The sequence below is a fragment of the Pezoporus wallicus genome, unplaced genomic scaffold (genome assembly GCF_028554395.1).
Source record: "Pezoporus wallicus isolate ANWC-B61680 ecotype Strahan unplaced genomic scaffold, APGP_CSIRO_Pwel_v1 contig_747, whole genome shotgun sequence".
In the NCBI taxonomy this organism is placed as follows: Eukaryota; Metazoa; Chordata; class Aves; order Psittaciformes; family Psittacidae; genus Pezoporus; species Pezoporus wallicus.
This window is the reverse complement of record NW_026638457.1, coordinates 2327420-2388367: the sequence shown is the minus strand read 5'-3', so window position 1 is coordinate 2388367 and position 60948 is coordinate 2327420. Positions and strand designations below refer to the sequence as shown.

The 60948-nt window shown below is 43.8% G+C and overlaps 2 protein-coding genes and 1 long non-coding RNA gene across 3 annotated transcripts; all 3 read left to right on the top strand.

Annotated features, from left to right (window-relative positions):
• The first annotated feature begins 1057 nt into the window (after positions 1-1057).
• COQ3 (coenzyme Q3, methyltransferase) lies at positions 1058-7918 on the top strand. Its single transcript, XM_057410849.1, has 7 exons — positions 1058-1124; positions 2220-2343; positions 2694-2846; positions 2994-3093; positions 4625-4867; positions 5985-6144; positions 7632-7918. The coding sequence occupies exons 1-7, from the start codon at positions 1058-1060 to the stop codon at positions 7826-7828; spliced, it is 1044 nt and encodes a 347-aa protein (XP_057266832.1). The 3' UTR covers positions 7829-7918.
• A 662-nt stretch (positions 7919-8580) lies between these two features.
• Positions 8581-11626, top strand: LOC130599973 (uncharacterized). The gene is made up of 2 exons (XR_008972340.1): positions 8581-9165; positions 11117-11626. It is a non-coding gene; the product is annotated as an uncharacterized LOC130599973 (long non-coding RNA).
• Positions 11627-18648: 7022 nt separating this feature from the next.
• FAXC (failed axon connections homolog, metaxin like GST domain containing) lies at positions 18649-39987 on the top strand. Its single transcript, XM_057410848.1, has 6 exons — positions 18649-18975; positions 19466-19601; positions 24877-25073; positions 31915-32132; positions 37593-37709; positions 38964-39987. The coding sequence occupies exons 1-6, from the start codon at positions 18701-18703 to the stop codon at positions 39245-39247; spliced, it is 1227 nt and encodes a 408-aa protein (XP_057266831.1). The 5' UTR covers positions 18649-18700; the 3' UTR covers positions 39248-39987.
• The last annotated feature ends 20961 nt before the right edge of the window (positions 39988-60948 follow it).

The following is a 60948-nucleotide window of genomic DNA, read 5'->3' as shown; positions in this document are numbered from 1 at the left end:
TGAACCTCTCTGTTCAGGGCCCTGGGCAGCTGTGCCAGGGCAAGGGATGGGGAGGGGAAGGCAGCCTTGTCCCTCCTGGGCCACAGCAAGGGCTTCGCCTGCACACTGTGACTGAGCAGCCTCTGCAACAGGGAGGAGCAACACGGCTTGGGAAGTTCCCAAGCACCCAGGGGGTTGTCTCAAGCGTAGCTGTGCTGGGAGGCCCAAGAGCTCTGCTTCCAGCCGTGGATATGGAGTGCAGGCTGTTGAGGATCGGTTCTCCCCATGTCTCCCCTCTCACAGAAGTGAGGAGTCTTGTAATCCGGGCCTTCCCCTGCAAGTCCAGTGTGTTACCTGGTGATACAAGAGACTGAAAGCTAATTGCTGTCTCATTGCAACATGACTCTCCTAAAGAAGTGCTTCCTTGTGCCAGGACATGCAAGGATCAGGCCCACACGCATGAGTAAGGGGACATACATAAAACGGCTGTGAATTTTGAGCGGGGCGCCCGGGTGAAGCCCTGCTGCCGCAAGCTACAGTGCACCGCAGGTTGGCATGGGCTGGGTAGGGAGGGCTCCCGGCTGCTGCATCAGCAGTGGTGCCGCACAACAGCGCTTCACTGTTGTGAAGAGAAAGGTAAAAACAGTGTTTTCATCCGTCTTGTACCACATCTTCAGCTGAAGTATATATACACACACACACATAAATACATATTAGCAAGCATGATTAAGTGCTTGTAATGGTCTGTCCAGCGTTTTGCTCTGCTTCCCTTGCATTTATAATATTATAAAAATGCAGTAATAAATAATCATCTTTAAATCGATGTGGTGACACATTCTGACCGGCGGCGGTGCCTCACAACACCTAAGGCCGCAGCAGGCGCTGCCCGGGGCTGCCGCCGGACACTACCACGGACAAGGGCAGCACTGCCGGGCTGCGACGGCTGACGGCAGGGCCGGGCCGGAACCAACCTTCCCGGCGCCCGGGCCGGCAGGCAGCCGGCACCGTGTCGCCGCCGCACGCCCGGCGCTGGCAGGGTAGCGGGGCGGGGCGAGCACGGACTGCTGCGGCCTCGGAGATGTGGAGCGGCGGCGGGCCGGCCCGCGCCCTCACCCGCACCGTGTGGCGCCGGCCGGCAGCGGGCGGTGAGCAGGCGGGCGGGGAGGGCGCGGGTGGGAGGGTCCCGGCGCGGTGCCCGCGGGGCTTGGCTGGTTCCCGTCCCCCGCCCCGCGGCCGAGGTGGCCTAGCGGGGGAGTCACTTCTCCGGCTGCCTCACAGCAGGGCCCCGTAAGCCTCCCACCGGCTTCCACCTGGCCGTTGCTTCTGGCAGTTCCCGGCAGCGTCCCCCTGGCCTAGGCTCGGCGTGCCGGCCGCGGCCTGTCCCCGGTCTGGTGCGCTGGGCTGGGGCATGGCTGATGGTTTGCGCGGCAGAGCCGGGAGCCCGCCCGGCCGCACCGTGTTCGTGCCGGTAATGAGCCACTCGTGCTGGCAGTGCCACGCCAGGCTGACGCCGGCCTGTGAGGCCTGGTAGGGACTGGGGGGCTTCACGGAGCCCTAACAGAGCTCTCGTAATGGAGGCGTTTTCCCCCTGCTGCCTCCTTTACATCCCGTCAGCCCAGAGATACCTGTAGTTACCTAGTTCACCCCACCGCTCCCTGCTGCCTAAACCCATCTGCAGGGGCTGTTACTCCGGTATCGCTGTGATTTGGTTGCTGGTGTCCTGGCCACAGCTGGATCGTGTGAGTGTGTGTTACGCTGGGAAAGCCCAGTGCATGTTGGCAAGGCTGGTGTGAAGGACAGGTGCCCGTGGCCTGTCTGCGCTGTTCGAGAGGTTTTATGTTTCATCACCAGTTCATAAGACAAAATGAGCATGCAGCTGTGTATTTCTTACTCCGATAGGCGATGAAACAGGAATCAGAGCCCAGCGTTAATAGTAGGTGTGTGTATGCGCAGCTTGTTGTCAGAGGAAATGTTTTTGTGTAGTAGTAGAAATACCTCAGCTGTGTGAAAAGTTCCTTCTCATCCAGGCTCTGAAAAATGCCACCATACATAACTTGAGAAGTACAAGTGCTCTGAATTAGCACGTGCTCTTTTATTTAATCACATCTGCTCATCAAGTATGATAGTGGGCACCGTGTAAAGGTTTGCATGGTTAGTGGTGGTGTTCTAGCACAATATTGTCAAACAAGGTTCATAAAGCTGATGTTTTCCATTCGGTTGCCTTCCTTTTATTTCTGCAGACAGCCATGCTGATCTGTCCTTTCAGGCAGGCATGAGAGGTACCCTTCAGGACTGCAACTGGAAAACACAGCTGAAAGCCAGCAGTACTCTGGCTGGCCTTCTGTTCAAAATGAAAAGCAGCATGTAAGTGTGGTATCTAAAATATCCTGCGTGACAAGGACCATCATTTTCTGTAACAGTTCAGTTTTACTTCAGGACAGTGTCCTGTGAAGTCATTTTTAAATCTCACAAATGTTTAAACCTTTAATGTGGCCTAGTTTTGTTTTATTAATTACTAGCTTAAAAATTACAGGTGTCTGGTCATCTGTACACATAAAGTGTATAAAATCTGTTTGTTATTAATCAGGTGTAACTGGAGCCTCTAAAGGAGTGTGTGTTTTATCTCTTTTTCATCTTGTGATGCAGAATTTCCCATATTTTACCTGACATGAATACCTGTATGAGTTTCATGGCATTCAGCTTTTGTTATTCAGGCTTACTGTGAAGACACGTTTCAGCACTTCACGGTCATCAGTGGATCCCAAAGAAATGAAAAAATTCCAGTTCCTTGCGCAGAAGTGGTGGGATGAAGAAGGAGAATATTTAGCCCTTCATTCTATGAATGATATTAGAGTGCCCTTTATTAGGTATGGGTTTGAAGACAGATTTTTAAATAATACATACTGTTTCTGCATAAGGTCAGTAAGAGAAAAGCAGTTACCAGCCCTTAAGCTGCATATTGAAGCTATGAAAGCAGCCATGTGTTTGCCATTAATCCATCCCTTTTGTTCCAGAGATACTCTGTTAAACATGAGCAATAATTACCACCTGGGAAGTCCACTTTCTGGAGTAAAAATTCTGGACGTTGGCTGTGGAGGTGGACTGCTCAGTGAGGTAAGAAATGGGGTTCTCTGCTTTCTCTTGTTAAAAAGCATACAGTGTTTGAGTTGTTCTATTGTTACACTGCCTAGTTTCTAGTCCTCCTCCGAGGAGCTTTTCTTTTGCATGATATATTAGTTACTGCCTGGTTTGGAGTGTGGAGTGTTCTACAAACCCCAGAGAAGGAGCTGGTAATGAGAAGTTATGAAATTCCAAGGTTCATCAGATAAGTAAGATTTCAAACACTGTGAAGAAAATGAGAGGGGAAGAACAATGTCAAAGTCTTTGGGTACTCCTCTGGGCAGTCACAGTGTGACAGCTATTTCTTTTTTCAATTTACAAGCCTAGGCAAGAACACTTTAATCATGACAATCCTCGTTAGCAAAGAAGTGTTTTCCGTTACAAACTTGTTCTTACATGTTCATTTCTTTGAAATGCTTATCTTCAGTTTCTTATACTGGGGGTGGGGATTCTTGCCTTTGCTTTGATCTCATGGGAAAAGCAGGGAATAAAGTCAAATACCCGAGACATGCCTTCCCTCTATTGGGAGAGGTTCTCCTAGTACAGGGGCTGATGTTACAGCTGCTTTTGAAGGAGTCTGCACAAACCTGGGAGTGAGAAGTCACTGTCTCTGGTGGAACCTTTTGGTTGCACAGCCTTGGAGCAGTGCTATATCCTGACAATAGGGATTGTTTGTAAATTTACTATTACAGATCTGGGAACTTTATCAGCATCTGAAACATGGTGTTAAAGAGGGACCTGAATCTCTCCCTGTGCTTTCTTTATTGTTTTGTTTCTCATTTATTGTTTTGTTTCTCATTTATTCTGAGGAAAACCCTGTGGTCTTGTGAGAGCCCACTCTCTGACAAGGCTGGCAAAGCTAGAGTGCTGCATCAGGTTCTCAGGCTGCACAAATGGTGAATTTCAGGTTGGAATAACATACATGTGGTCATGTTCTGCAGCCTGTTTCAGTTTCAGAAGAGGTGATGGCTGAGGTGTTAACCTATGAGTAAGAAGACACGGGAGAAACCTGAGTGACAGCCAAGCCTGATACTATCCTAGTAAACATCAGTGTTTAGTTCTCAGCAGTGAGAAAGTCCCAGAGATAATCATATATTAAGTAACCATTAAAAAGAGATGAGGATTTACCATTACAGGTGGATGTTGAAGAAAGTAATGACCGTAATTAAATACTGCATTGTTTTCCCCCCTTTGAGGACTGTGTTGATTTTCCCCCTTTGTTTTTCCTCTATTGGAAGGTAATAGTGGCAGGTTTGGAACAATTTATTCTAAAAGACAATTTCAGTATGTCTATTGCAATGCATAATTTTCTAAGAAAATTAACACCACCTCCTCCAGATCTAAGAATTTCCTTGCTTTAATAAACATTTAATATAAAACTGCCATGTCAGAGCTCATGATTTTTTTTTGTTTGCCTTGTGTTCTCCTGGATTTTTTCTGCTTCATGTATGTACCTTGCAAAGCTGCAGACACCTTTAAGTAAATTGTTTTCATGCAGAGAATAAATTATACTCTGTATTATTAGCCTTTAGGTAGACTAGGAGCTTCAGTTACTGGAATTGATCCTCTGGAGGACAACATTAGAACAGCAGATCAGCACAAGTCATTTGATCCGGTCCTGGCCCAGAGAATACAGTATAAGTCCAGTTCACTGGAGGAGATTGTGGAAGAGTCTATGGAAACCTTTGATGTAATTGTAGCTTCTGAAGTAGTGGAGCATGTGGCTGACCTTGAAATGTTTATCAAGTGTTGCTCTCAGGTGTTAAAGGTAAGAGAGTTTTTGCTTTCATTATTGGGAACATTTATTCTCTTTTATTATTAAGGCTTTCATTTGAATGGGTGTGAAGACACCTACATCTGCATTCATTTCTCCACCTTGAAGTCTGAACCATGCTCTAGAGGTACATTCCATTCGCCTCCATCATGCAAGTACATCTTTCCAACTTCAGTAACTAAAGTTAGATGAGATTTGTTTCCCCAACCCTCCGTTAGAAAAGTGATATTGGCAATGTTGCTTTGAAGCAAGACCTTAAGAAACCTGGTTGCTTCTGATTTCACCCAGATGAGAGAAAACACGACATTGCTGCTATTGATTGATGGCTGTGGCTCAGACTGCACTGAAGCTGACTGTAATGATGTTTGGCTCCTAAGATTCCATTCCAGCTCTAGCGTCATGAAGGGTTATGAAGGGTCATAGTTATGCCTGGATGTAATCAGATGTTGTTTTATTCCTCTCTGATAAAGAAGGATGGTGGGCCCAGTACACAAGTAACAGCTTTCATTTAATCTCTTGATTTACCTTTCTGGTCATCAAAAGGAATATAGATGATTTGAATGAAATGCTGAACTAATTTTCAGCCTGCTATGGTAATGGAAATTACCCTTTATTTCTACCAAACAATCTCTGAAGTTCTTAGAATTAATTTCTGGCTTTGTTTTTTGACCCTGTAATCACTAAAACAAGCACAGCATTCAGCAGCTTTAAAAATTAGGCAGTATTACATATTTTACTTTGGTTTTAAATTTACAAAGTGTTTATTTTTACAACAGGTATTTTATGTACCTTAGTATCTTCTATTTATCCATTTCCTTGGCAATGGTGCATTATAAGTGACATTTTTTGAGGAAGGAAGTGGTTTTCAGACTGCCCAAGACTTTGATTAGGTCGACTCTTGAAGGACTACTGAGTAATATGGTTAGAACACTATATTCTTTATTGTATTTAATAGTATACTTGTAAATACTTATCCTGGGATGAAATTAATTCTTACTCTTGCAGCATGTAGACTTGTAGATAGACAAATTATGTGTTTTAATGCCATTAAATGTACATTTTTTAAAATGATAAATATTTTTCTAACTGAATATTTTAATCTTTTAATTAGCCTGGAGGTTCTTTATTCATTACTACAGTCAATAGAACACAGTTGTCCTATGTCCTGGGAATTGTGGTTGCAGAAAAAATTCTGGGCGTTGTACCAGAAGGAACACATGAATGGGAGAAGTTTGTTCCCCCTGAAGACCTGGAGCGCCTCCTGGAATCAAGTGAGTTCCAGGCTGGATGATAGTAATGCAGAGAGGTATTCACATGGTCCCTGTAGAAATGGCAAGGAGATAAGTTAGGTGGGGTGTGTGCTAGCAACAGTACACAGCTTTTCCTCTGTGAGTTAGCGGTCATACATTGATTTCTGGTTTAAGGACACTATTGCTTACTGTATTTTGCATAAGTTAAATAAACTAAGTGGAGCCCTAGGGATGCAGAGATCAGTCAAACAAAATCACCGGTACAGCTTCCCTCTATTTGATAGCCTAAATGAAAATCCCAAGGTTTTCCATCCTGTTCACATGACAGAATGTATGCACTGAAGTGGTTCCTTATGCTCTAGGTCAGGTTTGAGAAAATAACTGTATTGGCATTCCAGAGCTGCACTGCACTGTTTCTCATCTTTTCCTTGGGAGAAAGGTGTTTTTAATTTTGGATGCTGCTCCATGCTCTTTATTCATATTATATGACTAAAAGATTTCTTAAAAAATGTGAAGATTAAACCTACCACAAATTCATTAGTCAGTTCTTGAGAAACTGTATGATACTGATTTGAAGAAATAATTAAATTACCATGGCTTGAGTGCTTTTAAAATATACAAAACACTGAGCTGGGAAGAGTTCCACCCATTTTCCTCCTTCTCTACAGATGTTTTAAAACCCTCTCACTGAATATTTCACTTTGCTTTAGTTCACTGTAAGGAGGCTGTCCTGGGTTCAGCTATAACGGTTATTTTCCTCCCTCCTAATAGCTCATGCAGTGCTGAATTACGAGTTGAGCTGTTCTCTTGGCAAGGTCTTTTCCTGGCGCTTTGCAGTACTGCTGTAAGGAGCATGACTAATACCAGTTCACATATCAGTGTCTCTTTCTCTTCTCCCTTCAAAAGGAGAAGGAGGTGCAGTGCAGTGATTTGTTTCAATAGGGTGTTTCTACTTCCATCATGTACCCTGATGGGACACAGCAGAGCCATGCAGTGAACTGAGAGCTGCTCAGCAGGGAGTGCTAAATCAATTTTCATTTGCACTGGGTCCTTGATGGCATTTTTCTGCCTCTTTCTTACATTTTTCTACTCCTAAGGGGAATCTGCAGAATCCTTCCAAAGATATGCTCAGGTTTTCACTTTGAAAAGTGCGACCTCAATCTGAAGAATATTTCCACCCACAGAAAACATTACCAGTCACAAAGATGTGGTGAAGTTGAGGTTTCTAGCTTATGACTTTGCAGTGGCTCACTGTATAGCATGCTAATGGTACATGGTCAGGCACAGAGCTACTGCTGCTGCTGCCAATAATGGGACTCACTGTTACCAGTGATGCCTGCTGCTGCTGCTGCTTGTGATGCTGTCTGACAAAGGCCAGCTTGTGAAGCACTGCTCCCCAGCTCAGAGGAAACAGCCTGTTTAAGGCTTGCTGTTCTAAATGGTTTGATGTTGCAGTGACTTACAGTATTTAAGAACATCACTTGCTTTATGGCTTCTTTCTTTTCTAGATGGCTTTTCAGTCAAGACAGTGAATGGGATGTTGTATAATCCCCTCTGGGGGTCGTGGAGCTGGACAGAAAGCACAAGTATTAACTATGCAATGCATGCTGTGAAGTCTGGGGCTCAGGGACAGTCAAGCCCAACAGATGCCCCATCAGAGATGGAAAGCAAACAGCACTCAGACACAGCTGGCACTGCGGTATGATGGTCTGAGATGTGTGGTGATGGGCTGTCACCAGGCACAGAAAAGAAGGTTTTACCCAAATGAACATAATAAAACCTTTTGTAACAACAAGCTTGCTGTTTGTGTTAATAATGCTATTTTTGGCCAGATATTTTTGGGCAGTCTCAGAAAAAAACAAATGCCCATTATCTCAGGAATCTTGTAAGATCAAAATGAGCTTTTAAAGAGTATTTTTATATGAAAGTAGTTTCAAACTGTTGGACAGGAAAATGCAAGTTACTCTGTCTGTAGCTTGAAGGAAGCTCTTATTTGTGATGGCATTTTCAGACGGCATGTAGAATGAGCTAAAACCCACAATGATGTACAATAAATAAAATGCCTTAGGTATTTAAGTTACCTAACTCAGTTAAAATACAGGAAACAAGTATTTAGAAAACATAAACACTTATTTCCATATTATGTCGTCTTCCTGAGAGGATAAAAAAAAAGAGCAGCAAACCTTTTCTGTCAGGTCATGCTATTTTCTACAGCTGACATGAGCTGATTGTGCGGTGGAAGAAGAGTCTCCTAGACCGGACTGCCCCAGCTGTCAGAAGCCTCTTCACCATAAAGGTACTTGTGGCTGTTATTTCAACTCTTCCTCTGCACAAATAAAGGAAAGTAAAAGTTGTGGGTAAAATGTTTCTAAGCAACCAGAGCTTTATGCTAGAAAATGATGTTGGCACTCTGTCCTAGAATTGAAGTGCCATACCTGCTCAGGCTTACAGCCCGGTGCTAGGGGAAGAAAAAGTGTTGGTTTACAAGGAAACACAATGTGTGTGTATCCATTGCTCTGTCTCTTTCCTTCTCTGTCTTCTTTCAGCTTGCATACAGGCAGAGAGGTGGCCTTGCTGTGTTTGAAGGGAGGAAACCGAAATTTTTAAAAATGTTTTTATTTTTTCTTTGTATTTTCTTTCTTATTACTTGCGCATTTCTTCCACTGTAGCAGTTTGGTGGCCTAAATTATTGTTTTGCATGTGCATTCTTACTGTTTTGCTGAATCTGCATGCTGCCTTAGGATCCAAGTTTCATGATTGATCTGATGATGCGTGAAAGAATATTTGTAATGGAAATACTACTAATTTGTAGGTATTAAGACTAAAAAGGATTATCTAGTGTGATTATTTCCATGACAGTAAGTTCTGTTTTATAATATTTGGCTATAGCTTGGCTTTGAAAAGAAGATTCATCTTCGTATAGAGAGTTGAGTGATGGAGGAACCACTACGTTGATAAGTCTATTGTTCCAAAAGCTCATCAGTTGAAGTGGTCTGACCTCAGATCCTAGCCAGTGATGTCTTCTCATCTTCATTTTTCAGGGTAAGGACCTATCAGCTGTATTTTCAAGTCAAGTCAGCCCTTAATTTTCTCTTGGATAAATGGGCTGAGATTATCTCTATAGCTATTACCACTGCAGTGCTGAGACCATATAAAATTTTGTGGTAAACGTCCTTTCTGAAGCATGACAGCGGAAATGGATGCAGCATTTCAGAGATGGTTTCAGTAATGCTGTCTGCAAGAGGAATATATCTTTCCTTCTGCTTGACCACCTTCTGCAGGGGAGTCTCTGCTCCACTGGTCATGCATGCAGCGTGCCACATAATGTTCAGGAGAGGAGTTGCACTTGGACAAATATGGACCCACAGCAGATAACCAGTGGTCTTTGTTCCTAACATTACCCTAACCAAGTTAACAGCTTCAGCGTAAGTTACTACAACTGTATGGTTGGTTGTTTCAAATTTTGCCAACAGTGAATTGAAAGAAAACAGATTCTGAGAAGTGCTGAGAGCTGCACAGATTCCTGGGTTAGCCCACTAGAAACGTCCCCCAAGGGGCACAGTTTCTCACTTCATCTATTTGTTTTGAGACCTATCAAGTGAAATAAAACTAATGTAGATAAAACTGGAATAGAACAGCTAATTTTTGTTTGCTTTAAAAGCCTTAGATCCAGAGGTTTGTGTGATCAGCTGTTATCCTGGCTTTCTCATCTTTTCCTTTCTTCCCGCTTGCTTGTTGCTTGCTTGTAGTTTTTCATTAAACTGTGAGCTGCCTGGGGAAGGAACTGTATTTTTTTTGGACTGCTTTTCCTATATCGCTTAATACAAAAAGCGTTTGATGCTGCTTGTTTCTCTGTATCTGGTAAGCGGGATCATGTACCTAATTAACAATGGTTGGCATTGAAGCAACAAGCACATGGACCTAATTGTCTGTGGATAACCCCTGGTTTTGACAAAAACCTTACCATGAGCACCTGACTTTCTGCTTCTAAGCATGCATAGAAGCCCTGCCAACGTGGGAGAGTTCAGTGAGTGGTGTGGGCAGAGGGGTGGGACTGCTTAAGCAGGTCCTTGTGTACTTATGGCATGTCTCCAGATGTCCCCATGTGCTCTCTCCTCACTCTCTAGCCCTCAGGTTTACTCTCCTGGTGGAGTATCCAATCTGTTATGGCTGTATTTCATTCCTCTGGTTAAAACAATCTGGTTTAAAGCTAGAATGTACATGATTGCACTAGAGATAATTTTAGCAAGATAAACAGTGCAAGAATATCCTGCACCTTGGTTTTTAGCTGTTTTGGATTTTTTATTAAAAAATTCTTGTATTATTCATAAATGTGCAACTCTGGCACAGTGTAACTGAGTACTGTGCACTGAGTACATGCTACATATTCATGCTGCAGAAAGTTTTTTCTTAATCTGTGCATAGGAAACCAATCAAGATTTCACACTTCTCTTAGCCCAGTTCTGCGGAAATTTAATAGGTGCTATTGAAGGGGACAGCATTTAAGTCAAATTTGCAAATCTTTTTGCCTTCGTGTTGAAACTTGTTCATGAGTATGGAGCTGCAGCTTTGATGCTTACAGAAATGGTGGTGGTAGGAGATAAAGTCATGTTACAGCATCAGGCACACACTTGGGATTAGAGGTGAGGCAAGAGGTGATTCTCACCTTGAAATTGAGAAAGTCATATTTGGGGCTGGTGTTTTTCAGTCTCTGTGTTTATTTCTGGTTGTAGGCCCCTGGTTCTCCTGCTCCTAGATATTTGTTTCTGCAACACTGCAGTCAGAGCAAGGAGCTGATCTGCCAAAAAAAAGTCAAGCAGAGCCAACCATGGTGGTCTGGGTGGCCTCAGCTATTCAGCTCTGTTGTGGTTCATCGTGTTGCCTCATCTCTCCCCCATTGCTCCAGACAGTCCCAGTCTCAGCCCTTCACTGAAACTGATGCTTGTCTGAATTGTAAATATATGTTTTTTCCTTTTTTTTTTTTCCTTTGAAGGCACCGCTGGTGGTTTTGCTGTTCAAGCAGCTGAATTTTCCCCTTATTGAGGACTAGTGCCAGCCAGGAGGTGAGCAGTGCCAGGAGGGAGCATATGGCCAGGGAGAAGGTGGGGCAGAACAGCCCTTTGGAGAAGGGCAGTAAGCTTTAAGGTTGGCTTAACCTGTGTTGTGGAACAACAGTTTCAGATAATAATTGAAACATTAATTGTGCCAAAACCCAATTGGACTTGTATGAGAGCCTCAGAAGAGATTTGCATTTAATTTCCATGTAAAATAAAACCAGAACTTGAATTACATCACGTCCTGTTACACTGTCTCGTTGCTCATTGTTCCTTGGTGATCCAGTGACATTAAATGGTCATTTTTGAAGGACTTCACAATTTCTTCACATATTTTCCACAAACACCCTATGTCAGGTTCCTAGGAAAAGGAGGGAGAAAGTAGTGGGAAAAGAAATATACAGTGGCTATGAGCAGAGATAAGAATAAAGACTATCTCGTAGAAAGTTTTTCTGAAAATGGCTTCTCAAGTTATTTCATTATGTTGAAATCTCATCTGTAATTAAAGAAAAAAAAAGCAGTTTATTAGTTTATTTATTTTCCACACACTTCTAAGAAACACTTGAAAGGAACAGTCACATGTAGCTTGGAGGTTCAGAAGTCAGAAGGCAATTAGCCAGCCTGCTGAAGCAGACCGGAAGAGAAAAAGTGAGATGGAACATGAATCATCACATACTGCAGTTGCAGGGATATGAGATACACCAAGGAGTACATGGAATGGGGGACAGCCATTCTCATTGAAAAGCCAGAAACTGTAGAAGGAAGAAGTGCGGTGCTGGAAGATAAATACAATTCTGATGGAGATGCAAAATGTGAAGTAAAGTTAACAGAGGGCAGTCAGGTTCAAGTGTGCCTTCAAAGAAGAACTACTGATGGTTGGGAGGGTGGCTCTGGGTCAGTCTGGAGCCTAACAGTTCAGGTATTCCCAGCCTCCCACTTGGTTTTGCACATTAGCCTCCCGTGTCTTGTAAATGCCCACACCCTTGCTTAGCTCCTGGGAAGGAAAGGAGCACTCCTCTCATTTCAGACTGAGGGTTGATCACTTGGTAATTGTGAGTTGCTGCCAGCTCCCTTATTAATTGTGCTCCCTATGTTAGTGTGAAGGATCTTTTGCCCTGCCACATACAGATGCATTCCCACTTACTTCTTTGCATTAAATTCCCTTTTATCAGGAGCAATAACCTAGAGCAAAACTTCTTCACTATCTACTCCAAGATGCCCACAGGTATGAACAACTTGTGTCCTGAAACTGCATTTCTGTTGACTTGAGTCAGCTTTTATTTAGTAGAATTACTGACATTATCTTGTTAAAGGGAAAATGCAGAAGCCCAAATGCACAATTTCTCTGCCCCATCACCTCATCTTTGAAGTTCGCAAGCTGCTGAGGGGTACTGCTTCTCCCTTACTGCCTCTGCTGAGCTTTGCTGAGCCTGCGAGGGAGTAGTACCACATGGTGTACAGTCATCAGGTGTGGTGTACAGTCATCAGGTGTGGTGTACAATCATCCTTCAGTACCTCTAAAGCAGAGTTTGTGGTTTATTTGTTTCTGTGCCATCTCACGATAACTTTTCTGTTTTTTTTTTAGCTTGGGGTGAATTTGTTGCATTGTTTCCTGCTTCATGATGAGTGACCAAAAATTCTTCTTTTTATGTAGCACACTGTCTTGCCATCATAACCACAGATTTTCCCTGGCCTCTTCTCCAGTGGAAAGTAGAAACCTGCTTTTATAATCCTTTCAAAATAATTTGATTCTGCTTAGGCTGAACAGTACTATACATTTGAATAAAGATAACGTTATTTTCAGATCATGTTTTTGTGATAAAAATCAGGCTGTATTTCCCATTTCTTCCAGGTTATAGGAAAAAAGATTCTAATCATTTAAAGCTTGTGCTACCAGTAGACTTTATTTGTATTGACACATGTCCCATTTTCTTGAAGCAATATAAAATGTCATGTTTTATTCTAACCAGAAGAGCTGTGATTTCACCTGGGCTGTAAAATCATCTGACCTGTCTTGACTTACACTGCATTAATTGCACAGCCACCTCTTAGTGCATTAGGAATGCAATATATATATTTTGGTCTGCATTTTACTGTGCTTTAATTCACCCATGGAGTCACTCCAGCAATATAATCAATATTCATTTTTTCTAAAATAATCTTTATTTTTTCTTCTTGAAAGGATTGTGAAGACCATTAGTGTTCCATTAATAAATCCGAAACCTCTGTTGCATCCTCATGAGATGCTGAAAAACTGAAAACTGAAAAAAATGAAAAAAAACCCAACCCTGAAACAACTTGGAGCTTGAACTTCAAATACTGCCTTGTACAGTAGCTGTAGTGTAAAAACTTGCAATAATAGAAGACATAGAAAAATATACGTTTATTTTCCTGAATTAGATAAGCACATACAACCTGAAGTCATACAAAAGTAGAAGTAAACAAAGCATAAAATAAAAGGAGACCTCAGAAGAACATATCTACCTCATGAAAGTAACTGCCAAAGTTAGCACATTTACCCTGAATGCCCTCTCATGAAGCCTAGCTCCAGCACTGAAATTTAGGGTTTAATTCATGGCTTTGCCTTACAGCTGTTAGAGATGTGGCAGCTCAGAGATGCCAACCAGGTCTTGACAGTATGTACTGCAAATGTTACTTCTTCTGAGGATGCTGTCAATGCGAGAGCACTTACAAATGGGCAGACTGGGAACCACCACAATGGGCTATGGCAAGCAGTTTGTAGCTGGTTCCCAACACTGTTCTGCTACCAAGAAAGTTCTGCATGAAAGATCTGACTATAAAAGTGTGTAGTCTTTGTTATGGCTTTGTTTATCAGAAAGTACAAGGTAAACCTTGGGGAACTGCTGGAATTGTACTTAACGTGGACTTAGATACAGGTAATTTTGTTTAGCACGGAGGCAGTTTAGATACTGGATGGTTTGCATTTCCTACACATTTGTACCTTTGTATGTAATTGAAGTTATCATTAACCCCTTTTCTAAATCCAAACTGAAACACAGAATGACTGTTTTGCAGTTATACCTTAGCTATTTTTATCTGAATAATTAAAAAGATGTGCACATGAAACTCAAGCTGCCCAGAGAGATCATTAATATTACAACAAAACCAATCCTGCCAGCAGTCAGTGATTGTCTCTTTCAGAAGAATCTTGGAGAGCCTCCTGGTGATGCAAAAGCCTTTTTTCACCCTCTCATAAACTCAGCCCTCCAACAAAACCCTATTAAATTATTCTGCAGACAAGGGCTCAGTATGTTTGGGCTGTTTGTGATGACCTCATAGCAGCCTTCCAATATCTGAAAGAGGCCTGTGAGGATACTGGAGAGCGATTCTTCACCAGGGACTATGGCAATAGGACAAGGGGTAACAGGTTTAGACTTAAACAGGGGAAGTTCCGGTTAGATATAAAGAAGTTCTTTACTGTAAGGGTGGTGAGGCACTGGAATGGGTTGCCCAAAGAAGTTGTGAATGCTCCATCCCTGGCAGTGTTCAAGGCCAGGTTGGACACAGACTTAGCAGACATGGTCTAGTGTGAGGCATCTCTGCATATGGCAGGGGGGGCTGGAACTAGATGATCTTAAGGTGCTTTCCTAACTATTCTATAATTCTATTTCAAAGAGAAGGAAAGCATTTCTGTACCACTGTAGGATGTCCCGCCAGCACACAAAGTGGGAGTCCAACCTGAGTAGGGGTGTCACTTTGGCTGGGGACAGCTGGTCACTGTGCATGGGCACAGCGAGATGCTTTCACTTCAGGCACAGCAACCTGGAAAAGCAACCCATACTGACTGATAGAGCTCTTAACAGCTCATCGCTGCCCGAACTCTGCCTGCTTGGAAGAGGGAATGGCAGCAAGTAGGAGCCATAGGTGATACCAGTGTGGGAGACAAGTGGAAGATGGGTGGCCCTATTTCTCAAAGCCTCAGGGGAGATTTGGCAAGTGAAGCTCTGCTGCTCAAACCCAGTCAGCAGCAATACAGGAAAGCAAAACTTGGGGTGAGGCATTCAGTGTGAGACCTGATTTAAAAAAAAGCTTTGTTAGTTCTCAGCCAAAATACAGATGGGACAGCTTCTGCAGTGGGACTCCACAGAGACCCATTGCAAACAGGGATTCTGACATGTGCCGCCAGCTCCACGGGCAACCCACCACGCTGAATGCAGGCTTTTTTAAGAGGTGCAGTGAACCCAAAGGCATTACAGGAAAAAAAAAATACATTGATGTAATGAAGAGTCTTTATACCAACATCCAGAATCTGGTAACACTGATGAGTTTCTTAGTGCCTCCCTGCCCTAGATTAAACTGTAGACCTCAGAAGAAAAATTTGGCTTGCTATGTAAGAAAGTAGGCTTAGCTTTATCTTAAAGAAATCTACTTATTTTGTTCTGTTGTTCTCTCTTCCTTTAGGTATCCACACTAGAACAGATTACAGATAAAAGTGTGCTTTAACATATTAGGTCTTGTTTTTGCTCTCTGTGATAATATATCTGAGGGATGACTGTGCCAGACTGTGCCACGCTCGGTATCTAAGCCAAACAGGCATGAGGGTGCATCACTGTTAGCTCTTATTTTCCCCACTCAAAAAAGAAAATTGGTAATTTAGCAAAGATGCAGAGCTGGATTCTCACACTCCCTGAGCAAGACAGCAAGGTGGCTGATGTCCACCTGTGAGCTTCAAGGCAACAGTGGGAATACCAGACCATATCTCAAGAACCTGTGATGCACAGGAGCAGAAAGCGATGCCCCCTGCCAAAGTACTGCAGCTTGGCTTCCTCAGCACTACTGCTGGCTAATAAGCCTCTCTAATACAAGTCATTGGCCACAGGCAACAGTGCTGTCTTGTGAGGCTGTGCACCTTCCCTGGAGGAATGGATATTGCCACAGCCAGGGAAAAGGCAGGCTGAGGACACGCTCTTTGCTGTCTTGCCTGTAGAGCATCTCAGCTACCAGACTACCAGGCCAAATGGACTGAATACCTGCTGGCAGGAGTCTTAGGCTGGCAGAGCACCACTAACAAGTCATGTGTGTAGGACAGGTATGAGGGTACAGAACCTGTGTTTTGTACCATGCTCTTGATTTGCTGCTGTTCCACTGTGGCTACCAAGATGTGGCATTGGGACCTACACCTTTTAAATGGCTAAGTCTGGTCATTGCTATGCAGGTCATAACCAACCTCTTAACATCTGGTTTATGAGCAGCACAGCAAGGCTGCGGGGTGTCTGTGGGGATCTGTATCTGACATACCATGAGGCACATGGGTTCTGAGCTGACGCTTCCTGTGCTGTGTCCTACAAGGCATTGCTGCGCACTGGACAGTTGCAGCCTCCAGGAAACACTGCACCCAGAACAGGAGTAACATATCACAAGGTCCTTCTCCAAAAGAAGGGTGGCAGTCTCCTTGCTGAACACGTTAAACAACTGACTGGAGTACTGCTGTAATAATCTGGGGGCAACCAGTTTGCCTTACTGTCTCCTTGCACCTGTAAAGCATCTCAATGCCAGCAAAGGCACGAGCAAGACTACCAAAACACTTTCAGAGCATAAATTGCACTAATGCTTCCTCTGAAGTACCAGGCTTGCCTGCGTTGCTGAGGGCAGCACTGGAGGAGAATGATTTACTCCCTCTTTACCTCTCTCCTCTTCCTCACAGGTTATCCCCACTTGTGCTGGCCACTGACCCAAAACAGGTTTTAGGATAGCTCATTTGCCTCTGAAAGAAAAGCAGTGGCAGCAGCTGGGATGTGGATACCCAGGACCTTTCTCTGCCCTCACAGAAGCTTTGATCCCATCTGTCACTAGATCCCTCTTATCAGTAGCACAGCAAGCAATTCCCTTGCAGCAGCAAAAGCTGAGACCAGTGAGCAGGTTGTGACTGGCCAGATTTATTAGGCTGTCTGCCACTTGAAACAAATCTTCAGCCTGAGATTTACAGGTTGCTGTAGCAGAGAAAACCCACTTTTCTTCCTTGTGTCTTCATTGCCCTTTTGTAAGAATTTAACAAAACCTCATGCTGCAAATCATCATTTGTGGCATAAAGCAGCTGCTGCTCCCACATTCTACTCTTACTTCACTACCTGTGCATCATCTGTAGTGTAAAATGCCCCAAAGCTGTGAATAAGGTGCTCAGCCAGCACCTCACTAAGGAGGAGGGCAAAGGAGCGCAACAGATTAGGAGGGAGCAACCTGTTTCTGCAAGATGTGCTGAGTCCCTGAAACCTCTCTGATCCCATTGATTCCCGAGAGCAGGGCGTCAGCACAGCGTCAAATGCATGCTATATATCAAACATGAGGCTCTTGTGCTGTAGCCTGTGATTACTGAACACCTGTAAAGAACAAGTCAAAAGTGAGGAATATAATCAGAATTTTGCAAGGAGCTACTGCAGGACAGTGCCAGAGCACAGCAGTGTTCCTGGTGAGTACAGGTAGGAGGCAGAGACACTTGCTCTCAATGATGTTGTACAGTAAAACTAAATGCAAAACCGGCTACCGCTGGCACTTGGAAAAGCTGGTACATGGCTCTGAACTCAGCTCATCTTCCTCCTTTGTCTAATCTTTCCTATACTCTGAGGTAAAGCCCTACAAATCTGAATCTAAAAAGCCCTGGTCATAGACCCCATCTATCTCCTACTGGAGACTGAAGGTTGCTCCATTTGTATGAAAAATCAGGTCACTTCTATTGACTCTGGTGACTTAATAAAACATGTAAATTGCAGGAACTCTCTGGAGGAGCTGTGTACACACCACAACATCTGATGAAGGACTAAACGTTTGGGCGGCCGTATTAATCATAAAACAAATGGCACCATCTGCATTTTAGGGTCACTGTGTTGTGCAGAGCTGTGGATATTGGGCAGAATACAACGTGAGTTCTGGTCATGCCATCACGGGGCACACAAGGCTCCCCCTGCAGCGGGGAGGCGGCAGCCCAGGATGCGCTGGGACCCTCAGTGTCAGTAAAATCCCGCTACCTCGTGGGCTGAGGGATGTGAAGTCACTTTGCTTCCTTTTGTGCGTGTAAAGGCGTTCTCCCCTGTGACCGAGCATCAGAGGAACAAAAAACTACCGCGGGGTGTCTGCTAAGGGCCGGACACCGAGGTGTGATGGATTGGGTGGTGGCCTTCGCCCCACATACGGGGTAACATACGAGGCCTCTGCTCAGATCACGGCTATTTCAGGAGGACAGGCTTTCACACAGTACCCCACTGGCGGAGCGCGGTCAGCAGCGCCGCAAGCATTTTAGCCCTGCCTTTCGGGCAGCGCCTGCCTACTCCTGATACCCCACTCCAGCCCTGGGCCGCCGGGGCAACCTCCGCAAGGGCAGGGCAGGCCCAACCCTCCCCTCCCCACCGCCTTGCGCAGCCGCGCAGCGAAGGCTGAGAGAGCCGCCGGAGCCGCCCACCGCGGCAGGGCCGGGCTGGGCTGGGCCGGGCCGGGCCGGGCCGGGCCGGGCAGGGCAGGGCAGGTGCGGGGCTAGGTGCTCGGCGGGGGATGCGGTGCTCGGGCGCAGCATGCTGTGGGGGGTGGGCCTGGCGGCGCCCCGCTCCTGCGTGGCGGACCTGAGCCGCAACCGCAGCCTGTCGCTGGGGTGGTGTGCGGGTCCCGAGGAGCCGCCGCCCGCCTTCTATGGGGGCGAGATCGTCGCCTTCCCGCTGGCGGGCGGGGGCGCGGGCGGCACCATGGCGGCGCTGAGCCCCGACTCCTGGTGGAAGAAGACGCTGTACCTGACGGGTGGCGCGCTGCTGGCCGCCGCCGCGTACGTGATCCACGAGCTGCTGGCCATACGGTGAGGATGCGGCGGGGACCGCGGCGGCAGGGCCTGCACGGGACACTGGCGCTGTCCGCGGAGGAGCGGGGCTGAGGCGGCTCTTACCTGAGGGAGAGAGGGCGCTGGGGCCTGGCCGGCTGGTACCTCCGCTCCTCCGGGGTTTTGCCATTTACCCCTTTTTATAACCCGGTTTTCCCCCATTTCCCGTCCGCAGCAGCGCAGGAGGCGGCAGGAGCCGCGGTCGCCTCCACAGGTGGCCCAGGGCGGCGGCGGGGCCGGCAGCCCCTGTGCTGGTGCTGTGCCGGGCACTGCTTGCGCTCACTGGTGCTGGATGAGCCGAGCCCCAGAGCGGACTGGGCTCCAGATCGGAGCATCACCTCACTGCTGCAGGCCGTGATGTGTAAGCTGCCTCGGTCAGCGCTTTTCCTGTGTGTGTTCAGTGAGCTGGTCACGCACCGGTTCGGGTTTGGTTATTTATTTGTTTTTAATTCTGCTTTGTTTCTGACAGGAAGGAGGAAGAGCTGGATTCGAAAGATGCTATCATACTGCACCAGTTTTCAAGGCCTACCAATGGCGTTCCAAGTTTATCTCCATTCTGTCTGAAAATGGAAACTTACTTGAGGATGGCTGATCTGCCCTATCAGGTACATTGGCCTGTTTTTCTTTTTAATTTCCTATATTGCAGCTATAATTGCGTGAAATAGTAAATAGGCATCCTGTCTCCCTCCTCCTCCCTGCCCCGAGTCTGTCTCACCCAGGAAGATGTAGACATACACCTACAACTAAGTGGGTACACTTCATGTCTTCAATTAAATTTGGTATGTAACCTTTGAAGATGTGGCTTGAAATGAGATTGGTCTGGGACAGCTCTAGGTTTAACTGGCAAGGCTACATGAATGTTAGAAGTTAACTTGGCTGGAAATGCTGAAGTGGGAATGTAGTCTGGAGTTTATATAATATTAAAATAACACCCCAAACCTAAAGCATAATGGTCTTTGAATTTGACCATACCAAAGAGATCAAAGTTCAATAGCTGCAGCTTCTTACTTTTCTGGAGGGTTTCTCTTTAGAGCTCTCCTGGGAAGACATGCCTGCCTTTTGCTTCACCTCCCATCACTGGTGCTTCTTCCCAGTGAAGGGAGACAGGATTGCTTTTAGAGGTTGTGAACACTGCTCCTTAACTGTGGTCGGATGCATTCCATGCCATTTTCCCACAGGGCAGGGGATGAAGCTTGAACTAGTCTGATGAATGTAAGCCATGAGAGCAGGAATAGTATCAGGGTTGAGTTGCGATGCCGTGAGTCTGGTGTGTGCCTTGATGTGGTGTCAGCAAGCTATATTGCATACAGGCTCTTTGAAACATGGGGCCAGTTTCTTGTCTGCTTGTGTAAAGCATTGAGTACATTTCAGGTAATGGAACAGTGGTGATAAATATAATGAGGATCTTGGGCAGAAGAAAGCTCCTCACTTATGTAAATTTCGCATCCTTCTTTGTCTCAAGGAGACTAAGCTGCATGCTCACCCCAGTTGGATTCAAGTCACTTATTACTGCTGCATGCCAAGGTGCTAAGAGGAATGTTTTGTTTATGTCCAGTATTTTATAGAGGAAAACCAACCATATTACAACTCTTTTTTTCCTACACATTTGTGGTTGATATTTATTTGGCTTCATATGCAATTCAACTCCTTTATATTGGAAGTGAATGAAAATCCCTAATTAGTACATTTTAAAAGCCTGAGTTTAGTGTTCATTATCTTAGGATTTAATGGTACTTGAATCAGATTCTTCAGAGTATTAAAGAGGAAGATTTCCATCTGTGGGATGTATTTTTTTACATTCAGGTGTGCAGAACCTGCAAGATACTGAAGTTTAAACATGTCATTGGAGCAGGAGGACTTAGTGCACATTGTTTCTCCGCCTAGTGTAATTTGGGTAGAAAATGCACATTTGAAAGAAAAACTATTTTGGTGAGATCTGTTTTCTTTCTAATGGCAATTGATGTGGTTCAGATGTTTGTGTTTATTAAAGTTGCTTTGGTGGAAAGTGGTTAAAGAAAGCTGCAGTATAAGAGATGGTTGTGGTAGGGTATGGTCACTTGTAAAAGACAGCGCAGCACATTTGTGTGGTTCAGGATGGAGCCGTTCAGACAGCTCATGCTGGGTAGAAGTGGGTCGTTCAGCATTTTGGATGGAGACCGATTTCCAGAGGGTTATCCTCCCCTCTTTATTTTTTCTATACTGAAGGTCAGCATTGTTTTTTGGGGTTGCATCCATTTCTATCCCTGCTTGCTAGCTGTGACCACACTAAGCTGGCGTAGGTCAGCAGGACCACCAAAAGCAACAGTCTTACCTCTAGCAGCTCCCACTTGTCCTTCCCTGCATGTGCTTCTCTGTGCCCGATCAGACTGGGACAAAGCTGGCCTAGCTGGAGCCATGGAAGTTTGGTTTATCTGGTTTTAATCCACCTTGGTTGCCCACATGCTCTGTGTGCCACGCTGGAGGAACAGGAATGGGTCCTGTGGGTGCTGGGGAACACCAGGTTGCTGATTTTAGCTATGCCGGTTTATACAGGCTTGAGGTGTTTGTGGGATTACCAACCCTATGCAGGGTTTTAGAGGTAAGTTTGGAGCTAATCTTACAAGCTGAGGATGCAGCTTTTTTCTCCCCAGAAGAGGCAAGATTCTATTTCTGCCCTTGTGTTAGGAGTACAGTGCTGTTTTGCTCTGGGTGGAGGAAGGTGTGGATGCTGCTGTGGGATTAAGTGGTAGGAGAGCAAGAGGGGAGCAAGCAGGTACATCCATTCTCAGCTGGAGTTACGAGTTTTCCTGTACTTGGACTACATGGAGACTTTTGATTCATGTGCTTGCGGCTGCATTACCTGTAGAACACTGGAGGTTAACAGGGGCACGTGATGGCTCCTCCAGCAGGGAGTACGGCTGGATGCAGGAGGAAACACCTCACTTCTCTATGTGCCAATGGGGGCTGTGGTGGAGAAGCGATGGCACTCCAGGTGGTGGTGGGTGCCAGGGCTCACCTCCGGAGATTTGCTGTGGTCATCACATGTCAAATAACATGCTGTGTTACACAACAAGGTTTTAATGGCATGTGAGAAATGCAACTGGGTGACACATTCCTATCTTACTCTCACCTGAATTTCTCCCAGCAGATGTGCTCTTGTAATGTGTTTTCTTGAAGCTGCCTTTCTGGGTGTGAGTTCCCCACCAAAAATAATTAGGGCAGCCCCACCCTGGCTGGGCTGTCATAGTATCTGGCTGTTCTTTCAAAACCTTTGATGCTTTAGTTGATAAAGCTTGCTTTGAAAGATCCCATTCTGCATTATTGTGGAGATCTTTTGGTGTTTCTTGATTCCCTTGTGAATGTGAAACGCTGAGGGTTTATGTAATCTGATAAGTAACTAGCACAGGCTGCAAAGATGGTAGGCTCCTTGAGAAGAGACTTTTACTTCAGTAAAAGTAAAAGCATAAGCAGCAGTAATTGAAAATGTGGAGCCTAATTTCTTCTGGATAGTACTATAAAATTACCCCAGAAGTGCCCTGTGCCATTCTGTTTATAAATTCCTCCATAAATGAGGTTCTGGGGAACTCTTCTTATTGTTGCTCTGCAGGCTGCAGTTCAGTTAAATGTACTATGAGGTGTGAGGGGATATTTTGTTGGGTTGTTTTTTTTTTAAAATGATAATAACCTAGCTTTTTCCTGATTTGCAGCTGGAACAATTTGTAAGTGGAAAATGGATAAGTATTTGATGGCAGTTAGTAGCAGCCATAAGGATACTGAGGTTTCAAGCCTAAAAATACCCATCTGAGAACAGTGGATACAAGAACAGTATAATAGATTTGTCAAGAGACTAAGGTTTTCTCAGGCTATGTTTCCTAAGAAACATCCCTAAGATGTTTCCTATTTTGTTTGATAAACTGTATGTAATGAAACATGCAAGTCCTGAAAAGACTTTTTAAAGTTTAGGCAAACCAGTTTTGCTGTGAAAACCTTAGCTCTCATTTGTGTTTTTGGGAGTGTAATATTAATGCAGTACTAATAAGTTTTTATTTATTATATATATATATGTGTTCGAAGAAATATGCAGCTGAATAAGAGGAACTTGCTTTTTTTCTGGATTGCAAATGATATGGACTACAGTAATTGCAATACATAATAAACACATCTTCAAGTCTAGCAGCTTCTACAAAACACCAGTGTGTGCGCAAGAAGAGAGATCTCATACTGGAGGGGCTTAACCAAAGATTAAGCCAGAAATGCTCAGTGCCATATAGACACACTGTGTAGTTCCAGAAAAGGCTTGTGATTGTATAGTAAATTCATAGTGAAAAATTATGGAAACCTGAGTGCTGAAAGAGTCTTCTTGATGAAGTAAAGGTCTGGAAGGTGAAAGGATGTGGCAGTGTTCTCCTTTCAGTTTCGGATGTTCAGCAGTTTTAGAGTTTCTCCCATGGACCAGAGTAATAATTCCCATTCACCCACACATGCAAGCGGAGGGGACTTGGCTACTTTATTCACCCATACAAGGATGCAGTAGACGAGACATTATATAATCAGGTGTCCCTACCATGCTATTTGTTTGAGCTGGAATCCTGGAAGAGGCCCCTACCAGAAGGCATTGTTTTCCCAGCAGCATTACCTGCTTCGTGTTTTCATCCACAAGGGAAAGGCCTCCAGGAATGGCTGCGTGTTTGTAGTGCATTGCACATCTGTGTTTGAACAACAGCCAGAATGTGGTGCCTTAGACTGAGCTGAGGAACATTCTGGTGTATGCTCCTTGCCGCAAGAGGACCTTGATCCATCTTTAGTGGATTCAGGAAGGGTAGATACTTGGGACCTAAACAAGTCAGTCCAGAACTGCTAACCCAAAACCTCTAGCAATGAGGAGCTACATCCGGAAGTGCTTAAGGTGACTGCCAGAGATAGTGCAGGGTCTTTATTGTGAGCCCTTATGGCTCAGCTTTCTGAGCTAGGATTTTTCATTCACTAAATAACAGGACTCAAGGACAGGAATCACAAGAAAAGAAAAAAGTTCTGCCTTGTGTCTTTGCTTTCAGGAGTAGGACACAATTGAAGTTAAATGCTCACATTTTGACAGCCAGCAATTCCATTGCGTGAGGCATAAAGTTTCTGACTTCTGTTTCATCTTCTTCAACTGTAAACTGAGGGAAGATAGATGACTACTTCTGTGTGAGTGCTATCCTGAGCAGACACAGCAGTATTTAGCAATATACTAGTGCTGTGCTGGTGTTGGGCTGTTGGAGACCCAATTGTAACAATTGTGTCTGTAAGTGTATGAGATTTCTAAGTTACAAAGTGGCAGAAGAGAGAGAGAAGGTAAAGGCAGATTTCCTTGCTGCTCAGTGAGAGAATGATATGCCTTTCATTATACACTGGTGATTGTGTTCATTTCATCCTTGGAAGTAATGCAGCTGTCCAAGATAGGCAGTGAGTTAATCTTTATAAAGTCCATTTAACATTAAAAGTGCTGCTCTCTGCAAAAGCCAAATGTAGTTGAGTCTTGTGATTAAAAACTTGTTGAGAATAATGGATCCAATCTTCTGGGAGACTGAGCACCTCCAACTCTTAAATAACCTGGGTGCTGAAATAATACTTCATCACTTGGCATCTAATATAATAGTGTATAACACCTCGCAGGGCCTGGAGACTGTTTTATCCTAGTTATCCTATAGACAGTCGGAGCAAGAACTCTGATTTGAGCAGCTGCTATTAGTGTAGAGTATTAATTTAAAACAAAACGAAACAAAACAAAAGTTTTTTGGATAATGTTGCCTTTAAAAACGCAGAAAAATATTTTAAAAGCTTTACTCACATTGAAACATAACCTGATGGTCCTTTTTTGTCTGTATGTCTCTTTGTTTACTTGCTTTTCTTTTTCCTTAGAACTATTTTGATGGAAAACTTTCCCCTCAAGGGAAAATGCCTTGGATTGAATACAATCACACTCAAGTATCTGGCACTGAGTTCATTATTGATTTTTTGGAAGAGAAGCTTGGAGTGAATTTGAATAAACACCTCGGTCCACATGAAAGAGCTGTTTCCAGAGCCGTGACAAAAATGGTGGAGGAGCACTTGTACTGGTGAGTTTGCATGGCAAAGCTGGCTGCATTCTTGTGGTATCAGATCTGCCCCTACGCTTGTGCCTGGATGTGAATGCTTATTTTCTCTTGCAGAAAGCTTGGTAATAATTGGGTACCCAATTATTAATTTTACAACTCTTCACCCTGGAAAGCTGCAGCTTCTTTCTATGTACACTAATATGAGCCAGGGGTAATTCATCTGAAAAGCTGTCATGCTGTGTAAGCAAGGTAAAGAGTTAGGCCCTTCGCCTGCAGCTTTGCAGAAGGGAGCAGCAGTGGGCTGTTCATCTGTCTTGATTTATGTGACTTCCATATAGAAACAGCTTTGTTAATAAGGATCAAAAACTCATTACATTTGTGGTTTGGGGGTGCAGGGGAACAAATTGGTGTTCATAGCGAATCTGCAATACTGTGTTTTTACAGTTACTAATTTTAATTATCTGTGCGTGTGATTAGAATATGGATTATTGTCTTTTCTGTAACACAGGATACTCCTGTTAATATGTTGTTGACAATGCTGCCAGTTGATAGGATACAGTATTAGTCACAGTATCCTGGGAAGCTAAAGTACATGTATGAATGGAAAACATAAATATAACCTTGCTGGTACTTTAAGCATTTTACTGGCACTTTTGAAAAGAATACCTGTGCGTTCCTCCCCACCTTAAATTTCACTCCTTTTTAAATGCCTTTTCCAGTCTGGATTCATAGAATTAGCAGGTAGACATGGCATCTTGGATGCTGCATTGGCTGCCTCAACAAGCACAAGGCTTTTTCTGTTTCCTCCCCCCCCCATTTGTTTTTTAGCCTGCATTTAAGTCCTGGCTATGCTAAGTCTTGCATTTATGTTGCACTTTTTTTTTTTTTTCCAAAACAACATGTGATTTAAATTGAATGTATTTACCTACTTTTTCTTTCACCTTGTGATGGAAGATTAGCAGCAACATGTGTACATACAGTTCTTCAAATAATTTTTAGTGTTTCCTGGGAATAATTTTAGCATTCAGTTGGCAGATTAAAATTATATGGTTTAGAAATATAATCTCTGCCTTTCAGGAAGTGTGATCTTTATCAGTTATACACATCTGTTAGTGCCATAGCCTCACAAATGTCTCAGGTAGCATGCAAATGTAACATTTTTTTTGTCCATTTTCCCCCCCTTAATTGTTCCAGCTGCCAAAGGGAAGAGGCCTTTTAATCCCCTAATGCTTCATCTCCTTGCCTTAGCTTTGTTTTTTTTTTGGTTTTTTTTTTTGTGATCCATAGACTTAACTGTTTAAATTGTAACATGACTGATGACAAATTTATACTGCTGCTGTCAGTTACAAACCACACTTTGCTCTGTGAAGCTGTTGTCTGTCCATCCAGGCTCCCTCTTGAGTTGATTTGGACACTGCTGGACATGATGTAGGGGAACATGGGAGGCAGGTATTCCAAATTCAGGCACTGACCCAGGGAGGTGGCTAGGCCAAGTAAGAATAGAGATATGCATGCCTGGTTTATGTGCCTGTTGTCTTTCCTGTTGAGTCATGCAGCTGAGTTTCCTTAAGGCATGCATTTTTGCTGCAGCATAGTGAAACATCCAACTGTAAGCCTTATTGTATGTCCCTGCTGTGTGGCTGTGCCAGAGGCTTGCTATGTTGGTGAGGTTATACCATGCTGGTTCTCTGCACTAGGCAAAATCTGAGCTATGAGGCATCACAGCTGTAGCACTGTAATTCCTGGTTAACAATTTTGACCATCTTGTAGATACACCAAAATAAGATCAGGCTTTAGCTGTGCAGGACCCCTTTAGCATTGTATCTGTGGTTGCAGAATCCCTTCACATTGGTTCTTGAATCTGCCCAATTTATCACCAGAAGCTTAGGGTTTGTTCGTGGTGTTCTCAAGTACCACTGTGAGGAATTTAAAACAGTGATCACCTTTCTGCAGATGAGGTTTATAAAATCAAGCCTCCAAAGCAGTGATATAAAACTTGATTCACAGTGTTTCATTGCCAGCAGCATGCAAAGTAGCTTCATCATGAATAAGTAATGCTATAGAACATTTATCGAACAGAGCAGCAAAGTACATCCTGTGGCTGCTTCTTTGGATGGAGGTAATTCTGGTGGGTGCTTAGCATTTCCTCCTGAAACGTTTTGCTTTTGCTGAGGTAATTGCTCATCTTTACCAATTAGTGCCTCTTACACGTGGAAATTGCTGCTCTGGCTGGAGCTGAGAGCAGTGCAGAGCTGTTGTGAACCTCAGCCTCTAGACACCCTGTCTCTGCCCCAGGCTACCTAGCAGGGGTCAGGCAGAAAGACAGCATTTGAGTGAGTGTATCTATTTTCATCCTTGGATTTGAGCATATCTCCAAGAGGCTCAAGACTAATTTGGAGCTGGTGCCGGAGCTGCTGTTTCTGGGGAATGCTATAACTATTAGGCTTTTGCTACATTTATGTTGGCAAAAGACTAAAAGACCGATAACCTAAATGGGTGTTGGGCTAAGTCATCAGGGAAGAGACAGGAGCAGACCAGTTCTGTCGTGCTGACCACAGGTCCAGGCTCTGATGCAGACCTCTGTCAACTGCTTGCTTACCCTGGGTTGCCTCCATTGTCTCCAGCAGCTGTGTGCCCTCAGAAACCAGTGTGACATCCATGGCCACCTTTAGGATGTGTTAAGTTTTTGGTGTATCTGCAGCACATTTGTGGGATTGGACCTCAGTGGTAAAATAGGTTGAGGGCATCTGTTTCTCATGTCCTTCTGGCGCTGGCACACTGGGCTCAGTGGCACTGCCAGCTTTCAAGCCCGGCAGCTGCTGGTACCTGAAGGGCTGGCCGTCACTGTGAAGTGCTTTCTGGTGCTTTAATCTCAGGTGAGGGATCTCAGGTTAGTGACACTGGTGTGCTTAGTGAGAACCTAAAGCCTTGAATATGCAGCTTAACCACACTAATCCCTTAGATGGTATTTGACAATACAGTTAAACCAGCCGTAGTAATTTATAAGTAAGTGTGTGTATGTATACATGTGCACACATATGTATTTAACTCATTTTTTGCCTCGTCTTTCAAGAAGATGGTGTAAACATAATGTGGTGAGTGCTTGAAGTCCAGGAAAAGCGTGGTATGAGAATACAAATAAATCTGACTTTGGTATTCAGACTTAAAATGTATTAAACATAAAGTATGTTTATAGTATAAATGTTTAAATACATCAAGCCAATTGTAAGAGTGATGTTTCTCCTTCTATTGATGAGTCTTGAATGTCCCACATGGCTTAAAAACCAGTTGCTGTGGGAAGTTGAACAGCAGGTGGGGTTTCTACAGCTGACTGTGGAATTAATTTGCTACAGTCCTTTTGTATATCAAGAAATTCCAGTCTGCACAGGTTCAGATAGGAAAAATAACCCCCAGTTCACATCCTTGTGAGCACCTCTCCCTTTTCTTGATGTACAGACAGTTTGGGGATAATCAAGCAAGCTGCTACTGATGAGTCACTTTCTCCATCTCCTCTCCTGATTTATGTATTGAGGCCAAAGCTGCTGTTACATTTAGTCTTCAGATTTGCTTTACCTCCACAGCATTGCTCTTTAAAGCATTTTTGGTTTATTATACCCTTAATATTTGTACAGATGTCCTAGCACAAATGGGACTGTTAATGCTTCCCAAAATGCTCAGTTCAGGACAATATTTAAAGTAATTATGTCTTCCCATAAATACTAGCTGTAGCTAAAAATATATAGTTATGCTGAAGTAGGTTATATAGGCTACCTGATTTCTGGCATTTCCTTAACCTATTGTAGTGTTGATAATACTCTAGTAATGTAGTCTGAACAGAGGCGTGATGGGTGGGAGCGTGTTTTGGTAGGAAGCAGATTAATGAGCCTTTGAATAGAATTATTTCAACAAAGTGCTTGTAAAGCCAGTTTTAAAAATGCTTGTAACTGTTGAATCTGAGCTTATTATTTTCTTTGCTTTTGCCTGCTCAGAACTATACAATTTTAGAAGTAAACTCTGTGGTTGTGTATTTAGCAGCCTTCATTGCTCATATAAATTTGAGATTTGGGACATGTGGCAACTTGACTAATTCAAGATGACAAGTAGATGTCTAAGACTGTGCTTGACAATTTAGCCTAAACAGGATTACCTAGATCCTGTGCAGCTCTGATCTTTCTGTACTGGTGTCCTGATCGTTAAAAGCTTGATCTCGTCTCTGCCTCTTCCAGACACAAAGACCTTCTCTCCTAGAGCGAGCAAGCAAGCGCTAGGGAAATGTATTTTTACTTTAATGCATGAGCTAATTAGCTTTGTGGGAAACCTTGTTAATCCTGTCGCATGAAATTAAAAGCATCCTGGACATGGTTGGTCATTCTTGGTGCAGTAGCAGCTTGCTGGTGTGGTTGGAGTGAACAATACTGATGACAAGCCCACAGGGCTATGTTAATCGTGGTTGACTGGAGTGATGCTTTAAAAAGTGCTAAAGCAGAGTCTCCTCTTTTCCTTTTCTGTTTTGTTTTGCTGTCTTGCTGTCCCTTTCATGGCCAGGCCTGTTATCCTAAAGAAACTAAATTGTGTTGCAGAGTTGGAGGTGAAGCTGGTCAGGTCCACGCTGGGGAAGGAGGGTCTGTGCAGCAAGATACAGCAGTGCTCTCAGAGAAGAAGTTTTTCTTAGCTTATTCAAGCAATAAATGGTAACTTACAGATATAGTTAGTATTTGTAGTTATTTCTCAGTGTTCCAATCAAGACCAGAGTTTTTTTTTCCCTATTCAGAGCTGTACCTGCCCAAGGGACTTTGTCCTTTCTCAGGCCCGTAAGTCACGACTACTGAAATGTTCTGCTCTACGGAACACCCTAAAGCTTTCAGTCCAGTCTCCTCTTCATCCTTCTTAAATCCTGTTTTACCTTTGGTCATGGAACAAGGCAATCTCACACCATGTTTTCTAGACAAAGGTTATATACTTCTGGAGTTTCAGTAGCTATTTATTCCTGTGCTTGCTTACTTCACGTTCCCATTTTGTGCTGGTGCCTCTCACTAACTCTGCCTTTGTTTCAAACTCTGCTGTGATGCAACCAGCCCATTGACTTGAGTTGATTTATCCATTGTGAAAAACAAGGATTGTGCAGGACACCCCCAGTTTGAAGAGTGGTACTGAAGTGTGTGAAGTGTCAGTGGCATGCTTTTGTCATTAATACAGCACAAGAGGTTGTGGAGAAAACCTCTGTTGAGGATAAAGCCACCAGTAACGTAGCAGGGGCATCTTGTTCTTCAATGTTCATGCATTTGCAGCAAAACCTGCACATGCCTGACTGTTACTGACTTTAATGAAATCAATTTGAGCAGAAGGAATTGTTCTGCAGTGGACAATCTTTAATAGAATTAAAGTGCCTTTCACCCACTCTGTTGGGAGCACTCTAAATTTGAGCTGTAAGTAGATTTGCTGTTATGCCAAATACTCTCCTTTTACTTCTTGTTATTACTAATCCAAGAATCTGAGGAAATTTAAAGGTTAGATCATTTTCCTATTGTAAACATAGTTGTTCCCTGATGGTAGTGCTGAATTCAGCTTCATGACATATAGGAGTCTAATTTAGAAAAGAAATTCACAGGAGTTCTCCAGGAGATACTACTACTATTTTTTGTTTGTTTGTTTTTAAATTGAATGAGGTAATCCATATCAGCACTAAGGAGATTATGTGCAATGAGAAGTCATATTCCAAACTAAAAAAAAATGGCGCTCTAATCATACTGGAAATGGAAACATTTGATTATTAACTTTGTGTTTAATATAATTGCATGTGTGAACTTGCAACTTTTGATATTTCAACTTTTAGGGTCCAGTTGCACTATTTTTATTATGCCTCCATGAGCATGTTTTTATGTGACCTCAAATATGCAAATCCACATTTATATTTTTCAGTTTGGAAACTGATACAAACACAGAATATGGGTATCAACATGCAATGTTTCTGAGACTGTTGGCTTCATATGTCTACTCTGAGATGTTTCTAGTCCTTTTTCCAACATTCCTTGAATTTGGTCACAGAATTTATGTGGTGCCTTTGATTTCTTTGTAATGTCAGAAGATGCTAGATATTCAGAAAGTTAATGTTCGTTTTTTCATAAGTTTCTTGAGTAGTGACAGCAACAAACCAAATTTTTGTTTCCCTACAATATTAGTAAAGAACAAAAAAATTCACTTAGGAAATAAAAATTTCACCTGCAAAGACAAGTTTTTTATAAAAGACCTTTCAAAAGAATATATTTGCCATTCAGTACAGCTGAAATGCAGCCTAAAATACAAGAGTCCTTTAGAAATGCCTTACTGATGAAATCGGCGTTTTGAAAAGAGGAAAAAATAGAGGACAAAACCTGTGACTGCTACAATATTTATGTTAGGGCACAGTTGCTTGGCCAAGTTTCAGCAGTATAGAAAATGAGGAGTATATGTTTGTAGGAAAGACTCGTTTCTTTGCAGGCTGTCTTGTTATTTCCCCCAGGTCTGCACAGTCAATCATCTATAGCTAATAAATCTTTTTGGCACTGCATTTTGTTACATGAACTTTTATTTTGTGTTTCAATGTGAATCTCATTTTCTCTTGAAGTGAGTCATGATTTACTGAGGGAATAAGCACTGGGCAGTCTGCGTAAATACCACAAAGTCAAGTTTTCTCTGCTGTCACTCTTGAGTTGCATCAGGGTCTACTCTTCACTGGAAACCACCTCTCCATCAGGGCAGTGAGCACTCAGCATTAAGAAGTTCAGCATTAGTTTGCTGCCTACCCTTTGTGTTAGCCTTTGCAGGGGCTTGAGTGGGCTATCTGGGTATTGCACCACTGAAACTTATTTTTATATCCTTCTAGGACTTTAACTTATTGCCAGTGGGTGGAAAATCTTCATGAGACGCAGAAGATGGTTTCGCTTTTTGGCCCCTTCAGTGACTTGCTGAAATGGATTCTGTGCCATCTGACCAAAGGGATTGTGAAGCGGGAGATGTTTGGCCATGGCATTGGCCGCTTCTCAGAGGAGGAGATGTACACACTGATGGAGAAGGACATGCGGACTCTAGCAAGTCTCCTGGGTAACGTACAGCAAGTTACATGTGTTCTCTTTTTTTGCACCCCACTGTCTGCAGGATGGAATCAACTGGCAGCTTGATTGTGTGCACAATCTCTTTTTGTCAATAGGCAGAGTCCACACTGCTTTGTCATTCAGTGCCACCCTCACTCTGGCAGGGACAAGTGTTTCTTTCCCTGCTGTTTGCCACTAAGTTGTGTGTTTGGAGGAGTAAGTGGCACCGGGTATGCGTATCTACAGGAGCAGAACGTGGCTTGTGATTTTAGAAGAGCTTTTTTCTACGTGAATTCAGGAAAACATAGTGTTTAGTTCTGCAAATGAAACTTGCTTATATTTTTTGGGGGGGGGCTTATTTTTCTTCAAGAGACTCATGGCTGTTTGATAAGATTGTTAGGAGGCTGCCATTTGAAACTCTTTGCAGATGTTATTTTGATAAGTTGGACTTTGTATTTGGTTGGTATTAGCAGCTTTATTCAAAGCTGCTAGTAGAAGATAGGTCTGTGTTGTTAAAATAGGTGGTTTTAAGCTTCTTAATTGCCATGGATGGATCCCATGGAGTTAGCCTTAAAGCTGTCCACAGTTAGAACAGTATGGACCTTGTTTCTGTTTCGTAGCTTAGGCTGAAATCTGCACTGGAGCTGTCTACACTGTGCTGCTCCCCTTGCAGTGTGCTGAGAGCTAACCATCTTGTGCTTTTGTGTAAAATTTGCATTTTGAGGAGTTGGTTTGGAGCAGGTTGTTTCTTCCCTTGAGCTTGTGCTTCTCTGGCACAAAGAACCAAGAGAGATGGTACACATGTGACTGCTTTGTTTCCTTTTGTGATTGCTTTAAAGAGGTGGCTGAGTGGAGGGCAGGAGGGATGCCTCCCGTGCCCTGTGCTTAAAATAGGTGGAGTGGATGAAGGGAGCAAGGTGAGGGAGAGCCCAGCAAAAGGCAGAAACTACATGCTTGCTCAGAAAGGAGGGGAAGAGAGATACTTCTGGACTTCCAAGGTATTTTGGAAAGGAGAACCTAGATGGGGGTGTGTAGAGTTTTCCATAACTTTTTATGAAACACACCTGCCAAGTTGATGGATTAGGAGCAAAGTGGAAAAAAAGACATGTGATGCATCAGCACAATGGGCAAGGGGAAGAGTTGTTGACAGCTCTTCTGTCAACACTTTCTCATGCTGTATTTTGTTTGTTAACAAAAAAAGTTACCTACTTTAGTGCCTTCTCAAAGAAAACCTGGTTTGGAGTTTGAGGTCCCTTTTCTTTCTGGGGGAGGAAGGGCGGCAGCAGCTCAGTTTAGAAGAGGTCTGGGCACATCTACTGCAGAGCTGTGGCCAGATCAAGGTGCCCTCAACTGTTGGACTTCTGCTGCCATAACTGTATGGTTCCATACAGCACTGTATGGTTCCATGTATGTCACAAAGACGAATGGGGCTGGAATGGAAGCTAAAGCGAGTTCAATTTATGATTTGGGACCTCAGCAGAGCCCCCTAGTTCTGACTAGACAATGCTGGCAGGCTGAATAGAGCAGCAGTGAATGTGTCTGTGCTAAAATCATCTTTGTCTGCCTAGAGCAGATATAGCCTTCAAAAGAAAACTGAAACATGTTCCTGAGTACCTGTAGAAGCCTCTAGGTTTGCTTATTTGAAATCTGCATCCTTCTGTCTCTGGAGTCTGTACGGACACTCAGATTCATAAAGTTTGGAGTTCAAAGGTTTCATTAAATCATCTAGATAGATCTCTGAATTGGACTGTTTGGTTGCTGTCCCGAGGACCGTGTCTTTTTTGTCTGGAGTATGTCTTTCATTCAGTTTTGATTACAAGATTTCAGCAGGGGGAGGTGCCACCACTTTCATTAGTAATTGGTGACAGATGTTGGTCACCATCAAAATCTGCTCAAGATCTGACCTGTTCAGGTTGGAGTTTGTCCAATTCCAGCCTGCAGGCAGATGCTCCTCCTGGTTTCTTCTCCTTCCCTGGGTGGCTTGGGTCATCTTGTGAAAGTAAATGCTGTAATTGGTCTCTCCTGGTTTTGGTGGGAATAATCACTGGAAATCCTCAAGGATAAGGTGTTTTCTTCACTATATATATATATTTTTAAATGGTCTGCATATGTTATCAGCAGAGGTTTTGTATTTACTTCCAGATTATTGATGAGAATGTTGTGCTTTGTATGCTTCAAAAAGCCTTGATGGGAATCTGCTGCATACCTGTTATTTTACTACATTAACATCTGAATATTGTTCATTTTTTTTTTTTTTCATCTTCCCTTCTGAAATGGATGTCAGGTTAGTCAGTGTGCAGTTATGTGAATCATTGTATTAGCCCTTTTCATTGTTTTTTCATTTGTCTACTGTTCTATAATTGTCTTGATTTTTTTCATTAACATCAGCGTGCTCAGGTTTTCTCCAGCCAGCTGTTTATGGTTGGAGATAGTAACTGTGGTCGCCAGGTACTATCCTGGAAAATGGGAACAGGAGGTGGAATGAGGACTTCTAGCCTGACTGGAGACTCCCCTGTTTCACAGGGGAAGGGAGAAGGCAGTCAGTCAGCCTGTTGCCTCCACAAGAATCTTCGTAAGATTCCTTCCCCATACACGTGCTGATGTATTTTCCCAGCAGAGGAAGCAGCTGGAATTTTGGCTGTTAGAGGGCAATCTTAAGAGCCTACAAAGGAGGCCTGTCAGGCAGCATAGCTGCACGTGCCAAACTGTAGCTGTCAGTCACCAGGCATATCAGATTAATTTTGTGCTCCCCATTTTTTAACAGAGCCCATTCTCATGGGAACAAGAATAATTTTTAAATTCCAAGAGTTGCTTCCAGAGAATGGTAACTTGGCAGCTGCTAAGTCTTGTGGCACTCGTTTTGACATTTCCAGTCACATCTTGGGTGCTGTTTTTTATTTCTTTTTAATTTCTGAGAATCATTTTTCCTTCTCTCATATACCTACTTCCCTAACAGACTCCTCCAGATCTCATATAAATGTGGAAATTGGAACTAATCCTCATGTGGTGGATTAGCCTGCCCGCTTAATACCATCTTGCTCTCTGTTGTGCAGTCTCTAAACCACAAATGTCATTTCCTTGTGCTATGGTAGGTTCCTGCTGCCTGGTAGAAGTGTAAGGAAGTTAGGGGAAGCAGGCATATGAACTAGCAATATGTAAAGATATACATTTGGGTAAGATGCAAGTCAGTGAGCAATGCCCATAAATCTGTTGGTGCTCTCTCAGCAGTCTGCCTGCCTCAGGCTTTAGGGTAAATGGGGATTTTGAGCAAAGACTTGCAGGGCAGTAGCTGCTGGAACCAGCTTTTTAAAAGCATTTGATGTTTTGTGGAGGGCAGGGGTGCTCAGGGCTGAAACACAGAGGTGGGACCAACCTGAAGGTGAGCCTTTAATGCTGGTTGAAATGCCCTGTGATGGCCTGTGCCGGCTGTACATGCTGCAGTGGGAGGGTGCAGGCACAAGGTGCCCTGTGCCTTACAGATCTCTCTCTTGATTCTTGACCCAATGCTGAATTAGCTGCTTTTGAATCCTCTGGTGCGTGCATTCCAAAAGAGCAGAGCTGTGTGCTTTCAAATCCCCCTGGGCTGTACAAATTTGCCCAGGTGTGATGGGGTGAATACACTTCCGTTGGATTAGCCAGGGGATGCAGAGATGTGTTTGCAATGATAAGCACTATGGCAGCCTTGATGTGAGAGGTTCTGTGTAATCTGGTTCAAAACTAGGCACTGAGAGATACCTGCTCTGTCAGAAAGTCTTCTGGATAAAAATTGCCCTGGAAGTTTTGGATACACGTTGGAACTGGTAGAAGGAAATGAGCATGGAGGCCATGTTATGTGGTGCAGGTTGACCTACCAGATTTACAGTGTTACGGAACCCCAGCTTTATTTCCTCCTCTTTCCCTTTGTTTCCACACAGCTGATGGTGTGGAGTGTTGTGCTTGGGGAGCCACTCTGTTTGTAGAAGGGTGGGATGGTTCAGCCCTCACCCACCCTCTGTCTCAGTTGTACCAAGATGAAAATGGCAGTATTCCTTCCCAGTGCAACATCTCTATGCATCGAGTCTCAGACCTGGTTGTATGGTGCTAAATCCTGGTGTTGGCACATAACTGTGGTTTGGAGACCAGTTTTAGAGCTGTGTTTGAGATTGATGAATGCTAGGTGTCACATAAATACTGAAAATGCATATTTACCCCATACATAGTTTTTCAGCAGGAGATTGATACAACTGTGAAAGAGCTGGGGAGAGCCAACTTCGTGTTAAAATTATATCTGACAGGCTAGAGGAGGTTATTGTTACTGGTTGTTCCTGAGCACTGCTTTTTTACACTGTTGTACAGGGAGATGACAGCAGTCTTTGTACTGTACTCTGGAATTTGATGCATTTTACTGCTGGACAGTTTTTCTAAGCTCATGCAATAACCCTAACATTTAATAACCAGCTGAATTATGGGCAGAGGAAGAATGTCCTGGGGAGATGGGATAACTGGATTTGGAGAATTGAATTACTTACCACATTTTATGGAGTTTATAGCACTTTAGGACAAGGCAGGAACAGTGCAACCATTTAACCTGACCTCTGCAATACTGCATGTTTCCTGTGTTCCCTGTTTGCATATTTATCCATCTGTTTGTGCTGTGGTGGCCACTTAGAACCATCATGGCATTGGGGTGCCCAGAGGGGTAAAGTAGAATAGCAGTGTGGAGCCGACATGTCCCTCCTCTGGACCAGGCTGCTGTTTCACGTGCCTGCCTCCGTGCCTGATGTGCCCCTGTTCCCTGCCAGGTAGAGCCAGTGTTTGCAGCTAGGACACTTCACTGGTGATCTGTGAGAGGAGCTGTTCACTCCTGCCTGGTTTTGCCCTCTTCCTGGAGGCTTAGGGTTTTCTGAGCAGTTGCGGCCAGTCTGGCTGGTGCATTGTTTGCAGCCTGAACAAATGGTGGCAGAGGAAAGCTTTGTGCATGACTTTCTGTTCTCTTGTGATCAGCTAGGTAATCTGAAACGGGGTCTGCATGCATGCGAAGTACTGGGTGACCAGCTTCTTTCAGTGCAGTCATGATTTCAAATGATGTTTGAGCAATTTTGGGTTTGCACCAAAAAGAATCATGCTTTCAGGCACCTGCTGGCTGCAGGGAAGGCTTTAAATGCAGCAGAACTAGTGCAGTGTGTATGCTCTGCCAGCTGCGATGAATGGAGAAAGTTACTTGGCCATCAGTAGCTCTGTAATTGGTCTAGTTAGAGAAGTGGTGAGCACAGGGGAAGCTGCAGTAATGGATTTCACCCACTGAACCTGAGCAAACAGTTTTTGAACTGTATTCAACATGGAATCCCTGTCCTTGAAAGAGTGAATCTTTCAGCTAAATGATTTCAATTTAAAAAAATGCTAAGGCTATAAGTGAGGATTTTTAAAAAATTATTTATTTTTAATTGAGAAGTGACATTTGGTTGAGAAATGTTTTCTTTTGTATTTACAGGTGACAAGAAGTACATTATGGGACCAAAGATTTCCACTGTTGATGCCACAGTCTTTGGGCATCTGGCACAGGCAATGTGGACACTACCAGGGACTCGACCAGAGAGACTAATCAAAGGTAAGAAAGCTGAAGTGATCTCTGATGAAAAAACTCTTGTGGCATTCGCAGTCTTTAAACTTGGAGCACCTGGGATGAACATTTGAGGAATGTAGCAATGTTTCAGCTGCATTGCAGACTGTTGTGCCTTTGATGTAGCATTTGTATCACATAATGTTGTTTTCTTTTCAAATTCTTGTTTTTCTTCTCTTTTATGTTCTACACAGTAATTGTTTCTGTCCCAGTTCTTGATATTTTCCCTGTTTAACATTCAGCAAGACCTGAATGTCTCTAAGGAGTGAATGCTCGGTAAAGTATGAGAAGACAGAAGCATGGCCATGAGCCAAGTTCTGCTGAACTGAGTGGTTTCATTGATGATAAAACTGCAAGTATCATGGAAATTACAGCCTTTACTGTTACTGGATGTGCTGGGCAAGGAAAAAGTGCAGCCTTACTTCGGAGTTACTGTCATTTTGTATGAATTGGAAAGCAACATACCCTTCCCCTACACACTTCTTTTTTCTTCTTTTTTTTTTGTCTTGTGTGCGGTTACAGGCATGTGAAAGTGTGTTTGCATCCCTTTTCAGAATCAAACCATGCAGTATGAAAAATGGGAAGAGCTAAGGAGGAAAAAGATGTGAAATAGGGCTAAAAGAATGAATTTGACCTGTAGATCTATTCTGTGCAAGAGAGTGTTACTGAAGTAACAGTCAGGAGGCATAGACTAGTTTGAAGGTTTTTGTTATTTCTTCTCTAAGCATAGTTGTGTATATAAACATAAGGCATAAGTTACTGAGAACATTAGGCGTGAGCCAGCTACCATCTAAAACCATGAATTTATCTTGCAGACAACGCTGCCATCTGGTGGTGAAAACCCCAATTTCACTGGTTTTTAATAAGTATATTCTGTATGTATAGGATCAAATTCTGTGTTTAGAAACCAGGTTTCTGAAAAAATAAGCAAGAATTTTACTATGTAAGCTTAGTCTCGGTATCTTATCCTGATTTATTTCAGTAGAGGTTGAATTTGGGATAGTTGTTTTGCTACATGCATTTATGTTCATTACGGTGTAACCTTTCTTGTTGCATGTAGGTTAATAATATGTGTTTTAAGTTACAAACAGAGGGTTGATGGGATCTTGGAACTTGAAACCTCTTTGGAAAGAATCTGCACAATTTATTTCCATACAGTGCTAATCTGTTTCTGGATTAACAGATGAGTTAGACCATTGTTGGCTGTATGTATTTACTGGAGCTTGTTGTGCTGTGTTGTAGGTGAACTGATCAACCTTGCTATGTATTGTGAAAGAATAAGGAGGAAATTTTGGCCAGAATGGCACCATGATGATGATAACACTCTGTATGAATCTGAGGAAAGCAGTGAAGCAAGCAAGACTTACTCCCCTTTGCAGGACTTCAGTTTTTATTCAAGGACAGAAACCTTTGACGAGGAAGGGAACAGTATTTCTCAAACCCCTGACACAGATTACACCGGACACTCCCTCTTTGATTCAGATGTGGACATGGATGAGTACAGAGATTATGAACAGCGCAAGTGATGCGTACAGGCATATCCCATTTTACAGATAAGCTGTTTCTTGGGATCATTCTGATTTATCTTCTCCTCCAGGTCAGGAAGAAGTTATATCACTTCAGAAGAGACCATTGTGCTTGTCTCAGCTGTCACATGCTACCCGGACTATTTCAACCTTATTTCATTTTGTGTAACTATTCAGGTGGAACCAAGGTAAAGTGTTATTTAAAATAAACACAGGCAAACTGGAGGTCCAGAGGGCAACAGGACCTTTCAATGACCTGCATTTTTGTTTGAGTTCAAAACCAGGTACTGCAGCCAGGTGGGACAGACCTCTGGGAAGTGGAGCATTTGTCAGAGCTAGTTTGTGTTGATACATTCTCTTTACAGGAATGCACTGAGGACAAAAATGGAAGAAGCATGACTGGCACATCTTTCTCCCAAGGAAGAAAATGATTGATGCTGTATTGAAAAGGACCTTTGGGTGTGGGTTGATGGCCAGCTGAACGTGAGCAGCATCTTGGCTTGTATCAGAAGTAGCATAGCCAGCAGCACTGGGGAAGTGATTGTCCTCTTGTACAAGGCACTGGTGACAAATCCTTTGTTCAGTTTTGGGCCCCTCACTACAAGAAAGACATTTAGGTGCTGGAGAGTGTCTCATTCCTGCCTAAAGAAGAGCAGTGAAGCTGGTGAAGGGCCTGGAGCACAAGTCTTATGAGGAACAGCTGAGGGAAATTGGGGTTGTTTAGTCTGGAGTAAAGGAGGCTCGGGAGAAGCCTTACTGCTCTCTATGATGGAGGTTGTAGTGAGGAGGATGTCAGTGTCTTCTCCCAAGTAACAAGGGACAGGAGGAAAGATCCTCAAGTTGTGCCAGAGGAGGTTTAGATTGGATAGGAAAAAATGTCTTCACTGAAAGGGTTCTCAAGCATTGGAACAGGCTTCCCAGGGAAGTGGTGGAGTCACCATCCTTGGAGGTATTTAGAAGACATGTAGATGTGGCACTTAGGGACATGGTTTAGTGGTGGACTTGATAGTGCTAGGTAAACAGTTGGACTTGACAATCTTAAAGGTCTTTTCAAACCTAAAGAATTCTGTGATTCTGTGAGTTCTGGGAGGATTTTATTTGATAGCTACTTATACTCTGGGTTCATATGTTATTACAGTGTCTGCAGGAAAGAGCTGCTCCCAGTTCTTTTGGAGACAGTCAAGGAGGACAAGAGAAAAACATTGCTACAGAAAGAAGCTTTTAGTGTTTCTTGTTCTTTGAAAAATATTGAAATTGCTACTTTAGAATATTTTTATTCAGGAGGGAAATGTCAGTTTTATTCTGTAATCTCCCAAACACTCATCTGGAATGTGTGTTGGCTGAATTTCTTCTGTGTTTTCAATTTATTATTATGTTTTTACTTCCTGCCCCTGGCTTTTGCCTGCTATTGTTAGGCAAGGCTAAAGAATTGGGTTTTGTTACTTAACATCTGGAGTATCTCAGCAGTGAGTGTTTTGTGCTTTTTACCAACAGGCACATCAAAGCCATGGAGCTTGCAAAGCGATTTGGGGTATTTCTAGGTGTGGGATGCTGTGTAAATGCAGGATATTGGCCCAGGCAGTCGAATGCTTTAGAGCTGTTAGGAAGGTGCTTCAGGGGGTGCCGAGCACTGTGCGAGCTTACAGTGCACAGTCCCTAAAGCTGATGCATAGGAGGCAGTTGAAACAGGACAGCTAAGTCAGCACTGCTGTCTGTGGAGATTTCCAGGTGTTTAAAGAGTGACCAGAATTGATTTTAACACGCCTTTGCTAGCACATGCGTGAATCTGGAACCCCAAATCTAGAATGATTGCACAGGTGCTGAAATGCTTTGTGTTCGTGTCTCCTTAAATGCCAGTTAAAGGTGAGAATGAAGCCATTTGATTTACTCACCACTTTGAAGGCAAAGCATTTACGTCAGGGTTGCTTGGCTGTGACTACTTGATGTTAGGTAAAGGTAAAGCATACAGAACATAGAGAGCTGTGGTATTTGTAAACATGCATATACAATTGGGTATTTGCCTGCAGGTATTGATGGAGGTCTGTTTGGAAATACTTTAATTATGACTTTCACAGTTATTTCTAGTTAGATTAATCAGGATCCTACAGCAAAATTGTTACAATGTGTTGGTTGTGCCATACATTCTGGGAGCAGACAGGGCAGACAACTGCTTTAGGATGTTAATTATTGGTAGTCCTAATAGTCTGGAGCTTGAATTCCAAATTTTAAAGCTGGATTCCAGCTTTAAAAAAATACCTCTCTTTTTTATATTGTGAAGTGTCTTCTGCAGAGGAAAGCACTTGTTCTGGGGAAACACTGAGCTAGCTGCGGCTCTGAAAGCAGAGACACACAGGTCTGCAGTGAGTTCCTGGGACTGTTCATGCATAGGAACTACCGCTTCAAGAGCTGAGTTTTGGTGTGATCTGAGATGGGTATGAATTCATACCCATTTCCTCAACTCCTCAGTTGTCATGTTCCGTTGTTGTGGGCAAGTATCATGTGCAAAGTGAACCAAAACTGAGAAGGAGGAAGATATCATCCAGTTACTTGGGAACCTTTTCGGGAAACCAAGCAACAAGAATCGGGCACAAGCATGTCTTGGGCTTGAAAGCACAGAGGTGATGGCCTGAAATGCTTGTGAAACTTCATAGGCAAGTTAGGGCAGATTCTACTTGCAAAAATGTAGGTATTGGTGTTCTAGGTAAGACATCTATGTGAAAAAGCTTCTCTTTAGAAGTATTTGTGTGTTGGAAATTCAGATGGAGATGTTCTCAGTCATTTACCAGTGCATATTTGAAGGCTGTGCTTTCTCCATCTTAGCTTGCAGCAGGTGAGTCCCACCTGTGAGTCCCAGCTATAAGACCAGCCTGAGTTCAGCTGGGAGTATCACCTTTATAATTTCAGTGGGCTGACAGATCTGTCCATGGCAGTGTCCTTGCAACATCCCAGACGCAGGTTAACCACAAGTCAGTGACATCATTTCCCCTTCTGTGTGCACACAGCCAGGTCTGGATTTTTTATGGCCACAAGCAGTGGTGGGTGCGGAGACAAGAGATGCAATGCCGTCTACAGCTGGTGTCATGCTCAGAGCTGCTGCCGTGGCAGGGAAAGCCAGTGCTGCTGCACCATTGCATGGGGACCTGCGCTGAGGATGTAGGTGCTTCCCTGGGCTGTGGTCACGTTCACATCTGGCATTCCTTGCTTTTGTTTTGAATAACTGGTGTGCCTCAGTGGAGCCTGAACCTACCCTGACCAGCCAGGCTTTGCCCCTGGAGAGGGTGAGGAAGAGAGGATTGGAAGGGGTTGCAGAAGGGGAAGTGGCTTTTTGCTGTAGCTGTGTTCTTCAGGTTGTTGATTAGCAAAATGACTATTTTGCAGCTTGTTACATGTGTTCCCTTTCTGAGGGACTGCCCAGGTTACTTTAGAGAAGTTAGCTTTCCTCCTCATGACAGCTACTCTTGATAAAGTCATTGGTTTTGAGCTTAGCTGTGTTTCCAGCTGGAGGTGAAATAAGGAAGTGGCATCTCTGTAGGAATTTACAGGTGTAGTATTTTGTCCAGGTTTGGTGGGAAATCCTTAGGTTTGTGTATCTCTTCTGGAAACAAAATTAACTGTTGGATTTCTTTAGAAGGATCTAATGCAAGCTTTTTTCCTTTAGAAACTGGTCTTGCTAAAGTGTTCCAGGGGAAAAAAAGGATGTTTAAAAAAATATACACAAACAACTTCTTTAACCTTTATGACAAAGTGTTCATTATGGTTTGCATTGGGAAAGAGAAGATGAGTTTTTCTTTAAAAAAAAAATCAAAAAAAGACCCCAAAAACCAACCCCCCCCCCCAAACCCAACAAAACAAACCAACAGACAGCATCTTTATTTCCTCTTGTTTTTTTTTGGTTTTGTTCCCCTTCCCTCTCCTTTTCCCCCATTCCTCCTCTTATCAAAATTGTGAACAAGTCCATTGTATGGACCTCCATGCCGGAGGTCCTGTCCATGCTGCTGATGGGGGTCAGGGACATCAGGTATCTCTCCAGCCGTGAAACCTGGGACACTGCAGGATAACAACTGCTTGGCAGGTGAGCTGGGATGGCTGCTTCGAGCTGGGATGGCTGCTTCAAGCTGGAGGGTGATGGATGCCACGATGTCGTGTCTGAGGTGACTTGGACCACATAAGGTATTTCCTTGGCTGGGAGTCTTGCTCCTGCAGCCAGTCACTCAGTGCGGGACAATGTAACAAGGGTCCCTGAACCCTTCCTCATGGGAGTCGGAGGTTCGTGAGGTCTCTGAGAGCATTACAGCTGCTGGTGACAAACCTGGTTGTGGTCCCAGCCACAGCCTTTTGCTGATTTTGTGGAGATGGTGGTATGTAGTCCTGTCAGGAGGAGAGGAAAGCTAGCTTGGCCTCCTCAGCACTGTCTGGCCCCTCCCAAAATAGGGCAGGGGGCCTTTGGGATGGTCAGGGGAGGAGGAGAGAGTGGGATGCAGGAAGGGTGCTAGGTGGTGGGTGGCTGCAGGAAGACTGAACCTGTGTCCTGGCTAATGCCACTGTTCCAGTGACTGGACAGGGTGCCCTACCCTGCTCACAGACTGGAGCATGACCTCTCATCCTGGTGAGGAGACAGTGCCATTCCTTCCAGTTACTTTACCTTAAATACCACCAGAGGCCAAGTACTGCCTTTGTTTTTCTACTGCTGCTTTAATAGAATGGGTAATTATTCTGCTGCTTGTTTGGCAAAAGGGAGTTTAAATCAAGGCCTGCATTTTCAGTAGAGTTAGATTTGAAGTAGTCTTGTTTTTTTCATGTGAATTGCAGTGTTTGACTGGGTAACACTTTGTCATGTCAGAAGGGATTTGTTTACCCTTGCTGGCCTCATTGCCTCTGTCAGCAGAGCTCACTGTTACCGAGGGGGTGAAACAGACGGTGGGATGTATAGGTCCTACAGAAATCCTTCAAATGTGTTGCTTGATTTAAAAGCCAGAGCGAACCTGATGTTTCATATCTGAAGGACTGTTTCCCTTCAATTACAACACTGAAAGTCACACATTTTGATCTTTAAAACTTTGGCAATGTCCCTCCAGATCTATATTCTCTTTGAAAAATTACTGCCTGAAATATTTCTGCAGCAACAGTTCAGGCATGAATTCCCTTTTGTCAATGATGTCTGCTCAAGTAATCATGACAGTTTCATACTGTTTTCATTGAAAGGGCTGTATCTGTCAGATACTAAGCCTTACAAAATATTGCCTGCTGGAAAAGTGTGTTATGTGCAGATTTATGCAGGGCAGCTCACCAAGTGAAATTTCTGTGGCAGGGGATGAATTCAAGTGGGTCTTGTCCTTAGATGTTTGAATAAGAATTTGAATCTGTTTTCTGACAAGTAGCCATTTAGCCCAACCCTCCCCATCCCCAAACACTGCAAAATTATTTATTAGGCATGTGATAGAAGTAAAGCAGATTGTGCTCTCTAAAAGCACAATTATACTGGGTAGTCCAATAGCTGGCATGTGGAAATGGATATACATAGCGTAGGTGTGCGTCATGCCCATATGTGTCAGAGGCTGTGATCTGGAGGATCACCCAAGTAATCCTGTTTAATCCTGTGGACCAAGAGGACTAGAGGTACTTTTGACTGACTGCAGTGTTTTTCAGCATTTCATTAGTGCCACGAGTATTCATGTACACTGTGCTACTCTTTGAGCATTCATTAGGGCTAAGTAGCAGCACAGGGACTCATTCAGTAGCTGTGGCTCCAGTAAGGCTGTCAGAATACTGTCATCCTGTGCCTGCACCGCAGGGTTGTCTGTGTCCTGGTGATGAAGGGCAAGGAGCCATTTGGTTTTGACCCTTTCCAGAGCATTGCAGCAAGCACAGCTTTGAGCTTCTGGTCAACATGGGCTGTTGTGTTCCCACTGGCCCCTTGTCGAGGGAAGGTGTTCCCCTGTACTGCATGTATTGCTGGTGGGAGCAGGGGTTTGATATTCAGGTCAGTGACCCTAATCTTTATGGCTCTGCCTTAGTGGTAAAAGTGTTGCAGCATCAGTCAGCTCTCTGTGGTTTTGGGCAATTCTCTCTTTGATGGCCATCAGGGAGGACTTCTTTTTGCAATCCTTCCCTATGGAATTACCCTAATGTGAAGTACTTGTTGGCAGAGGTTTCTGATGCTCCCTGGGCTGCTTGGAAAAGAAATGGAATGTCTTTGTGCAGCACAGGAATTTCAGTTGATGAAAACATTGAGTGTGTCACTACATGCTAAAATGAGCATGTCCTGGTTGCCTCACTTCCAGATTCTTAAGGCGAGAGGAGATTGTTATGGGCATTGTTTGACTTGTGCATAAAAAGGGTTGTGGGATTTTGTCTAATGATTTCCACATTCAGCTCAACAAACTAAAGCTGAAACGAAGCATATGCTTCCAAAAGGCATTCAACTTCTGCAGAACAAATAAAATCCTGCCCCCTTTGAAGCTGCTGACAAAAGTGCCATTTGCTTCAGTGGGGCCAGAGTTTCCAACCAAGTTTCCAAGTGACCCAGAATTTACCACTTCTCTTATTCCTCTGTGTAATTATCCTCACCTAAAGATTTGCCTTACCTGGGGCAGTAAGGCAAACAAGATGTGGCTGTTGGGGTTTTTCTAAGCTCTCTAACCAACAACAAGAAGAAGACAGTGCTGTTTTAAGCATCACTGGTTGTGCTGATATTCTCACTAGGCACTATGTTTGTGTGTGTTCTTCCCTCACTTCTTAGTTTGTTCTTATGACAAAAGTCTTCTTGAATGCACAGGGTTTTATTTTTCAGGATACTTGAAGAATACAAGTCCCAAAGTTTTAATCATTGGGATGTGCAATTCAGCAAGAAATAAAATATATGTGGATGGGTGTGGGGGGAGGGATATATCCAGCTAGCTGCAGTGTACAAGGTTCATCTAACAAAAAGAAGCAGCACATTGCTAAATGAGGACTCTAATACTGTAGCTACACTATGTTGTTTGTCTATGAACTTACATAAGACGTACATTATTTTAGCACTGTTATTACTACTAGTTTATAAAGCCATATTTAAAATTGTATACTTACTTGTAACATAACTTTGTGCATTGTGTTGATCCATGTATGTATATATATGAAAATCTGTATATTTTGTCTTTAATGCTGTATGTCATTGGTGTGTAAATTATAACTAATGGATCTAAAAATACCTTTCTGGCTCATGTCCTTATTCTGACAGTGGGCTGTGGTTTCTGTAGAGCTGTGAACTAACAGTGTTCTCTTTCAGTGTGAGAATGGGGAGTACATAAACTTCAGTGGCCAGTGAGTTAAACCCTCAACTCTGCAACCCTCAACTGGTGGCCACCAGTAGTTGGATGGGGTCACTCTGTCACTCCTTATCTCTCCCCTTGACTCTGCAGGAAGGATTTCAGGGCCAGGACAAGAGGAAGGGCTGCACTTAAACTTGGGTGTGAGGAGGGGTCCCTGCTCCCCTCTCTCTTGTCTCGTGGTTACTGCTACCAACAAGAAAACAAGTAATCCTGAGAAGGGAGCTTCTTAAAGCTTATGCGCTCCTGATGGTCTGTGTCCAAAGCCCTGTGCTAGTATCATCATACAGTAACATTCTTGACACTCCTCAGTAAGTGTAAGTCCTTAGCCAGAGTGAGCATGCTGCACAAAATGCAGCATGGGGACTGTGTGGCAGGAGATGTGACCTTGCTGGAAGAAATATGGGGCAGCAGTGTGCAGGTGATAGAGCAAGACTGTACACAGGTGCCTTCATACCTTGCAGAGGCTTGGACATCAAATACCACTTTGTAAGTGATGTCAGTGTTGTGGGTGCACTTCAGCTACCTGAAAAAAACCAAAAGACAAGTCAGGCTCAACCCTGTAGCACCAATCTGAATAGATTTTTAGCTCCTTTTCATTGGCTCACAGCTTTATGTCTGGCGAGGTTGGTGTTTATAGACTTTTCCTCCATGAAGACTAGAAATGTCAATGTCTCTAAATAACACAGAGGTCAGAAACATGTACCTATGTTGAAATACAGGACTTGAAATGTTAAAACAGTGCAAACCTAGAAGAGCTGGCAGCCAAAGCTGAGAGCCCTGTCAAGGTAAGGGGCTTCTCCATTCCAGGGAACTTCTGTCTCGGTGAAATAGTCACAGACTCTGTTTATGCACCAGTCCCAAAAACTTTAAGGCATGTGAGAAATACTCTGGAAGTTACACAGTAGTTCTGGCCACGTTGGCACTGGGCATGAGTTTGGTCAATCACAATAACTGGCGATAAGCCTGATCCTCCCTTCAGAAGGATCATCTGCTGAAAAGGTGAGGGTGCCCACACGTTTTCCATGTGAGGAGATGGAGGAAGGTGATCTAAGAGTGCCCCAGGATGGCACCCTTAGGAGAACTGCACAAAAATGGTGTCTGAAAAGCAGTTTAGCCATCGGCCAGGTCCTGGGTGGAAATACTGTGCCTGCTCATTGTAGGGGGGTTGGTTGCATGTATGGTAGGGTCCAAGTTACCTGACCAGCATGAGTCCTTGAGTACAATGTTCTTCACAGGCTCAGACTGCCTACCATGAGGTTTACAACCCCAGAAAAGTAGTGATGCAACAAGATTGAGAAGAGAAATTCTGTTGTTTCAGTATATGGCTCTGGACTTGGCCATTGACATTTGATTTTATATGAAGGCTTCTCTAGCCATCTCTAGGTGTCTGTGCTGTTGTAAATCCATGAAGATCTGCTCCAGGTGGCCTGTGCAGCCTCAGGGCTCCTCAGCAGAGCCAAAGTATCTGCCCTGGATGAGCATCCCTGCTCCCACTGTGCTGGCTGTATGGCCCAGAGCTCTGTGGGTGACAGTGGAAGCTGAACATACAGCTCAGGAGCATGCCCTACAGTCAGACATCAGAATTAACACCTCTTAATCCCAGGCTGAATCCCACCCTAGAAGGGCTGTGTCTTTTCCTGAGAGCCCAGCCATCACCTCTGTTTCCATACTTTTTCTGGGAAATGATGTACCATTTCAGACAGGAGAAGCAGTTCAAGGAGCCTTCAGGCTGTAACACGGAGCGCTCTCTGGTTAGGAAATATCAGAGCTCATACAGTTTTAATGCCACCTCTTTCTGCCTAAGTATCAAGCTGCAGATTTCATTTCTGTCACTCTTTTACTATTTTTTTGTATTTTTAATTTCGGACCTCTGGTGCAGGGCGTAGAGACTGGTGAGTTAATGATGAGCTGCTGGTGATTTCATCTGAAGTGTGACCCTCAAGCCTTATTTGCTGCACAGGATTCCAGCCCTACAGTGGAAACAGAATGATTAATTTCCCCAAGCTTCTCTGTGGCAGTCATTACCATGGTTTCTGGGAGCTTCAAAAATACTAACGAGTTTATTTTCACAACATCCCTATTGACATGCAGTAATAGACAAGACTAGAAAGACGGAGTTGTCAAGCGCATTGAAACTAAGTGCAAGAAAGTGGAATATGGTATAGGATTGCCAGTGGATGGGCTCAATGACAGGAAAGACATAAACAAATGATGGGCATCAAAGATACTTTTAGCAGATGCACTTGATGTGGGTTAGAGGGTTTTAGAGAAGAGCTGATTACTCTTGGATTGAAGTTGAGGGTCTAAAGCAGAGCATTGTTTGTCAGAACAGGAAGGAAATTGTTTAAAGGAGAAATGTGATACAGAAATAGTAAGATTTGGAGACAGGAGCCATGGGCTGTCAGCAGTCAGAGGCCTTTTTTCTGTCCTTCACAGAAAAATCTCCAACAGCTGTGGCTGTGCTGCCCTTACAGGCAGTAGTGAAAGGACCTGAATTTTCTCTGTCCAAGCACAAAGGCTTTGAGGTTGGGCCATGCTTTGCCATTGTTTCAAAGGCAGCATGTGTTTGGGAGCCACCTGAAGCACAGTTATTGTCTAATAAGAAGCTTTGGTTTATTGAGTATGTGCATGCATAGAGAAATTGCCATAATTTCACAAACAGCAATTCACTGTGATGGAGAAACCCAGAATCATCAGTGTACAAATTTCACTGCATGCTAACTGTGGCTCTGGTCAGGGTGGCTTCTTGCCACCCCTTTTGACCTGTGAATGCAGCATCACAGAAGTAGCCAGTGGAGCAGGGAAAAGTGATTGCAGGGAAAGGGATCTGAGATGCCTGGAGCTGGAGCAGCATGTTTACTGTCACCTGGGGATACAGGAAAGATTCCCACCACCCCAGCCTTTCTCTGCACCTACCCCAATTTTTGGTCCTGCTGCTGAAGGTCATCGGTGATTTATTGCCACAAAGTGATTCAGAAGGGAAAAATGTGAAGGTTTGTGATGAAGAAAGCATCACCATGAAAGCAGCTGGCTCCCAGATGTGCGCATCTTGGAAAAGCAGGGGGTGAAGTTTGTGCCTTCTTCCTCCTGAGCTGATGTGCAAGTTGTGCAGCCCATGCTTTTCCTCTTACAGCTCCAGGAAACTTCCCTGTAAGGTATGTCACACATTTTAAAGGCAGGACTGTAGCTATTCTGCCTTCTCATGCTTAGTGCTGTCTGAACAGTAAATATTCTCCCAGCTGTCGTCTGAAAGCCAATGCTAGCCCTGCTATTCTCATTAAAATAATTGAAAAGATTACATTTACTTTTATGTACATGTCCTAACAGATGTGAGTTGGGAAGTGCCTGGGTTTCAGTGTAGCTCAGCTACGAAATCTTGCAGAATACTAATAGGTTGTGAAAGTTTGAGGATGATATGAAGAATTTCTGGCTGCTATAACTATTGTTAGCTTTTGGCTGTGAAGCCAAAAGCAAACCTTAACCAAAGAGGAGAAAAACATAACTAAATCTGATACACCGTTTATATAAATCTGGAACCCACTTGGAGAACCAGAATGAATAGCAATCTTTTTAAAGCCTGCATAATGAAGTGGTTCACAGTATCAAATCCCTTAGATAAGTTGTTAAGGAAGTCTTCAGTCTTTTATTGGAAGCCATGAAAATATTAGTGCTCTTAAAATGAGCCTAAAAATATAACGAACAAGAATGAATGGTGTGATTGCTAACTAATCTCTCCATGGTTTTGCAGCTGGCTAACAAGATAGAATTCAAGTACTTAGTAATGATTTGCCTTGTCTATCATAATGTATTTTTGTTAAATCCATAGATAGGTTTTTTTGGAAACATGCATCGCCTGAGCCAGACAGCATCAGGCAAATGTTGGAAAGGACCATGTATGTGACACATGCTGGCAAATAGCTGTGGCTGGTGTGGAAAAGAGCAAACGTTTAAACAAACGGGGTAAAACTGAAGCTGTTGATAGGAGGAGAATACAGAAGATGAGCAATCATGTTGTACATGCAAACCTAACGGTTGTTGCGTGGTCTTAGAGTCCTACCTAGTACAATTTAAAACTTCCTAAGGAAGAAGGGAGGTGAGATCCAGGGGAGGGTGTCTCCATCATTGTTAACACTCCGATACCTGACAATAGAGATCAAGTGGCTACAGCAGGCAGGTTTCTGTTCACAAAGTCTGTATGAAACAGCTTGCTTTATGGCAGTGATGGTTCAGTCTGTCTTGAAGTAGCCAGTGCTGGCAAAGTGAATAGGTAGATTTTGTGTTAAACTTTCACCTGTCTAAAACCATGCTCCCAGGTTTGGTGGTATCTTGAAGACTTCAGAATGGCTTCTTTCAGATTATCTTAAAACTGAGCTTTTTTCCATGCTAAGAAGGTGAGAGACTTCAGGATTTGTTGATTGGGGTTTTGTTTTAGCAAAAGGAGTAAACATTAGTAGATTCTGGAGTATTGTGTCCAGTTCTGGGCCCCTCAGTTCAAGAAGGACAGGGAGCTGCTGGAGAGAGTCCAGCGCAGGGCAACGAAGATGATTAAGGGAGAGGAGCATCTCCCTTATGAGGAAAGACTGAGGGAGCTGGGTCTCTATAGTTTGGAGAGAGGAGACTGAGGGGTGACCTTATCAGTGTCTATAAATATATAAAGGGGGAGTGTCACGAGGACGGAGCCAGGCTCTACTCAGTGGCAAACAATGATAGGACAAGGGGTAATGGGTACAAACTGGAACACAAGAGGTTCCACTTAAACTTGAGAAGAAACTTCTTCTCAGTGAGGGTGACGGAACACTGGAACAGGCTGCCCAGGGAGGTTGTGGAGTCTCCTTCCCTGGAGACATTCAAAACTCGCCTGGACGCATTCCTGTGTAACATTATCTAAGGGGGATTGGACTAGATGATCTTTCGACAATCTCTAACATACTGTGATACTGTGATACTGTGATTCTGTGACAACTTTTACTTGCACAAATGGAAGTGCACACTTGTGGCATTGATTTGTAAGTCAGAAAGAGGTTCATTCATCATCTAAATCAAACAGTTTCTCAGCTCTATAGACAGTCATGTATTCTGCTGTCTTCTGGTGGCTGAGATGGGAAGAGAGAGAAGAAACTGGGGTGAGGAAGGCAATGATAAATAAAATGCAATTCAGGTAAACATCTTTATAAAGTCATAGTTTTACAGCCCTGATTACAAACATCCATGATTTAATCTCGTGGATACCAAAACATGGCTGGAAAGACTCAGAGGAGTCACAGGTCATTTATTTTGGTTTGAGTACATCACTGTACCTCAAGGATGCTGCTCTCCAGGGACGTTTTCCCGTACACACCATGCCACTCAACAAGGCAAAGCATGCTGGAGCAGGATGGGCTGTGCTGCAGGATTTCTGCTTACAGATTTTGTTAAACTTTCCTGTTTCCACCCAGGCTCAGGACAGAAGGATGATGCTTTGGAGTAAGAGGGTTTTTAGGAAAATGAGTCTGAGGCAGCCCTGACCTGAGCAGCAGCCCCCCGCCATGCCCCTTATCCAATCCCTGCTGCTGGGGGGCACCAAGGCCAGTTATTAATTGCACAACCCCAAACTTCTGTGCCAGAGTTAAAATGACAACTCAGGTGTCAATCACCCTGATTCTGATCTGGTCTAACAATGCCCCTGTTTAACCGGGCATTGGTCTGGTCTAACAAAGTCCCTGTTTAACTGGTTTTTCATTCTCCCTCTGTGCATAATCTCTGTCAAACAGAAGTGCTGTTTTTAAGTGTAATCTAAGCCTACTTGCGTCTGTACTTGAGCTGAGGGTAGCTCATGTCATCAGGCCACTGCAAACGTAAGCAAACGAGGCTTTGTTAGGTAAGTAAATATTTTTTCCTCTTTGACATGTGAATGGAATGCAATAGATATGAGTGATTGACTGACACTGGAGATGTCAGGCCCCTAGATGCCCTGCTCCTGGCCTAGTTTAGTCAGCATTTTATTCCACACGTATTCAAAGTATCAGTGGTTTCTCTTTATCCAGAACTCTAAATGAGACAGTGATGTTTGTAAGTTAAAGTGCTGATCCTTCCTCTTCTTCAGCCTCCTCATCCTAAGGAAGGTACAGTCAGCCAGTTTAACATTCAAGGTTATGTGCTGGTAGGGTAATCACGCCATGAGCTTTCAGCTACACAATTACATCATCTAACAGAGGTATACTGTGTTTCTAAAATGCCTAATGCTCCCTACTTGGTACTTCATCTCTTAGCAGCCGTATATGAGCAAGTGGAAATAAACCACCCACTTTGCATTCAGCAGAACATCTTTGTGGAGGACTGAAGTTGAACTTCTATGTTATTTGACTTCCGTTTGCTTCTGCAGTTCAACCTCTTCCTGGTTGTTCTGACAAGTCTCCGGCACAGCTGGCTGCTCCCGCACGCGGTGATGTGCACCCTCCTGTTTGTGCAGTCTGCCGTCTCACTAGGAGAGGATCCAGCAATGAATGATTCTACCATAAATATTCCTGGTTTCTTTCCTGGGGGAAATAGAAAGAGACTCTGAAGAGATCTTCTGGAAGAAGCTGCAAAAAAGATGCTGACATCTTTCTTTGAGAGATTGCCCATGTGGCACTGTCGTTGATTTTAGTTATGTATTGTTACTAGAAGAGAGATATAAGATGTCCCATCCAATCTTGCCATATTTATATTTATACATCAGGGAAACGTACATAATTCTGTTGTTTGTGCCCCTTTCTTCTCCTTTTGCAGAATCCTTGCTGATGAACGATTCCTGTCAGCTGCAGGGAAAGTCCCTGATGCATCCTGAATCATTCTTCTGCAGACACCTATGCTTGCCTTGATGGATACTTGGTGGTAGTGCAGTCCTGCCGGCACACTCGGATGACTCCTGGATCCCCCTGTGGTGACAAATCTGCCTCCTTAGTTTCTCTTGTTTCCAGTTCCTGACAACTTATTCTTCCCTGTGTGGTGTCTGGATGCAGCTGTTCGAGCATATTTGCTTTCTGGAGATGCTACGTTGTGCTGAAACAAATGCCTCCAGGCTTCACTGTGTGTCACCAACTAAGCCATTTCTTCTGTGTCCTGGTGGAGAGGAAACCAGGGCCCTTTCTCTTTCTGCATGTTGGCTGTTTACTGAGGTGCCCTTTTTAAATAGGAATACATGAACATTCTTCAAAATCCCCTCTCCATCGCCTTGCTTAGGGGGTTCTTCACAACCGCACACTGGCCATAGCAGGTTTGGGCAGCATGGGACATCCCTCCACTGGATTCCTCTGCCACTGCATGGGGCAGCTGCCTGCCAACCTGCCCAATGGCAAAAACATCCACAGTCGAGAGCTGGCCCTCAGTTATTACACTGAGCTGACATCGCCCCTGAAGCACCCTGTCCTTCAGATGACCTTCATCACTGTGCAGTGACAGCACATCTTCCCACTATTTTCCCAGTATTTCCCAGTATTGCAAACATGACACACTGCAGCAGTGCTGGCAGTGTGGCAGTAATTTAGCAATTTGTAGGTTACTGATTGGCAAAAGTGGGAAATGGCTCCTGCAAACTGCAGAAATTCTGAAAACATTTAGTCAATTTTTGGTTGAGGGTTGTTGAGCATCTCTTCAACCTCAGTCGCATGAGTGTTGACAACAAATATACCACACGCCAGAAATGCTGCTGGAGCAAAAGCCACATAATAATGATTCCAACGTACTCAGCAATCCCAAGCCTGCCCCTTTGGCAATGGCTTGGGAAAATGGGTAAGACTTTGTAATCCTGTCTGTGCCTGAAACAGAAGTTTTTCAGGGACTTTTGCTTTATATTAAAGAAAAATACATGGTTAATCTCAGAGAATAACACCAGTGTAGCAAGAGCTTTTATTGATTTTGTCACAAGAATGCACTGTTATATTCCTCTAAAAATTGTAGGGAACTGTGAATACATTATATTTTCCCATGGTTTTTAAACTGTACACATAAGATATTGTCTAGGTTTTTTTTTTAAATTATTAATATTCTGCCCCTATTTTAGTTGAAAACGGTCTTTCAGCCAACAGCCAAGCATTAAGTGTTGGGGAAGGACAACCTAAAGACAATCCACTAACCTGGCAAATGTATTTGAACGGACTTGAAGATGAGGCCCTCCTCTGCTGCCAAGTGCTTTGGAGGTGCTTTACAGGCAGCCACAGGAGGGCAGTGGATGACTTGGATATGCGGTTTCTCTCCAGATTTTATCTGTTTTTTAATCGTTTCGTTTCCCTTCCACCGAGCTCCTATCTTGTCAAGAAATAAAAATTTGACGCTGATGCGAGGAAGGGGATTTGATTTTCATTTCCCTGTGCGGGTTTGGCACATTTTCTTCATACTCTTGTTAGTTCAGCTTATCATCAGTGTGTGGAGAGCTTGCGATACAATCCCTGGTACTGCACACAGGGCAAGAGGGGAGCAGTGGAAACGTATTTGTACAACTCCTCTGTTTACACAACTTTCAAGGTCAGGACTTCCTTCCACGAGAAAAATGCCCAAGAACCAACAGTTTAATGGCTATCTGTGGTGCTCACAAGTTGTCCTAGGTGCACGCTGAATTCTTCCTTCTCCATAGAAAGATCTGACCCACATTCTGCACAGGTTTCTGCCAACAAGCAGTTTAATTACAAAACTAGAGGTCAAGACCCTCCCGGGGTTTGCTAATGGGCTGGTGTATCTCTTTGCCTTAGCTTTTTGCTAAGCAAGCAAAGGGCAAAAGTTGTAATTATAATCAGAATTAAACATTTTTGGTAAAAACAAATGAGCACAGGTCTCCTTGTGATCAGTGTTAGTGGCCAGAGGGTCTCTGTGATGGACAAGAGACAACTAAAATGTCAGGACTAGCTCTTCAGACTGACCCTGCATCCTGATCAAACATAGAGAAGTTGGCAAACACTCAGGATCAGAGGAAATCCAGCCTAACAGCAAGCAGAAACGGCCGCATACCGGCTGGACAAGCGCTCCATAGAGACCGAATGCGAGTTTTACAGTTCACAGCAGAAGCGATGTTTGAAACATTTGGAAGCAAGTTAGGGAGAACAAAGGCTGTTTCTGTGGCACAGCGAGCACGGGGAGGAGAGGAGAGCATCCGCAGCCTGCCAAGGCAGTATGAAATATATGCTTGTGTCTCAATATGCCAGAAGCTTCTGGGCTTTATTCCCAGAACTCCCACTGGCGTGTATGACCTTGTGCTAGTCACCCACGCTTGCCGTGCCTCAGTTTCCCTAGCACAAAGTGGGGATAAAAGTACCTCCGGATGGCTGTCAAGGAGCTGATTTCATAACATTTTGATGCTAGGGAGAGGGTGTCTATTTGTATTTGAGTAGCACTTCAAGCATTTTCGAGCTTTTTGACATTTGCAGTAGAGTAGCCAGACTTTGTGTTGAGGCATTGCAGAGAAAGAAGGTCGCAGCAGGGGCAGAACTCACATTTCCCCAAGTACAAGCTCCATCAGCTAATTATAGAAGAACATCCCCTAGCAGCTGACAAGGTAGGAGCTTTGTGATTTGTGCTGAAGTAGTTTTGACTCCATGTAACACACAGGGTATAGATTCACTGGCCAGATGTGTACCAGTAGGCTATTGACCCATCATTTCAGCTGCCAGGTTGGCTGGTCACCAGTGCTCATGCTGACAGGAGAGGACACTCAGATGGCACTAGAAAAGCAAGAGGAGCCTGACCCTTAACCGTGAAGGGCAGACGAGAAACCACAGGGTGACTGATGAAAATCTCTATTTGGCCAGCCTGATGCTTGCTGGGTCAGACTCCACATGCCCACTGTGAATGGATTGGACTCACTGTGTGGGTACATATGTGATTTATCTCTCACTGCTTTTACAGGCATTTACAAATCTGGCTTATTTTGTATGGGACTTCCAGATCCGCCTTGGGTTGCAACACATTTCTTTCAGCTGAAGGCCTGGATTACAGTACAGCCAAAATTGCATCTAAACTTCAAGAAGGATTTCTCTGTACTTGTGTTGTTTTCACTATTCCCCTTTACCAAACTGAGCCTCCAGGTTTGTACCTGACGTGGTATGTGTGCACAAACCCACGCACAGCCCACCAGTAAGTGATTTTGGGGGGAGGCAGGGAGAGCATTTCTGTTATTAGAATCTTGTTCCCTTTTCTGGTTGCTTTCCTCAACAGTCAGGGCAGTAAGTTTGTTGGCAGAACCATCTCTCAATAAAGTAGGTTCTAAATAACTTTTGTAACACAACAGGGAGGAATTCAGAAACCATATCTGAAGAGGTGCTTGTTTGTGTTACCTCCTCCAACAGCAAATGCAGCATGGGGGTGTTAAATGTTTCAACTGTTTTAAATATTGGATATTGCATGCTGCCAGCTGGTTCCTTGTGACCTACCTACCAATAAGTAGACATTTCCTTTTCTTATATACTTTAAATATCTGGAGTTTTCCTTAGCATCTCAGCAACTGGTTCTAAAAACTTAGCTCCAGCTGTGAGGTTTTGGTAGTGCACTTGGCCTTCAAGTTCTCTGTTTAGAAAGTAGGAACAGTAATCATTTTTTCCTCTTCTGGGGAAAAGTACACTGGAAACTGTGAGTTTCCCATGTCCTGAGATAAAGGAGACATGTGAATGTCTATGGTAGATATATTTTCCTTTTTTTGGTGTGTTTTGTATTGAGTGCTGTTATCTTGGGAGCAATGTGTAAGGACATAAAGAAATGGTGCTGTGTAGGAGGATGGAAACCTGCTGCAGTACGTAAAGGTCCCACCCAGAACATACCTGCGGACTTGCCATTGAAGGAATACTGACCTTTCTCCTGTAAGGAACAGGTTTTGACATATGGAATGGGAACTATTGCCTGTTGCAGGTAGGCCTGTGTCAAATGAAGGTGGAGAGAAGTAGCACATAGAAATGACAAGCTGTTTCCAGAGCAGGATGTTGATTTTGACTTGCAGTCCTAATCCATAATAACTTTCAAGCCTTTTCTATTTGAGTATCACCAGTAAATCATTCAATTACCTGCCAGATCTTCTCAACTGAGTTAGGACAGGCACTTGGATTGTGGGAGATGATCTTTCCAATTCCTCCTCTAATTCAAACCTGACCCATACTCAAGTGTTCTCCACTGGACTGCTGTGTGGTTTGTAGTGGTGTGCTTCCACATAGCTTCTGCTGAAGCTCTTCTGCTTTGCATAAATGCTCTGTAGGTTCATAAACATGTTCAAGGCAGGGATGTGCTCTCCACAGTCCCTAAAACAACAGCTGTGGGTTCAGGAGGAGGACAAAGAAAATGGATTGCAGGTTCCTGTTCAACCTCATCTGCCTTCCCAAAACAGGACCTCCCACTGCCTTCTTTGAGAGACAGCGAGGGCAAAGAGGGACCACTGGGGATTTAGGGCAGTGCTCTGAACAGTGGAGGATTTCAGTTCAGCTCTCTGCTCTCACAGAAGAACAGCCATCTCCAACCTCCATCAGTGCCTTCAGTACTGGGGCACAAAGTCGTTCCCATCACAGCTCACCCCTTCATGGGAGATAGTTCTTGATAATGACTTCTGCCAGGTGATCTCATCTACCAAAAATGACCCCAGCTGCAGTCTAAGTTCCCTGAAATGCTGAAAAAGTGTTGACCTGGGTCAACCAGGAGGAACATTTTCTGTTGCCTGGAGAGCTGAAAGCCAAGCACTTCTAGGCTAAGCAATGGAAGTGGATGGTGGAAGAGGAGAGAGGGGCATGAGATTACCAAGATCAGCTACTCTGCACTAAAAGTTTTGAGACAAGTCTGGTTTTGTTGCTGCTGTTTTTTTAAGTCACTAAATAAGCAAGAAATATTAACAACATCAGTAATCCCTCCTGGACACATGCCTGGTCATCAACTTTTCTTATTTTCCTAAGCAAAGGCTTCTCATTGTGTTGATGTTTTTCTGAGCAAATATGACTAGCAAATAATCCTCTTAAGGAAGTGCAAGTGGCTGAAGGCGATGCTTGGGGCTAAAAAACACGAAGTGGACTCAAATCAAAACAACTGCTACCCTCCATGCTACCCTGCTGCTGGGCCACCCTCAGAATACTAATACAAGGAGGTCTGATTAGCCAGGCTCTGGCTCACAAAACATAAGGTTTTGACCCCTTTTGGATGAAAAAAGCTATGTTTGATCAGTGAACACTGTCATCTCTCATAAAAGTTGATGATCTTTGTTTGAATGTGTTGCATCTCTTATAAAAATGATAAATCAGGTAGCAGATAATTGCAGTATCAAATTGACCTCCTGCATGTTGGTGGAATTCTGATACGTTTGACCAAACTTATTCAGTGTTTTTACCTGCCCCAGTTCAACTTCCAACAAAGATGGTGCTAGATGGTTTCCAGTGGGCCATAAAAGTTTTTTTGAGGTGTTCCCAAACTTAATAACCCCAATTTTAATGGACCAAATTTATAAGGCCAATTAATCCTATGTGCCTTGCAATCTCTTTGTCTTTGCATCGCACAGGGTTCTGAGGACTGTCCTTGTGCAGAAATAGGCTCTGCTGACTATCATGACTTCCTGAACAGTCACAGATCCATCTCAAGAGTCTGATGGTAAGCTTTACAGGTGAAAGCTGCAGAAGAAGAGTAGAAGAGATAAGCTTTTCTGTTATCTAGGGTTGATATTTGTTGCCAAGCCCATTTCAAGAGAAGATTGCATTTAACCTTGTTTTTAAATAGTTTTGTTTGTGCTCCCTGGTACTCAAGTGATGCTGTTTGTTGGACACAGGTCAGAACTCCAGGCAAAGTTCTTTTCTGGTGCTGGGGGCTCTCAGAAATTTTCATTTAGATATTTGGACAGCCTCAGGCTCCTCTGGGTTCTTTGGTCAGATGTAGTATCTAAAATCTACCTTCATTGGCTGCTTCATTTCTTCCCCTTCGCAACATTCCCTTTAATTCTAAATCAAAAACCATTCTCATCCTCTAGACCTTCTGATCCTGCTCTGTCAGATTAATTTCTTACTGTGTAGTCAGTTCTGGGCCTTCTTCACAGCATCCCTGAATTTTGGTTCAAAAGAACCAAACCTTGGTGGGCTCCATGTTTCTAGAGCCTGAAAAAGCTGACTCACCTTTACCTTTTTCCTCTTTGGTTATTGTGGTGGGTTGACCCTGGCTGGATGCCGGGCGCCCACCAAAGCTACTCTATGACTCTCACAGTCTCACTCCTCTCTCCATCTCCAATTGCTCCTGCACAGTAACTTTTTCCCCTTCTTAACTATGTTACCCCAGAGATGTTACCACCATCACTGCTGGGCTTGGCCTTGGACAGCAATGGGTCTGTCTTGGAGCTGGCTGGCATTGACTCTATCAGACACAGGAAGTTTCTACCAGCTTCTCACAGAAAGCCACCCCTGCAGCTCCCACTGCTACCAAAACCTTGCCATACAAACCCAATATGCTTATCAAAGTGCATTCCGCTTATTAAAATGCTGTCCATGCCTCAGGCAGATGGACTCGTGTGGTCTCTTCTTAAGGTTGTCCAGCCTGAGTCACTCAGGCAAATACACAGCCTGTACATGTACAACGGAGTACATAGAGATTGACCCCAAGCACAGTGGCTATTACAAAAATGCTTACTATCCAACAAAATAGGCATCACGGGTGCTTATTCACCTTGACTAACTGTAGCTTAAATTGGGAATGAGGTTGCTCCTACAGAACCTGAGGAGGAAATGGTTCCTCCAAAGAGCAGTAGCCCACTAGAGACATGACACTGTAGAATGCTCAGAAAAAGTATTGTGTGGTCTATTTGACTGGTGCAAGTCCATTAAATTCAGCTGTCAAATCAGCTGATGGGATACCTCGCATACTTATAGTTAACCTCATGCTCTGGGAAGCGTTAAATCTAGTATACAAGCGTGGGACTGTCACTGAGGGGTGTGTAGCTGTATTGATACAGGTGATTGGCAGAAAAGGTTGGGTGCTACCACAGCAAGTTGTAGCAGAAAACAGCAATTCCTGTACCTAGTATCTTGAGTACTGAAAGCAAGATAAAACCCAGCAGTAACGTAATTAAGGACTGTATTGTAAAACATAAGCACAAGACATCTTTAGGGTCACATTCATTTTGTCATTTCCTGACTCCTGAACACTTATATTACTTTCTCATTTATTAATACAGTGATTATTTAAATGGCATGGTCTTAGGTGCTCTATAAGACCTTCTGGACTACGTACCTCTTACCCAGCCGATTCTGACTGTGGGCCTGATGGTCTGTGCAGGGGAAAGGCAGCTGCTGGTGCACAGCCTTGGTCTGGCTGGTGAAGTCTGGCTGCAAGAGAAACCCAGTGGCAACAACAGATGGGGTTGTGTTGTATTTTTAAGGTAGGAGTGAATTTCTTTCTTTAGTTTTCTGTTTTTTTTCTCATTTCCTGTTATCACTG

What these genes read in the sequence shown, in the direction of transcription:
- FAXC (XM_057410848.1), top strand. Translation starts at nt 18,701, where the DNA reads ATGCTGTGGGGGGTGGGCCTGGCGGCGCCCCGCTCCTGCGTGGCGGAC. An exon ending in TGGCTGATCTGCCCTATCAG is followed by an intron (nt 19,602 to 24,876) that starts GTACATTGGCCT and finishes CTTTTTCCTTAG; the next exon opens with AACTATTTTGATGGAAAACT. An exon ending in ACCAGAGAGACTAATCAAAG is followed by an intron (nt 37,710 to 38,963) that starts GTAAGAAAGCTG and finishes GCTGTGTTGTAG; the next exon opens with GTGAACTGATCAACCTTGCT.
- COQ3 (XM_057410849.1), top strand. Translation starts at nt 1,058, where the DNA reads ATGTGGAGCGGCGGCGGGCCGGCCCGCGCCCTCACCCGCACCGTGTGG. An exon ending in GCGCCGGCCGGCAGCGGGCG is followed by an intron (nt 1,125 to 2,219) that starts GTGAGCAGGCGG and finishes TTATTTCTGCAG; the next exon opens with ACAGCCATGCTGATCTGTCC. An exon ending in TTCAAAATGAAAAGCAGCAT is followed by an intron (nt 2,344 to 2,693) that starts GTAAGTGTGGTA and finishes TTTGTTATTCAG; the next exon opens with GCTTACTGTGAAGACACGTT.